Source organism: Lactuca virosa, chromosome 4 (genome assembly GCF_052849685.1).
Source record: "Lactuca virosa cultivar CGN04683 chromosome 4, Lactuca_virosa_CGN04683_v6, whole genome shotgun sequence".
Taxonomy (NCBI): Eukaryota; Viridiplantae; Streptophyta; class Magnoliopsida; order Asterales; family Asteraceae; genus Lactuca; species Lactuca virosa.
The window spans coordinates 421,829,175-421,891,693 of record NC_136429.1 but is presented as its reverse complement, the minus strand read 5'-3'; the positions used below and the strand labels follow the sequence as shown (position 1 = coordinate 421,891,693).

The 62,519-nt window shown below is 41.0% G+C and overlaps 1 protein-coding gene across 2 annotated transcripts; it reads right to left on the bottom strand.

Moving 5' to 3' along the window:
- Window positions 1-3,695: 3,695 nt before the first annotated feature.
- SWEETIE (HEAT repeat-containing protein) lies at window positions 3,696-23,570 on the bottom strand. Of its 2 annotated transcripts, XM_079046084.1 has the most exons (48): window positions 23,301-23,570; window positions 22,154-22,361; window positions 21,504-21,610; window positions 21,160-21,396; window positions 20,647-20,736; window positions 20,462-20,543; window positions 20,313-20,377; window positions 20,088-20,192; window positions 19,894-19,983; window positions 19,712-19,792; window positions 19,563-19,631; window positions 19,141-19,266; window positions 18,944-19,047; window positions 18,713-18,845; window positions 18,523-18,632; window positions 15,800-15,910; window positions 15,529-15,693; window positions 15,363-15,449; window positions 14,640-14,733; window positions 14,489-14,557; window positions 14,266-14,391; window positions 14,100-14,168; window positions 13,910-14,014; window positions 13,744-13,829; window positions 13,477-13,633; window positions 13,186-13,335; window positions 13,048-13,097; window positions 12,843-12,942; window positions 12,704-12,760; window positions 12,408-12,475; window positions 11,507-11,600; window positions 10,467-10,666; window positions 10,059-10,203; window positions 9,883-9,951; window positions 9,712-9,768; window positions 9,341-9,427; window positions 9,125-9,253; window positions 8,599-8,799; window positions 7,765-8,238; window positions 7,479-7,544; window positions 7,264-7,361; window positions 7,069-7,165; window positions 6,647-6,782; window positions 5,608-5,918; window positions 5,360-5,494; window positions 5,010-5,174; window positions 4,804-4,929; window positions 3,696-4,736 (listed from the first exon to the last, which is right to left on the bottom strand). In XM_079046084.1, exons 1-48 carry the CDS (start codon window positions 23,463-23,465, stop codon window positions 3,924-3,926), a joined length of 6,669 nt encoding a protein of 2,222 aa, XP_078902210.1. In that variant the 5' UTR covers window positions 23,466-23,570; the 3' UTR covers window positions 3,696-3,923. The 2 variants fall into 2 exon arrangements, with proteins under 2 accessions (XP_078902210.1, XP_078902211.1); XM_079046085.1 differs by lacking the exons at window positions 21,504-21,610; window positions 22,154-22,361; window positions 23,301-23,570 and having other exon boundaries at window positions 20,647-20,726; window positions 21,160-21,293.
- Between the last annotated feature and the right edge of the window lie 38,949 nt (window positions 23,571-62,519).

Sequence of the window (62,519 nt, the reverse complement as noted above, 5' to 3'; positions counted from 1 at the left end):
CTTCAGGAGTAGCTTCAGACTCATCAAGCTCTTTGAGCTCCTTTTCAAGAACATATTCTTTGTTCTCAAAACGAAGAGCCATCTTGATGTTGCGCATCCAATCGTTATAGTTTGAGCCATCCATAACGACTTTGGAGCAGATATTGAGCAAAGAGAAGTTCTGGTTGGAGGAGGATGAAGCAGAAGTGTTTCCAGGAGTAGACATCTGAAAAGAAGGAAAGTTTTAGTTAGATTTCAAGATACCTCGATATAATAACCCAAAGATAAAATATCAAGGTTAGGATCCAACTATGAAGATTCACAACTTAGAAATGGGATGCCGAGATCCAAGTGTAAATTTCATAAAGGTGGGTGAATGACGATTCACCAATTCCACCATTAGACGAAACAAACGAAGTGAAATTCCTAATTCTTTTGAGATACATTGAAACTATTCAATGGCATGTTTTAATCTCAGATTATGCTCTTCTATTTGTGACTGGGATGCCGAGGATCACAAACAAGATGTGAATAACCATGCAAATGTGCTTGGTAACCTCATTGTCTTTATCATTAACTATTGATGTGCTGGTAAACCACACACGCTCCATCAAAATGACAATTATGAGATACCCATTACTACTATTTATTGGTGCCTTTTACTATGCTGGTTAACCACACACGCTCCACTAACGACCAATAAAGCATAATGTGCAATTTCATGGATTAGCATACTTTTCACATTTTTCCTAAAGTAACTAGAGTTGGGATTTTGAAAATAATGTTCTAGTACTTTCTTTAATGTCATTATACTTTTAATGAGAAGTAGTTGTCCTATCAAATCCATTCTGCTAACGACCCTCCACTAATCAAGGAAGCGGTGGGTGAGAGTGGACACCCATTCAACTACCATTTTATAGGCAGTTTCCTTATACCCCCTTATAGATTAGCTTCGTGAATGAGGCATACTAGCGATTTGACTGACCATATTCTTATACATATATAATATTAAACTTTTAATTATAATATATATATAAGGTGTGTTTTAAAACATTTTAAAACTTCAAGGGTTTATAAATTTCGAAATTTAAGCTATTAAATTTAAATTTAAATAAACCAATTAACTATATTTAATATTTATCTTTTAATTAACTATTAATCAAATTATTAAATCTTGTAAGGATTATCTAATTAAATTAATCCATTAATTTAATCCTAATCCTTATCCCTCTAAATTTCGAAAAATAGGGTAAGGATAATTATCCAATTAATCTAATTAAGTAACAATTATCCAAAACAAGAAACCCTAAAACTTCTAAGCAAATTTCGACATTTACAAGGGAGGAGGCTAGGGTTTTCAAAACCCTAACCCTAATTTCGATTAGGGTTCTTTGGAGGCTAGGGTTTTCGAAAAAAAACCTTTGATCCAAAACCCTAGAAATCGAAAATTTGGCCTTTAGGGTTTAATAGCTATAAACCCTAATTTGCAATTCAACAATTGTAGCAATTCAATTTAAAACAACAATGGCTCTGATACCACTGATGGGTTTTAGGTACAACAAATAAACTAGAAAACAATTCCTAAGTTCACATGCAACCTACTTTGGATCTATGTTTTAACTATTGAACATACAACTTTGAATTGCAAAATAAGAACCCTAGAGGAGAGAGGCTAATTTCGAAATTAACAAACTAGGGTTTAGGGTTTACATACCTTTCAATTGTTATAGCAAACAATTGATAATCATCTTGATCTTGATCTTGATCTTCTTGGAAGCTTAGCACCACAAATGTAATGCCTCTAATGGAATCACACCCAAGAACTAGCAAGAAGGAAACTTGGAGGAGAGAGGATGGAGAGAGTATGCAATTTCGGCCTTAGGGTTTCTTCCAAAGAAATCAGTACCCAAAATGTGAGCCAGGAGGCTCCTTAAATAGTTGAGGGAACTAGGGTTTAGGAAAAACCCTAGTTATCCTTTGCTTAGGGCCTAAGCAAGACCCAAGGCCTTATCTTGGACCCCTTGGACGAATTCTCTAGGGTTTCCCCTAGGGTTTTCGTCCACCCCCTTCCAAGGGAGTTCTGGATCCTTCCATTCAACTATCAGTTAATTGCAAACTAGTCCCTGCACTTTATAATTAATTCTTTTAACCCTAAAATCAATTCTGATTAATTTCTGGCTAACAATTAATTAAACATAATGATTTCTAATTAATATATTAATCCATTAACATATTAATAAATCAATTATATATATATATTAATTTATTAATCTTATAAATTAATATCTCTTCTTTCATAATTTCCTTGTCCAGTTGCTAGGTTGAGGGCAACCCAAAAGGAATGTGCTGCTATCAATTCAAGTACATACCAATTATAGTTATGGACTTAGACACCTAATCCAACAGTTTATATATGAGATGATTTATCCCACGTCAAGTTTTAGGGTGTAACAACTATTGCTCGTAGGTTTTTTAACAAAAAAAACTTGATGGGCTACCGGTAAAGTGTGTATTTCTTTAAGTTAAAGATTAGGGGTTTGAAACTCACTCACTCCAAATTTTCATCTTTTTTTTATTTCGTGCCACACCACCCGCCCAAAGCCTGCCTCATATCTATATTTGAACAGACTTTTGGTTTTTTTACAACTTTACCCAAATATGATTTTTTTTTTCTATTTTTTATCGATAGACTCACTTTTCTTTTTACAATTTTAACCCAAATTTAAAATAAACTTTTATGATATTTTTCCAATATTTTATCCAAAAAAATTTCAAGCATGCCGAAGATCCAAATCCGAAAAAACTTTTGGTTTCTATATAGCTTTTACCAATATAAAATATATATTTTTTCTGTTTTTTATCTAATCACTTGCCTATTTTATTTTATAATTTTTTAAAAACTAATACGCTTTTTTCCAAGATTTTAACCAAAAAAAAATTAAAACTTATTTTTTCAAAATATATTTATAGCTCATCGTTTTACAGCCCAAGTCTTCCCAGTCGGACCAAATTTTTGTTTCTTAAATTTTTACACAATTTTCAACAAAATGTGATGTTGTCCTTGTTTTTGTCCAAACACACTTTTTTTGCAATTTTAATCCACATTTAAAAAAATATACAATTTTGGTCCAAGCTTTAAAAAAAAAATTGGACTTTGTTTGTTTTTTTCCTACACTCACCTTTGTGTTTTCCTTTTTTTTTTGTATATCTTTTAGAATTATAATTCATACATAAAATAATTCCTATTTTTATCCAATTGAAGCACGACAATACGCTAGTTTAAAAGATTACACTGTTATTCTAAAATGTAAGAACAACTCTCTTTTATATGATACTTTAACAACCACAATAAAAAATGAATAAAATCTTTTCGAGCATGCATTATGTTTTGTTTTGATGCTTTCTTGTTTGGTTCTTCCTTATAGCAAATGAACAATATTTATATGAAGGCCAAGCTTTCCTATCATAAGTTTCTTATTTCCACAAGATTATGAAGAAGTTGAGAAAATTCTAACGACTTTTACAATGTTCTAGAAACCTTAGACAATATCAATAACAAACAATTCATAAATTATTTAAAACTAACCACATAGTATACTACCTATGCTTATTATTGATTATGTTGAAACTATTTTATATTGACAAATTCTAACGACTTTTAGGGATGTTTGGATATGTATTTTGAAAGTAATAATGCATAAATGAGTGATCAGAGATTAAAATAATAGACGTTGTAACCAGAAATATATCAAAAAAACTAGTGACCAAATAATTCAAAATCTTCAAGGCAAAAAAAAAAAAAATTACTAAAAAGTAAGTAGAACACATAAATCAGCAAAAATAAGAAAATATGAAATGAAAGCATATCAATCAAAGCCACACATAACCTATATTATAACCTCTATATCCCTATCAACAAATACACACCTGTTTCAAGGATCAAGTTACTCCCGATCAACAGGCGGCAGGGGGCTTTCGTCATCTCCAGCCACCACCTCCGCCTCCACACCAGACAAGTCTTGATGTTGTAAATGCTCATTGTTCTGTAAAGCATCAGCATGAGTCGAGCTTTTTTCTTCTTCTTCTTCATTGTTAGATTCAGAAGAAGAAGATGATGATGATGATGATGATGATTTTGAGCTTTCTGGATCCACAGCGAATAGGTTTTCAATTCTTTGAGCCATCACCTCTGGATCCATCTCCACCTCCTCCTCTTCTTCTTCTTCTTCTTCTTCTTCGTCATCATAATCGTCTTCATCTTCATATTCCTCCTCATCATTATCATCTTCCTCTCCCTCATCACCTCCACCACCTTCATTCTCATTAAGAAATTCTTCAAAATCACGGCTTTCCTCCACCACATCTTCACCCTTAACACTCACACTTGTGTTTTCTTGCTCATCTGAATCTACTGTAGATTTAGATGACTCTAAATGTACTATAGATTTAGGTTCCTCTGAATCTACTGTAGCTTTAGCTTCCTCTAAATTCACTGTAGATTTAGGTTCCTCTGAATGTAGTGTGGATTTAGGTTCGTTTGTGGAGGCAGGAAAAGACTGGAAATTGTCCCAATCATCATCATCATCATCTTCTTCTTCTTCCTCTTCTTGGATTTTTGTGGAGGCTAATGGAGTTGGAATTTGGCGTTTGGTTTCTTCAATTTGTGATGGCATTTTGATAATCAAGGGAGGGATCGATGTAGCTTTACTCGGAGTTGATGGACTCTGATCTTGTGTTACTGAAGCACGAATTATATCCTGAAAATTACAACAATCGTTAAGTTTCTGTGTAAAAGACGTAAATGCCCTCCTAACAATCAATCACCTGAAGTTTCTGGCGCCGTGTAAAAGGCATTGATAATAACGCGTCTTTGAAATAGACTGCAGAAGTTTGACTTTGGGCAAGTTGAGAAACGAGTCTCATGGATGCAGTTTTTAGTTCTTTCACTTCCTGTTTTTCAAAGTGCATGTTGAATGAAGATGAAAAATAATTAGAAATTTTTTTGGAGATTGGGATTTGTTGTTTATTACCTGAGAGAAATCGTTCTCTGAAGCTAATAAGACCATGACAATTGCTTCAAGAAGGAGGCTCATTAGACTTGTTTGAGATTCCGGAGCTTTAGAGGAAGTATGCAAAAGCATCAACACTTTTAAACAGTCTCCAGCAACACTCATTCCTTCCCTTGTAACAGGTTTCTGTCATTAAATAACAGCCAACCATGTCAAAAATTTAAAAAGTTGGACTAAAACTGTAACTTACTCTTTCCTAAATTAAAAACTACATGGACTAAAACTGTAATTATTGCATTTCCTGCAAATTATAAGGAAGATATGTACTTGAGAGTTGAGAAAGAAAGGTTTTGAAATGAATAATGATATACCTTTAAAGCTTGTTTGATAGTCCAGAAAATATCATTAAGAAGCTCGCCAATGAAGAACACTAGAAACGTGTTGTTGCTTTCGGAATTGGAATCTCGTATTACACTGGTTAGTGTTTGCAAGGCAATTGCCTGAACCTGCTCATAAGGAAATGATATCAGAGATCTTATCAACAGAATCCATGGTTTGAATTCTCTTCATTCTTTTTTTAATATATAAAAGACCAAAATACCCTTCTTATTGTTGTTACCTGTATGTATTGATCGTTGAGAACCTTGTGGAAGGAATTGGCACATTGGCATAGAATGGCGTAGGATACAGCTTTGGTGTCTGGATTCTCAGTAATAAGTTGGATTTTGTGGGTTAATTTAGCAAATGTAATAATTTGTTCAAGAGAGAAAGTGAGCTTCTTTTGTGGTAATTTAGATGAGTTGTTCATCTTCTCCTCCTGTTGATGGATGTTCTTGATACAGTTGTTGGTTAGATAAATATTCATGTTCATACAAGCTCCAATTATGGTCCTCAGATAGACTATATCATCATCATCCAGTGTAGATTTTTCTGACAAATAACACTCCAAATTCAGTTATACAGAAAATACCAACATGCTTTTGTTTATTTGTGTATTATAGCATCTGTTTTTTGCTTCTTTGTTTTACACAGATTTCTACTTCCAATTTTTTTTCTTATTAAGGCATTGTACTTTGAAAATCTATTTAAGTTTTTTTTTCTTATTAGGACACTATTATTAAGCTTGAAACTTGTAAGATAGATGTTTAAATTGTGTTTTCGGATTGAACACCTATGAAAAAAAAATTATTTTTTTAAATATCAAGGAATTATTTCATAAGAAAAAGTGTAAATTACACAAATGGTCCCTATGGTTTGGGGTAATTTGCACGTTTGGTCCCTAACTTATTTTTTTAACTCAGAAGGTCCCTACTGTTTGTTTTTGTTGCGCGCTTGGTCCCTGTCTTACCTAAAAAGGCTATTTTGCCCTTGATTTTTTAATTTATTTAAATAAACACACCCCAACCCCACTTCCACCTCACCTTACCTTACCTTACCTTACCTACCCCACTTATTTAAATAAATTAAAAAATCAAGGGCAAAATAGCCTTTTTAGGTAAGATAGGGACCAAGCACGCAACAAAAACGAACAGTAGGGACCTTCCGAGTTAAAAAAATAAGTTAGGAACCAAACATGCAAACTACCCCAAACTATAGGGACCATTCATGTAATTTACTCTAAGAAAAAAAAAAGGAGGAAAATAATAGTTGAGACTCACCATTAACATGTTTTTTCAGCATAGCAACTAGAGATTGAACATAATCAACAGGTTTAGACAAGCATGTATCATTTGATGCTTCTTCAATACACTTATATCCAATGATGAGAAATGCCAATGCTAATTGTAGTTGCTTCTGTAAAGGCAATTAGAAGAATACACACCTCAATTGGACACAAAGACAACATAAATATATAACAAAGGGATAAATTGATGAAATAGCAATGTTCTTAAATTTATCTGTGCATTACAGCATCCTACTTACATTTCTTCTTATTACAACATTGTACTCAGTTTTTGCTTATTAAGACATTGAACTTTGAAATGAAAGCAACATGCTATATATAATAAACAAATCGCTCATAATAGAATTACTAATAAGATAAGTTTCAACAATTCTACATTAAAAACATGCAGGTTACCTTGGGTTGTACACGAGTCAAAAGATTGATTGCTGAAGTAAGAGACATAGATATTTTATCCTCCCAGTTTGAGTGACTGGATGATGTTACATCAGCACTGACACAAAGCAATTTAATCAAAAAAATGATAAATTTCAATTATAATTTAAATATGAAAATAGGTACAGCAACAAAAGATCATGGTTTTGAGTTTACCTTTGTAAGAACTTGAAAATGAAGGACAAACAAAGTTCAGCTGCCTGATATGCAAAATCTTCCGTTTCGAAAAAATCCTTAGGGCAGTTCTGAACAATCTGTAAAAGAATTAAATTTCATGTCAATGTCATAAATTGAAAGTCAAAAATCCAAGAAATATTCATAATTATATAAAAGGAAAGATAAACATGCCAATGTATCTTCCATTTATTTACCTGTGATAGAACTGAGATTGCATGGCTATCCAATATATCCTCCATAAAGATGTAGTATGAAAAAACCTGCATCCATAAGTTTAACCTTAATCAGAAGCATATAAGAAGGTAGTAACTATTGATGAATTAGAAAAAAAAAAAAAAAAATCACTAAGAATGTCAATGGACAACAATATTTAACATAGCATCCTCTTGTCACTTCTTCCTATTACAACATTGTACTTTGAAAAATCCATCCAATCATAGCTTTGAAAAATACACAAATAGATAGAAGTATGTAAATCACCTGCAGGAGTTCCCGACATATATCGATAGTAAGAAATCCCATCCTGAAGAACTTTTCAGCAGACAGGAACCCGAAAACTGGTAAAATAATTTCATAAAACTTCATAGCTATCAAGTATCTGGAGTCAGAGCCAATGTTGGATTTTACATAATCCAATGGGATAATGGTTTTATCAGGAGTGGCATGTTGTCCCTGAAAGAGAACAAGTAAAGAGAAGCTCCATAGAAACTGATAGTCTTGCTGTTTCAATTCCACCATGTTGTATCCAGAGAAAAACACATTTTTTGATGTTTTTTCGGAAGATTCAGTTTTGGATGTGTTTTCTGATGTTCCGGAAGATTCATTTGTGTCCCCATCCACTGGAACTGCATCAAGAGACACTGCTTGCAAGATGAACGGCCAGGATTCTTCTAAACATTGCTTCAACTTTTTGGCAACCAGAGAGGATTGAATTCCATCAAGGAATGGTTTCCACTGCAGGAAAAAAACACAGAGAAATGTTATATACTTAATACTTCCAAACATGATGTGTGCTTTCTATTACAGCATTATTGTTTCATTTTTTATCATTAACACATTGTACTTTGAGAAACCCATCCAATTATAGCATTGTACTTATATTTGTTTTCTTATAAAGACATTGTACTTTGAAAACTCTATTTAATTATAGCAATGAAAAACGTTTTGTATTGGATGACATTGCTATAACTAAGTAGCTTTTGTAACGTAAAAGATTGCAATAGGAAGAAAGGAAAGCAGGATGCTATGATAAACAAATATATGAAAATGTGTTGCATTTAACCGAAAAGTATACAAGGAATAGATTTAGCTTACATGAATATTGGGGCGTGTGCGGAAGCAGACATAACTGTAATCCTTCAAGAGTGAGAGCCAGTAGTTGCCCAATGTATTTGAATTTTTTGAGAATAATGGTAATAATGCAAGATACTCCTCAGGGATGCTATTTTGTCTCCTCAAGAATGCATATGTATAACATTTGAGAGAGGCATGGGCTGTTAATAGTCTTATCTTGATCTAGGAAAAAAAAAAAAGTAGAGGGAGAATCAGTAGAAATTCCATCTGAAAATTCTAATATCAAGAAAGAAGATTAAGCTAGTGTTTAATATGATGGAATCATGACCCATTGGAATGAAACAAAGACTTTATTTTGTCTGATGGAATGGAAATGAGCATTCTTGAAGAAATGTGATTCCCTCCATTTTGTTAATTCTCGTTCCTTTAGCCAGGTTTTTTTTTTTCCATTTTGTCATGGAATGGAAGGGAAATTTGCAATATTGGCATATTGCAGAAACAAAGCCCCTCTAATAAGATAAATATGATTGGAGGAAAAGGTCTGTACCTTACATGAAACCCATTCAGCAAATGATGGATAATAAAGATCTTTAAAGTCCTCAAGGGGTTGTGAAATTAATGCAAATATCCGTTTGACTGCCAACTGATCGCCACTAATCATACCACTTGTCAATATCTGCAAAAAGTATCTATCATGAACACCACGCCTCAACATTATCTCAGAAAAAAAAAAAAAAATTTAACAATGTTTCGTGTGTTGAACCTTAGAAGCCAGCTGTAAACCTGCTTCCAAAAGAATTGGTCCAGATGATGTGTCCAGTGCTGTACGAACAGCAGAAACAAGCTGAGCCTGCAATTATAAATGACATATGGAAATGGAACCATGGCATAATATTAGAAGCAAATCTAGTTAGTGCAAATGTAGCATCAGTTATTAGTTTATTACAGCATCCTACTTAGTACTTACGTTTCTTCCTATTACAACATTGTAACAGTGAAAAATCTACCCAAACACAAAGCTAATGAATAGATTTTCAGGTAGATATAGACTGGCCTAATGAGAAAAGAATAAAAGTACGTTGCTATTTAAGGTAAATGACAGCAGGTTGACTGTATCCATAACCAACCCCATACCTGGTTCTGTTCCAATAATAGATGTCCAGGAAGCTCAGGGTCAGGTACCTTTCCGAACTGTGATCATATACAATACAACTTTTGAGAAATTATGGATATAGGAATATAAATATAGTGTTAATGAATGAAACACAAAGGTGTGCACAATGTTATGTTTAGATATTTATTTACCTTGTCCAGAATAGTACTTAGAAGTCCCACACCAATGGGGCGCATGTTTTCAAATTGAATTGTGCTTATCTATGAGTTAAATAATAAAAAAAAAAATGTTAGGTGATATAAACATAAATGGAGAAAAATGCATCTGTGTAATGTTAGAATTTAAAGTGATTAGATTGATCGCCTACCTGATAAGCAAGAGATATGAGCTCTTGCACCTGGAGGACTAACCAATCACCAGATTTCAGGTCTTTGGCTGGCTGGCTTCTCGCCAATGAAAGGTCAAAGTGAGCAGGATTCTGTCCCACAGCATCCGGGACATGACTCAAGCACCTGATTCCAAAAAATAGCAATATATTTATTATATGGATTCAGTTCAATCCTATATCTCTAATGCTACTTTTGTTTTTTCTTTTTATAAAAACTAGGATAATATTAATAGCTCATAGAATTTGTCAAGTGTAAAACTACACTCTGTGGTTATCCCCATCATTAAGTTCATTAAGTCGCCTTAATGTTGCATAGGCATAAAGAAGAAAAGATGGAAGCATAAACATAAATTAGTGATAGATAAGAGGAGGATGAGGTTCACATACTCTGCAGCAAATACTCTTGTTCGATATCTGAGGTGTTTATCTCTGGCAATATTGGCTCCAGGTGAAGTTTGAGAGCTTGAAACCATGTTCTCATCATCATTCCCATAGGATTTATCTCCCTCATGGCTGCTGCTGCTGCTGCTAGGATCATCATCCAATTCTTTGTTGTTTCTGGTATTTCCACTAGATGTAGCAAGAACCTGGATCCACATTTCCACATTTAGGAACCAAGTAATCCAATCCAACCCATGAAACTGTCATTTTCTACTTTTTCAAAAACTAGGTCATTAAACCAAAGCATCAAACTAAGAATAAAAAACCATTTTATACTAAGACACATAGTGGCCATTATGCTTTACAAAAAAGAAAGAAACTACATATGCATCACGACAAGGGTAAATGCAAGAAGAAGCAACATACTTTCATTTATTTGAGTATTATAACATCTTACTTTCATTCCTTGTAGCATTTTATTTTTCTTATTAAGGCATTGCAGTTTAAAAAATCTGCCCATTTATAGCATTATACTTCCAATTTGTTTCTTATTTAGACATTATTCTTTGAAAAATCTACCCTACTGCAGTGAAAATTGCTTTGTATTTGGATGGCATTGCTATAATTGGGTAGATATTTCACAATACAATGTATTATAAATGAAAGAAATGAAAGTAAGATGCTATAATAAACAAATAAATGAAAGTATGTTGCTATGTCTTACATTTGGAAACTAAATCCTTACTCCTTCAAGATGTATATATGATCCTTGAGTTTGACAAGTGCATCATAAGGAGCTATGGTCCAAACAAAGAATAGCAAGTCTATTATACATTACAAGAGTGTCATTAAGCAAAGGAAATATGAAGGGCACAAAATTATGAGTGTATGATGTCTAACTTTGTAAGTTACAACAGGAATACAGGTAAGAGTTTAAGAGGAGACAAACAATAGCAACCCTATAAGTTACAAAATCTACAACAGCAAATATGAAGAGAGAGAGAGAGAGAGAGAGAGAGAGAGAGAGAGAGAGAGAGAGAATATACCAAGTTACGGCATATTGATAGCCACCTAGATGGAAATGATGGGCATGATGTATAGAGCAATCGCATAATTGTAGCTTTCACCAAATTCCCAATCCTACAGTAGCAACAAGAGAGCTTTTATGTGGGAAATAAAAATACATGTATCATATGTCTGCATAAGGATTTAAAAGCTAACAGAGTGGTGGGTGATATAATATTATAATAGATGAAAAAGGAAGAACATAAATGAGGCAATAACCAAATAGAGGTAAGTAGCATCAAAATTAAGCATATATTAATATGGTAAACCAATAGTTAAGAGTAAAAATGATAGTCTAGTTAATGAAGGCAAAAAAATGGGGATCTCTTTCTACAGTTTTATGCTCAAAAACCCCTAAATATTGAACAAATTAAATGCAACATTGCTAACGACTCTTTCCATTTGTGGAAAAAATCCTACTAAAACTATCTCAATATTGTAATGTGTGCACTAAAGATGGCCTTATTGGGGATCATAATCTCAGTTTTGCTTTTTGGAGTTCTATGGTACTGGCTCTAAAAATTTAGGGAAATGTGAAATCTAAGTTATTCTTATTCTTATTTGCTTTTTTTTGCTTCTATTATTCTTGTAATTCAGGGTTATGCCATACAATACCATTGAAACTTGGGATTTTGTTAATCCACTTATTAGTATTCAGTAATAATAAGACCTAGATGTTAGTATCCTACTTTCCTAGAGTGATCCACATTATTATTGCACTGTCCTCCTCAAAGATAAAAAACAAAGGTGGTGATGCAAATCAAGATAGACAAAACATCTGAAGCTAACCAGAGTTTTATAATGCAAACAGGTCACATTTTATTATACAAAAGAAAAACCCTAATGAACTAAAAGATAATATATCAATAACAGGATACATACTCGGTATCAGTTTCTTCATCTAGCATGTGGAACAAGTTCTCTTCTATTTGTTCATGAATAACAGGATCCTGCAAACAGTCCCATCAGTAAATGGACATAATCAGTAGATAGGAACAAGCAAATGATTCTAAACTAAGGTAGAAATTGCTTCTTTCATCAAGAATTAGGATATTTTCATTCCAAAACTTTTACGTGGACAAGTAAGATATTTTTATTGTTATATAGTTATGTTATTGTGAGAAAAATGTTATGCAAACAAGCTTGCATATAAAATACTGTATGAATGTGTTACTTACTGGGTCCTTTTCAATGAGATGTCGCAAAGTGGACACAGTAAGATGTCTCAAAGTTGGCTGTTGCAAAGGAGAAACTGTTTCAGAATCAAAAAAATATAAATTTTATATAAATACTTCAAGGGTCACCAGGAAGAATTACCTGTCTTGATGAAAGAGTTGAAAGGAGAACTTTGACATGAGTATGAACTGTAACAGCTTGGGGAGCAAAGAGTACAAGTTGTTGGGTAAAACGAACACTTCTGCAAATTTTAAGAATAATCCATTAATAAAAGGTCTAAAATCCAATAGTCATTGTAGAATAAGTTATTTTCTACAGATACAATCACAGTAGTAAGGTTGCTTACTCAAGAAGTGTTGCTGTTTCTTGCTGTGTGCTTATCTCTGCAATGACAGACTGTAGAAAACAAACAATTAAGTTAGTGCACATAACAACAACAGGAAATTAAATATATTTTATGAATTATATAACTGAATTAACAAACCTTGCAGCGTGAAAAGAATATACTTCCAGGGTGAAGTTCAGGACCAAGAACAGCAACTATTGCATTTATGAGGCGACCTACTCCTTGCTGAAGCACAACCCATCCATTCTCTTCAGACAAAAGAATATCCATAGCAAGGCCAAGTGTTGCCTACAAGAGAATGACAGATTATATAATAAATACTAATTCCTAGTCTAAATCGTTTTAATTACAGCTAGTTCCTGTTTATTTTTACTTTTACATTAGAGAGAAAGATGGGAATTTATAGATACAAAAGGATATGCAATGTACCTGAACTTGTGAAACATAAGACAAGCCTGCAGCTTCTATTGTTAGAAGAAGTCCATGCAAAGCCCATACTTGTAAGTTAGCTATTGAACTCTTAGCTAGTGAAGAGATAGAATGCACAGTGGATGGAACTAAACTTGATAATGCCATTCCTCCTGCGCTGCATACAACATGAGAATGATAAATCTTTTGCTTTCAGGAAATAAAAAAATAAATTATGAGAAAACAACTAACTTCACTAAAAAAGACACAGCATAAAAAGACAAATACCTGCGATGGATGCAACCAAGAGCTAGAGCAATTGATCCAGCATAATGCTCTGGTGCACCAGTTACATCATTAAGCAGTGATCGAGTCTAGTCAAAACAAATTAATAAATGGATCATGAGATTTTTAACATTCTAAAATGAAATTAATAAAAATATCAAAAATTTACCAATCTGGCAGTAAACATATCATTTCCAAGACGAGCTAGTAGCCCTAGCCCTTCTGATGATGCTCTTCGTTGTGATTCACAGGTGCCAGCCTCAGCAAGAATATTCTATCAAAAATTTATAAAAAATTAAAGTATGATGTAAATGTAAGCAAGTAAAATGTAAAATTACATTTACACCATAAAAAAAAACCTGAAAGATCCCCTGGGCTGCAGTTAATATCTCTGTTTCTAGTGGTTGGGAGTGATATGTAAGCATGGCCTACAAAATATGGATGGATGAGTAGCCCATGTTAGATCTATTTAAATTGATTTAGCGATGTTGTGTGATTTTAATGAAACCAAGAGTAATTGAGCACCTTTAATCCAGAAAGTAATCCCACGCATACGTTTGTGACACTGGTTGAATGTAGAACATGTTGTCTCCTTCCAGTTTTAAGAGACTGCTCAAGTATGCCAAGAAGTGATAACATCCCACTACTATCCTGGGGTGATTCTCAGATCAAGTTAAATTGGAATCCAAGAATCAATGATAATAAGGAGGAAACATTAACGCACACAATGACACAAAGAAAACACTACCTGAGTAGCAAACATGACTCCAAAGCAAAGGAGCATTTGGTTCACCAACATCTTGCTAATAGTCTCTGGCTGCATATTATTCATTCACCCAACAAGTGTATAGAAAAGATTATGATTTTTTTTATTCTCCATTTGGATCAACAAAATATACCTGAGGGAAACTAGGGAGCTCATTCTCCCATACACATGGCAAAACGCCATCTTTTCCACCTTGAAATGCCCGAAGTTCATCTTCGAACCAATCCCTATGTGCCAACAAGGATAGTATAGACAACATTTAAAAAATTGCATGCAGAAAGAGTCTGCACATGTGTTGCAGAATCATTTGGGAATCATGGATTTAATGGTAGAGATTGGATAGAAAACCACTTTGAAGGGTGTTTGGTTTGCAGATTGTTTAGGAAAGATTTGGAATCTGTCAAAGGAAAAGGATTTTGAAGGATTTGGAAGGTGAAGGAATTCAATTCTATCATGCGTTTGGTTGGCAATAAGTGGAATGGAAGTCAATCCCTTTATTGATTTTTCATTCAAAAAACTTTTTTTAATACTTACAAAAATATTTAATTATTTTTTTTACTACTTTTAGGTAAATGATAGAAATTTGATTCCATGAGAGAGAGAGAGAGATGGATAAGTAATTATAGTTTACAAATCTAGGGCTGATAGTTTATTGTGTAACTTAATGACTAGGTTAATGGGGATATATATGTTATTTTAACAAGTCATTAGAGATAGGAAATAGATCCATGGGTTTAGAAAGGGTTTACAGCCAAACACAGGATTTTCTTGAAACTGAATTCCAATTCTTGTCAGATCCCACAACCCCCCCCCCCCCTCCCCCCCTCTTTCAAGTTGATATGTGATGAGTGTATACCTTCCAGGAATCCAAGGACCTAACCAAGCATCTCTGCTGTCCAAAAGTATCCTCAAGTAGGAGCTTTCTTCATATTTGGAAGCCTCTCTGTTCCCCAAATTCAGCATATAAGGCCAAACACACATAAATATTCTTCATAAATATTGACATAAATGAACATTTTTACCTGAAGGGACTTGTGCATATTTGAATAAGTTGTGGGTGATCACTCTTGTATGCCTTTGGATCGGAAAGTGACTGATAAGCTATCAATATTCTGCTGATGAATATGTCCATAGAAGCTTTCACATCAGGCGTCTTGGTTGTTAAGGAGGAAATAAAGTTTAATGCCCTGTGTTTTCATCATACATTGTGTTTGAAAAATCAGCACATAAATATATACTTATGAGTAGAAAATAAAAATAAAAAGCATCAATACTTTTAGATTCCACTCATACCGAGAAAGGTATAATAGCACTGGTTGAAGCAAGATCCCCTTGTTCACGGCATCATTAGATACAAAGCATCTTATAAAGGCATTTAGTGCTTCAAGTGCAGCAGACCACACACTAGAAAAGAAAAATGTGAATGTAAACATCATAACTTCACTGAAAAGGTTATCCTTATAAAATGGTAAATAATGAATTTCAAGAATGAACTATAAGATGTTTCATAAGTGCAAGATTTAGATAACAGTAACAAAAGAAGTCGTATGACTTCAATATACAATGGCAAAGATTATAAGGAAATGAGTACAAGTAACAAAACATGACTTATCTCAGTTCCTAGCAAAAAGTTGAAAACTATATCTTTCAGCAACTCATGACAGTAAATTTAAGGGGTAATGCTAAGGAAAGGTAACAAACTATGTCTTTTTCTTTACTTTAGATCATTAAAGTTTTATACATTCTAGCCCATTGAACAACCGAATTTTGTTTCAAATTAAGACAGTCAACAGGGCATAAAATTTTCAACCAGTTACCCTCTGATATGGCATCCTGGTGTCTACGTGGCATCCACATTGAACTTTATTTCATTGTAATGATATGAAAACTTAATATCATTTTAGTATACTAAACTTTAGAACTTATAACTTTATTGACAAACAGAATTAAGTTCTCCTGTTTTCCCCCAATACCCACAGAATTCTTGATAAAGCCTTTGATTTCTCCTCTTCTTCTTTACAAAGCTTTGATTTTGTATCTACTTGTAAAATCCAGAAATATTTGTCTCTTTTTATCAAAGAAATAAGGATTAAAAATGGCAGACAGCAAAGGAACCGATGGGGAAAGGTGGCAGTCCCTCCGACCTGTGATGGAGGGGTAGGCCCAGTGTGAAACCCACTTTCTTTAAACCCATTTGCCAAAGAATGAGCATGTGCCCGATGTACCCCTAAGAAATTTCTTCCCAATCTAGAAGAAGAAACTGCTCTCCATTTTAGATGTCTGATGTACCCCTAAGAAGGGGTAGGAAATGGAAGGAACCATTGACGGATGCCTATGAAGTTGGCATATTCTGGTTTACCCGTAAAAGGGGTAGACCAGTACTGAAAGAGGAATGGGACATCGATCTTAGGGTTTCACCCATTGAACATTTGAATGTGATGGTGATTTCAATTTTCAATCTTAGCTATTCTATGGGTGAAACCCTAAGATTGATATCCCATTCCTCTTTCATTATTGGTCTACCCCTTTTACGGGTAAACCAGAATATGCCAACTTCATAGGCATCCTTCAATGGTTCCTTTCTTTTTCTACCCCTTCTTAGGGGTACATCGGACCTCTAAAATGAAGAGCAGATTCTTCTTCTAGCTTGGAAAGCAATTTCTAAGGGAAACAATGGGGACATGCTCATTCTTTGGCAAATGGGTTCAAAGAAAGCGAGTTTCACACTGGGCGTTCCCCTCTAGCACAGGTCAGAGGGACTGCGACCTTTCCCCATCGGTCCTTTTGCAGTCCGCCATCGTTAATGCATTTTTCTTTGATAAAAGAGACGGTACTTTCGGGATTTGAAAAGGATCGTATACAAAATCAATTATTTATGAAGAAAAACAGGTGAACTCAAAGACATTCGGTCAAGAATTATGTAGAGATATTCGAGAAATCAAAGGGTATTTGTCAATAAAATCCAAAGTTTCAAGTTTAATAAACAAAAATAATTTTAATTTTTGATAAAATTAAAATTAAATAAAAAGTCCACGTGGACGGTAAGCTACATAGACACCAAGTGGATGTATTTAAGGGTAACTGGTTGAAAAGGCTATACCCAGTTGGACTGTCCTAATTTGAAACAAAAGTACGCGTGCAAGGGATAGAATGTATAATTAAAAACTTTAGTGAAATAAAGTAAAAAAAAAATGACAATATCACCCCTCTTAGATGATTTTAGGGTTTTCGGTTGTGCCGCCGAAGTCCACCCTCCGTGGCTAGAAATGAAAAAGACTGCAAGATTTCGTGATCCATAGATCACCAACTAAGAATAAAAACAGTAGAAGAAAATGAAAATGAAAATGAAAAAGCCTCGAGAGAAAAACAACATAGCAGATCTTAGGTGATATAGGTGATGATGGATGTGGGAATCTAGTGCCTATTAGGGATTTATGGAGTCAAATGGAAGCAAGTGCAAATATGGATAGTATTGAAGGCAATCAATATCATTTACCAACAATAGAAATCCTTTATGCTTCCATTATCAAAACCATAGCACTGCTTTTTCGAGGAAAATTATAAGAATGAAAAAAAAAAAAATATATATATATATATATATATATATATATATATATATATGGATGGGAGAGATCAAGGGGTGGAGGAAAAGGAATGGTGGATCTAGATAGGAACCCTATCTCACCTAATGGAAAATTTGTTCAAACAGATCCACCATTTGGGAGAGAAGGAAATGGTGAATGTGTTTCTTGGGATGAATGATACAAGGGAGAGCCTTAATTTATACTAGAGCCTACCTCACTAAACAAGGAAAATACGTAACAAGAAAAGATACGCATTAACTTTACAGCTAATTTACAGCCAATATACAATAAGAATTTAATGAAAAAATAAATTTCACGGTTGAGAATCACGTGACTGAGGCACGCGGTGGACGCGTGTTCCAAGCTGATCCAAAAGGGCAGATGGGTAATTTTACCAACAAAAAGGGCATAACTGATGAAAAGTGGGCTAACCTTATTTTAGAAGACAGATCCTCTGATGAATCTGCTTGATGCTCTTGGCCTCGACCACTAAAGACATCAGCCCATAACGAAAGAATATCAAACACCTGGTCTTCCATCTCCTGTACAACTCATGCAGCAGTTTTCAGTTTTCAGAATCAAGAATTACTATAATGCCACTGAAGAAGAATAACAGTTATACCTCCTTTGGCATGGAAGACAACAAGGATGAGAGAAGTAACCATCCAGCTTCTTTTTCAACTGTAGCAACCACAGTGTTCCGGCTAGCTTCTGTTAGCATTTTTCTAGCTACATCAAGCATTGTTCTGGGCAATCTTTACACAAAAATAAATAAAAAGTTAAAAACCACTGTCTATTTTCCACGTCAGCATCATAAATATGAAAGTCAACCTTAAAAAGTTCAAAGTGTTACCTGGCTGGATAACCAAGAGGCAGCTTTGGGGAGACAGATGCAAGTGCAGCCAAAACTGTAGCTTGTCCACTTAAGGAATCAAGCTCAACCTTCAGATTGTTTCCCTGTATACCATTTTCAGAAAACAATATATAAACAAGTCAAGTAACTGAATTCCAAATTTCCTTTAAAACAAAACTATGTCTTTGATGTAATACCTTCCCAAATGACACATTTTCTCTTAGTGCCTTCAGTGTAGTGATCCCATAATTGACCAAACCACCAACACATGTCGGATCAATCTCCGCCAGTGCACGCAAAGTCAAGGCTGACTCAGAACGTACCTACCAATCATGTCAGATTAAAATTTTGAAGTATTTGACAAGTGAATTAACATAGAATAAACATAGAATGTGAAATTGCTAGTTTTTTGCCAAAACAAATAAGTTGTCACTAGTGCTTAGATCAAGAAATACCAAAGTTGAAAAGCAAAACAAAGACAGAATTGAAAAGGATGCATTAAGATATTGATTATTGTGCCAAAGACAACTTAGATTAGCATTTTGCATCTGCTAAAGGGCATATTGTGAATTACATATTCAACTAAAAAAAAAGATAACGAAACATCATAATATCTTACAAGAGGTGAAGAGTTAGACAATGCTGCTACTGCTGTGTCATCAAGAACTTCCTTGAATTCAACAGGAACCTGAAAATGAACAGAGAAATTGAAAGTGATGTCATAATAAATTATTAAAAACAGCCTAAGAATACAGTAATACACCTTACCTCTCCTAAAGTTTTCAGGGTATATGACAAAGTGCGTAAAGCAGCAATTTTCATTGATGGACTTGCATCAGGGGACTGAAGCTGTAACAGAGAAATCATGGCAAGTCATTGGAACTAATGGAATCAAGAAAGATCATAACTTGAGTGAGATGAGATATGAGAAGTGAGAATTTCTAGCAAACCTGCTTTCCTAGATTAACTAAGAAGACCCTTTGTGTAGGTTCAGTCATTTGATCAATCACACCAACCCGTAGAATATAGAAAACACATGCCTTTAAAAAGAAAAATAATACATTAGTAAATTGATTGATTCTTTAAAAACAAAAATCATACATTAAGAAAACAAAGGTAAATCTACAAACTGATAAGGGAATACCAATGATTGTGCATCTACAACAGACTCTGCACGAAGCATATCCATAATCTGCACAAGATAATTTTGGAGCTCGCTATCTGGATGCATATACTTAAGCCGTATGCCCTGAAAAACTCAAAAAAAAATGCATTATTCATAAAAGAGCATACGATTCAAAATGTAAAGCATAAAGGATAAATATTGCAGAAAATATCCTAAAAACTAGCAACAGAGACAAAATTTTACCTGTAAGAAGAACACCCATGACAAGGTTATACCGATTCGCAAATCCTTTGAACGAGGTCCACTTGCTGCAAAAATTAATACATCTATCAAAATATTATATATGCTAAAAAAACCAATGCAATGGAGTTCAAATTTTAACAGAAAGACACCTTTGGTGAAGGGCAATATAAGATGCTTTTGCAAACTCCCCTCAGGATTTTTTGAATTAGCCTGGCCTTTTTTCGGTTGCACCTGAAGAATGATAAAATGTAAGATGACTATTACAAAAACAAAAAGAAAGAAAAACATGTAAGAGTACAGAGAGAGACATAAATTTGAGAAGAAGATGGTATACCTGCGCTTGAGGGTTCATTACAAGAGCAAGCACAGCTCCCAAAGCTGCTGCAAAGGCATCCCGAACCGATGATACAGGATCTTCAAGAGCCTTATAAGATGCAGAATATCATATATGGGATTTTGATGCTATAGACTAATAGACAACAACAACAACAAAACCCAAATCCCATATGAATGAGATAAGGGTAGAAAGACTGTTTTCAAAGATGACCTCTGGGTATATGAAAATGCGAGCCCACAATGGGTAGGGGGGATAAAGCAGAAGGTAGACACTAGCAATATAAGCTATATAAGTAAACAAGGAACAAGAGTAAGAAGGTAAATATTGTACAAAAAGCACAAAGAGAGAAAAGGAAACCCAGGGCCTAGACTACTCCTAAACTACTCCACTACCCTGATTTTAAGCCTCCACACCCTTCTATCTGGAGTCATCTCCTTGGAAAGAGTCAGCTTCTTCAAGTCTAACTAACCTCATGCAACAAGATACACAGAGTAACTAAGAAAGTGGTACCTTGACACAGTAAGAGGCGGAATTGTCAAGCTCTCCAGCTCCTAAGCCTGGGCCTCCAATACTAGCAAAAGCTTTTAAACATCTTGCAGCAGCTTTCCTCACAATGAATGATTTGTCTCCAACACCCATTCGCATGATTATGCGAAATGCTTCTGCATATGCAGGTAAAGAGCCATTGCCACCTGAACCCTCGAGAGCATTTCTAAGCATCTGCAAAGCCTCTCGCCTCACAAAATCCTAAGCATAAACCAGTAAAAATGGCGTAAGAGAAAAACAATCACAAAAAGAAGGTTTGAAAATATGACATGGTAGACACAAAGAAGGTCTGAGATCTCTAAGGTTACCTCGGAAAACTTCATCAATTTTGCTACACTACTTGTAGTTTCAAGCAAACCAGAAGTGATTTTCTTCCCGAATAACCGATATAGCTCCCCCAAGCATTGTGCAGCACCTATATTCGTTGCAAACAAATATGAACTCCTAAAATACATGGCAGAAACTCACATAGATAACAAGAAAAGGGACAACAAAAACTATATCAAATCATGGGCATTAACTAAACAAGATGAATAAGTAAGCAACTTCATGAGTTGATTATTAAGACACAAAGTTTTATGGGGCTTTAAGACAAACAATCAATCAATCTTACCAACATACACAACCAACCATCTACAAGGTTACAATGACACCACCACCAGCAAACATGTTAAAAGTTCTACTTGTTATAAATAAACTGACATGTTGAATGCATGTTCGCAACAAAAAAATTGGTAAATTATTTATATTTATTAATGTATGTTCTACCCTCTATGCAGCTGAAGTTCACTAATAACTCTGTTACTGTCATAACTGTCAATATATAACAGAAATGAGAACAATGTACTATAAATCATATATTGAAAGATATTTTAGGAGTAATCATTAGAAATTAACTAATATTCATATCAAAGATAGGCATGCATATCGAATTCAAACATAAAATAAATAGACAGACCAGCTATTCGCAAGGCTTCATTCTTCTTTCCATCAGAGAGGAACCCCTGAAGGCTGCTGACTCTTGAGTAGATTGAGATATTATCCCCTTTATAAATGATTTTACCCATTGCAGCAGATGCCAGATGACGCACAGGGCGCCTTGCACCAAGAACCAGTAGAGAAAAGAGTGCATCCTCGCATTTCCTTTGCCACAGAAGTACAGACTCCTGATAATTTTCAAATTAATTATTCAGGTGTGGAAACTTCCATCATAAACTCCTAATCCCTCAATTCTTAATTAAGGAGTCCACATTCAACTTATGAGATTCAAACCCTACTTCCCACATTCAAGCTTTAGACAACATCAAGTTTTGGTTTTAAGAATTAGTCCAAAGAAGTTCAAATTTTATTAAAGTTGCAGAATATGTTCCTGTTTCCGTTGTTATGCCAATTTCAAAATTATTTGAACTTTAAATTTTATAAAACAAAAATCTTTTTGTGTTTCTATATGGTTAGTTGTATGTATTGTTTCTTTAAAACATGCAAATCCATGTCAACTTTAAAGTTGGAAAGTAGTTAGGTTGTCTCTCTAGCATCAAATGTGGCCTATTTTGTTCAAACAGGGTAAACGTTACCAAAATCAATAGTTTTTTTATTTGGCTCAACAGTGATTAAATTCAACTGTGGCTCACACCACTCATCAAGCGATGAAAATCAATAAAATCTCATATACATATTAAGTTTGCTTCAAGAACTGCCATGGAGTGTTACTGTCAGGCAGAAGTGAGTTTATTTCCTGTGATTGTATATTCATTCGGAAGCAGTTTCGTCGTGTAAGAGCTTTCCATATTGTCTTCTAATTTCAGACTATATGTTGATATGGATATTCCATTTCACTAACAACTATACTAAGATCATACACTTGACATTACAAATTTTGATTTCAGTCTAGTAAACATGAGCAGCTAAACTTGAAGATCCAATATCCTAAAGGTCATAACGTACGATACGTAAGAAAACAGAAGCAATGGCATATAACTGGGTGTAGTTTGTCATCAATTTCACAATCAATATGCTTTAGTGACGTAACCCGAACAAAATAATCATATTAAAAGTGAACTGAAATAAATCATGCGTATCACAAAGAAATGTAGACAGGCGCAGACCTTGGGCTCGTCGTGAATGGAGGAAATGAGATCGGAAAGAAGATCGAAGCAGAGGAGAGGATCAGGAAGCTTGTGAGATGCGGAAGCGACTATAGATTCCAATTGTGCGACTAACACTCCAAATCTTGATAGAGGGACGTTTTCTCGAACGTAAGTCCTCACCATCGAAGAGACTGGAGTGCTGCTGCTTCAGTATTGTTCAACAGATACACAAAGGAACCATGAGAGTGCGAGAGAGATGTGTTTAGGGTACAAGTATGAAATATTCGTGTTTAATCTAGTTTAGTGAATAAAAGAGAGGAAATTCAGGAATCGTACAAAAGTTTTGTAGTAATAAATGAAAGGGTATTGTGGCCGTAACCAACAAAGTCACGTATAACGGTTTAAATGGTCCCTTGTAACTATTTTTTTGCATTTTAAGGGCATAAACTTGTTATTTACCGATTGGGAAAGTCATCTTACCCATTTTAGCAGGTTAACCTGCATCGTCACTTGCCATGTATACATATGAGTTAACTCACTGAGTCAATACCGAGTTGACTCGATGACACAGAAGCTGACACATGCAAAGAGTAATTATCGTCTTTAATTTCCACCAACACCCCAACAACCTTGCATTGTCGATTCGATTGACTCCCAAGCACAAGTCTCTCGAATTATAAGGGGACATACGCATGTGGGGTTTGAAGTAAAACAAATCTGAAACTTGTTTACCATATTCGGGCAAACAATCCTCTGGAAGAACCCTTAAAAAGCAACAATGTCGGCTCCACCACCTTCACCTGACTCTTTAAATTCTGGTGAAGACATCAACTACAATGTGCTTCACGCAATCTTCTGTGATTGTGGTCCGAAGATTACAGAAAACCAAACTGAAATGAAAATGTTGAAGGAGCAGCTTGGATAGGAGTATATCATTTGCAGGATCGACCACATCAGTCTCCAGCACAAGCTGGATGACCATGATCAGAAGTTTAAAGTCGTTGGTGTTGCTATGGGTGGCATGATGGTGGGGATGCTCTTGTTGCTGGTGGTTGTGCTCCATTTCCTTGTTAAGCTTAGGTGATGGGTTGATCTGCAACTAAGGCGGTTCGTGGTTAAGAAGGTTATTAGTATGTAGTGTTTGTGTTTTATTTTTGTATTTGTGTTTTTTTGGCGAAATATGTAAAAGACCTCTTTAAATGACAGGCATTTTGTAAGTGAAATCCAATTATTAATGAAAGACCTATCTAAATGATAGGCATTTTGTAAAGTTGGGTGATGTTCTTTGTTGATTGTTTTTTATCTTAATTACATGTTAATTTTCATTGAATAATTCCTTGAAAGTGCAATAGTAATAGGAAGAAGGAAAAAGTGTGGATGTTAAGGACCCCACTTGTCTTGCACAGTGGGGGTAATATAGTTTTTTACACGTACTACTGTAACACCCGTATTTTCGATAACAATTAAACTTTTATATTTTATGACGTCGATTATACATTATAAAATTAGATAGATCGTAAAATAATATCTATTATATATTGGATAATAATTTGAAATCCAATACTATACTGATTCGAAATTTATTGGCACGTATTTTATAAGTTAGGATATATATTTCTTGACCGACATATATAGTTAGTTAGTTATAAATTATATTTGACATTCATACATATGTATATATTAATTAAACTAATATCATAAATATGTACAATTTAAACGTTTAGTTATCTTCAGTAATATACACATTACAAACAAGAAGAAAATATATAAAAATATATTATATATTGAGAAGTTAGGACAATCAAAACATAAACGTATGTATGTATCTTTATTTATATATTATTATAATAAAGAAATATATAAATAATGAGAACATGAAAAATATGAAATTGTTCCAATAAAATAGAAAGGGAACGTGTCAATTAAAGAAGAGATGTCCGTACATATTTGATTTAGTGTCAATTTTGAAAGAGCCACGTATTTTAGATAGGATGAATATCCATAGTAATATTGCTTGGTTGTTAAGGTAAAACAAATTTTGTCGATACTGTCATGCATGCTATAAATAGCTTGTTTATCCTCATAAAAATTATCACCCAATAATATTAAGCAACATATATATGCTTGAGAGGAATCTTACATTATGCATAATTAGAAGGCTAAACTTATAAACGTTTTGAAGATCAAAGAATCATATTAGGAACTATTTGGGAAGTGAGACATACATTCGTTGTTTAAGGTGAGTTATCTCACTATACTATCTATTATAATATATATCCATGTATGTTAAGATAGGGAGCTAGTAGAGTAAAAATATAGCCTTTATGTGTTTATGTTATTATACTCGAGTTATAGAGTAGAGCCGAAAATATAGTTTTTATATGCTTATTGTTACTATACTTGAACTAGTAGAATAAGCGTAATCTCTATGTGTTTAAATGTTATTATATTTAAGTTATTACGGTTAAGTTAGGGGTTGATGGCGGAACGGCGACAGGTCGGGAGCCTATAGACCCGTGTGTTGGCGACGAAATGGCAGGTAGGCCGTAAGTCTAGATACACATTTTATTGGCGGGTCGGCGAAAGGTCGTGAGCCATTGATTGTATGCATGTATATGTATTGTGATATATGGTGTTGTGGGAAAACTCACTAAGCCTCGGCTTACAATTGTTGAATAACTATTTTTCAGGATGTTCTTCTGATCGTGGAAAGGCTCCAGCATGACTGTACTCGCATCGAATAAATTAATAATGTTTTTAGACATCCGCTAAAACTCTCTTTTATGTTTAATAAATGTATGACAATGATATTTCAATAAAAATGGGCTTTTGGACATATTTTCTATATGTTAAAAAAAATTGTGTTGAAAATCGGGACGTAACAAGTTGGTATCAGAGCCCTGGTTTGAGAGAATTGGATGAACACTTGCGTGATTCCATACTCAAACTAAGGATCTGAATAATTTTTATATATCTTTTGAAAGAATTTTATTCAAATGGAAAGGATGCGATGCGTACAGTCAGCCGGAGCTCAGAAAGAAAAGTGATTCCCAATATATCCATATTGTTTATATTTGTTGATATATGAATTATTAGAAATGCATGCTAGTATAAGGGCTAAGGATATTTTCAGGAATTTCATTTTAAATTGTCTGATATCTAGTGTGCCTTGTAGCCCTAAGGATTGCTTTTATGTGCTACTTGAAACCTGTGCTGATATCAATAGTTACTAAGTGTATGCTCTAAATGGTACCTAACTAGGATTTTATAGCCTTAGAATGCTTAATTCAGCCTTACTTCTTGTTCCTTGTTTGGTTGTGGAATTAGGGTAGAATCATTTATTCGACTGTCTATCCGATCCTGGATTATGTACGATTTGCATACAAAAGGCGACTAGTGATGTTAGGAGAGATTTGTAATTGTACGGTTAGTAAAAATTCTAGAAGAAAGTCTAGGGAATTTAATGATTAGCCCTTGTAACACTAGGTGTGTGAAAAGGCCCATTGGTAGAGAAGTGTAGTGACTTAGAAACATTGGGACAATTCTTGGATCTAGTATGGATAGATGTGGAAAGTAGTATGGGCCCGTACTACCGGAAGTACAGGATCCATACATGAATCAAGAAAAGCCACAAAGTTACTAAGGAACTGAAAAGGGGTCTGTTATTCCGAGTTATACATTCATATTAATTTATTCCAATTTTATATAATCAGAATGGTAATGATCACAAGAGTAAACGGTTCTGGTTCTGGAACGGGAACGGGCGGGTTAGGTCCAAGCGAGACTGATATACGCGATTGGATAGAGGCGGCGGTATCAGCAGCTGTAAGGGAGATGATTCCAGAAATGTTCGGATCTATCAAAACCGAATTAATAGCCCTGTTTCATGAACAGTATGTTGCGGTCGCTAGTACTGCTGCCGCCGCAGCCACTACTGTTATTTCTGCTGCCACACCGTCTGGAGACAAGGAAATGCCTTACCGGGAGTTCAACAACACCAAACCCCCAGAGTTTGATGGTGTCAAGGATCCAATTGTTGCCATGAGATGGATTTCAGATGTGGAAGGATGTTTCTATACTTGTGCTTGTCCGGCTAACCTGAAGTTTAGATATGCACAAAATCTTCTTCGTTTGGGAGCAAAAGACTGGTGGAACTTTGTCACTAAGAACTATTCACCTGCTGAGAAGAATGCGGTGACCTAGGAGCAATTTGTTGAAAAGTTCAGGGCAGAGTATGTCCCATCGGCAGAAAGGGAGCGACTCGCTCAAGAATATCTGTCACTCAAACAGACCACAGAATCGGTGACTGAGATCACTAAGATGTTCACCGAAAGGGCATTGTTTTGCATGGAGTATGCATCCTCAGAACAGGTGCAAATGTCTCGATACTTAAGTATGCTTAAGACGGAGATCAGGGAGTTTGTGTCAAACAATCAATACAAGACCTTAGCAGAGATTCAAGAGCATGCCAGGAGAAGAGAAATTGAGTTGGATACCCAAAGAAAGGAAAAGAGGCACACTTCAGCTCTGTCCCATCCACCAAACAAAAGGTTCAAGCATGTTGATTCAAGTTCTGGAGGACAGAAGGGTCCTAGGTGTAACAAGTGTGGGAAACCACACGAAGGATTCTGCCGTTCCTTGGTTTGCTATAAGTGTGGCAAGGAGGGACATTACATCCGAGACTGTAAACAGGGGATGCAAGGGATGCGCATTTGTTTCCACTGCAACCAGATGGGTCATATCAAGTCTGAATGTCCCCTTTTAAAATCAACAAGTGCAATACAGGTTCCAGCACCGGCAACTTTGAGGATAACCGATGGGCGTCAGGGCAGAGCTGAAGCTCCAAAGGCCAAGGGGAGAGCTTTTCAGCTCACGACAGAGGAGGCCAAGGTGGCGTCGGACGTTGTAACTGGTACGTTTCTAGTCAACTATATGCTTGCCTTAGTATTATTTGATTCTGGAGCAAGTCATTCCTTCGTATCACTTAAGTTTAGCAAAAGCATCGATATCACCTTAAGGGATTTAGATTACCCTCTAAAATTCGAGATAGCTGACGATCGAATGATTAAAGCATCAAAAGTTTATCGTAACTGTACCCTAAAGATTTACGATGTTAGTTTTTCGATAAATCTCATTCCCATTCCTATGCGAGAAGTGAATATAATAGTAGGTATGGACTGGCTAGACCAGTTTGAGGCCCTGATCGATTGTAGGAAGAAAATAGTACGGGTTCGGACTCCAAGTGGGGGAGAACTAACCATCCAAGGTGAAGGTTCCAAAAGTTATTTGACATTTTGTTCAGCTACAAGGGCCAGAAAATACCTACAACATGGTTGCGAGGGATTTTTGGCCTATGTGATCGACACCCGGGAGAAGAAGAAGGAAACCGTTGCAGAAAAACCAGTAGTTTGTGAATTTCCTGATGTTTTTCCTGAGAACTTACCTGGTGTGCCTCCAGAGAGACAGGTAGAATTTAGAATTGATTTAATATCTGGTGTGACACCAATAGCCAAAGCACCCTATCGTCTTGCACCCCCAGAGATGCAAGAATTGTCCAATCAACTTCAAGAGTTGATGGACAAAGGGTTCATTCGACCGAGTAGTTCACCTTGGGGAGCACCAATTCTTTTCGTCAAAAAGAAAGATGGATCGCACAGAATGTGCATCGGATACAGGGAACTTAACAAACTCACAGTAAAGAATCGTTATCCGCTACCTAGGATTGACGACTTGTTTGATCAACTTCAAGGAGCATCATGGTTTTCCAAGATTGATCTACATTCACGATACCACCAGATGAAAGTAAGGGAGGAAGATATACCAAAAACGGCCTTCAGAACTCGATATGGCCACTATGAGTTTGTAGTGATGCCTTTCGGTCTCACTAACGCGCCCGCCACATTCATGGATTTAATGAACCGTGTGTGTAGACCTATGCTTGATCGGTCGGTAATCGTGTTTATCGACGATATCTTGGTCTTTTCAAAGAATCACGAGCAGCATAAGGAGCATCTAAGAGAGATACTCGAAGTTCTAAGAAGGGAGAAGTTGTATGCGAAACTCTCCAAGTGTGAATTTTGGTTACGAGAAGTCCAGTTCCTTGGACATCTCGTCAACCAGGATGGTATTTTGGTCGATCCATCCAATATTGAGGCAGTAATGCGGCGGTCGGTCCCGACTACTCCCTCCGAAATTCGAAGTTTTCTGGGACTAGCCGGATATTATAGGAGATTTATTCAAGACTTCTCCAAGATTGCGGTACCAATGACCAGTTTAACGAAGAAAGGTGTTGTTTTTTGTTGGGGTCTTGAGCAACAATTAGCATTTGAGACTTTGAGGCAGAAGTTATGTGAAGCTCCAGTGTTAGCCCTTCCCTAGGGTATTGACGACATGGTAGTATATTGCGATGCGTCAATCATGGGTTTTGGAGCCGTGCTCATGCAACGAGGTCGGGTAATCGCATACACCTCTAGACAGTTGAAGCCTCATGAGGCTAACTATCCAACACATGATTTGGAGCTGGGAGCAGTGGTCTTTTCTCTCAAGATTTAGAGACATTACTTGTATGGAGTTTAGTGTACCATCTACACAGATCACAAAAGCTTGAGATACATAATGGATCAGCCAAATTTGAATATGAGGCAACGCCGATGGTTGGACGTATTGAAAGACTACGACTGCGAAATCCTTTACCATCCAGGTAAGGCCAACGTGGTGGCTGATGCATTAAGTCGAAAGACAACTAGTACGCCGATAAAAGGCATGTGTTTAAGAATGACTGTGATCACTCCCATTATAGAAACAATCAAGCAAGCTCAGAATGAAGCAGTAAAAGAAGAGAATCGCAAAAGCGAAAGAATTGTGGGGCAAATTTCAACATTTGATGTGGATAGTCGTGGGTTGTTAACTCTGCATGGTAGAGTTTGGGTTCCATATTCTGGTGGGACTCGACAAACACTAATGGACGAAGCACACAAGTCCAAGTTCTCGATTCATCCAGGAGCTACAAAAATGTATAGAGACCTCAAACATAATTATTGGTGGCCCTGTATGAAAAGGGATGTGGCATGGTACGTAGAGAGGTTTTTTGACTTGTCGAAAGGTCAAGGCTGAACATCAGAAAACCCATGGCAAACTACAACCTCTTGATATCCCGGTGTGGAAATGTGAGCAGATAACCATGGATTTCATCACTAAGTTACCAAATACTTCTCGTGGTGTAGATACTATATGGGTGATAGTAGATAGGTTGACTAAAAGTGCCCACTTTTTGCCTATCCAGGAGAGCTCATCGGCTGGGAAGCTCGCATATATATATATATATATATATATATATATATATATATATATATATACACGTTAAAGAAGTAGTCTCTCGGCATGGAGTACCGATAATCATAATCTCTGATAGAGATGTCCGTTTCACTTCTAGATTTTTGAGGAAGTTCCATGATGAGCTAGGAACACGATTACATATAAGCACAACCTATCATCCTCGGACTGATGGACAAAGTGAAAGGACGATACAAACTCTTGAGGACATGTTGCGGGCATGTGTACTTGACTTTGGTGGAAGTTGGGATACATATCTACCATTGGCGGTATTCTCATACAACAACAGATTTCACTCCTGTATTGGTAGGCCTCCATTCGAGAAACTTTATGGGAGGAAATGTCGAACACCAATATGTTGGTGTAGCACCCGGTTCCTGGTATGTATTTTATTTAAGTAATTTGCATTTTTGGCCTGGGACTCGGCGAGTAGAAGGACCAACTCGTCGAGTAGAAACGAATTTGATTCGGGATTTAAATGACGGACTCGCCGAGTCGGCTGCAGACTCGACGAGTAGGCTCTGACTGGACAAAAACCCTAATCTAAGGGTTTGCACCCTATTTAAATGTCTCATTCCGCCCCCATTCGTCCCTATTGCTTCCAGAAACCCTTCATAGCGAACCCTAACTGTGTGTGGAGAAATTTAAGAGCTTTTGAGTGATCTTGGTGTTTTGTGGTGTCAAGGAAGAAGGGAAAAATTTAGAGGATCGAAGGAGGACCAAAGGAGTTCGAGTTGGTGCTTCCTTTGCAGCCTCCAGAAGGTATAAAGTTTATGCCTTGCTTGTTCATTTGTTAGATCCCTTTTTGGGGAGATCTAGGGCTTTTATAAGCCATATGTGGAAACCAACCATGATTGCAAGCATGGTTGGGGGTCAAACTTCGGATCTAGGACCTTTGAGGGGTCACAAGGCAGGAAGGGGTTGCTTTTGCACCCATGGAAGGCTCCATGCAACCTAAGAGCTTCCTTGTAACGTTTTTGGAGCTCAAAGTCCCATGCATGCACGTAAAGTTCGTAACTTTACGTGCTAGATCGAGTTTAGGGACCTAGATCTATCATTTGGACAAGTGTTGTACATCAGAAATCGAGAAATGAGACTTGGACAACCTCGACTCGGCGAGTTGTTCTTTGGACTCGGCGAGTCCAAGGTTTGACTTCCCTTTTCTGTTTGGGTTCGAAGGAACCCAATTGAGTGTTAGAAGGATGTTAGAGGGTCCAAAGGAGTGACCCAACATATTGGACTTAGCCTTAGACCTGGAGTTCATGGGACTCGACGAGTGCTAGAACAGACTCGGCGAGTCCAAGGCAATCTCCTAATAGTTGAAGATGAACTCGACGAGTTGTTCATACAACTCGGCGAGTCAAGGACATGACATGTTTATCAGATGAAGGTGAACTCGAGGAGTTGTTCATACAACTCGGCGAGTCGGATGAAGGTTCATTCGATGTTCATATAGAAGGGGAACTCGTCGAGTCGTTGCTAAACTCGACGAGTAGAGTCATGGATAAGGACGGGTAAAGGGTTAGGGACTCGACGAGTTGACGGCCCAACTCGGCGAGTCGGGTTAACTGGAAGTTGACTTTGACTTGGACTTGGTTAGGGTTAAAATAGTCATTTTACCCTAAGAGTAGATATCAGATCCTGACTGAGTGTTTTGTGGGGATTATAGCCGGAGGATTTCCGGAGCAGCAGCAGACAGAGGTTTCCCGCATAGATTATCAGCAGCTACTCGTACGAGGTGAGTTACCTTCCAGTAGCGGTGGGTCTACGGCCACAATGTCGGCCCACCAGTAGGAGTTGTATGTTACATGATTGTCTCTGTGATATCATCTAGGTTTGCTACTACCTGATATGTTATATGCTAGCATGATACGTTATATGTGATAGTAGTAGAGTTCGGTTGTTAGGACCGAAGGGTAGGTCAGACACCTCAGATATGTCTGGCAGTATGTGATGTTATGTTTATAAGCTGGCATGATATGTTATATGTAATAGTGGTAGTAGGAGAGGAATAGTCCCCAAGTTCGGTTGTTAGGGACGAAGGGTAGTTCGGACACCCCAGATATGTCTGATAGTATGTTTACGTTATGATATATGCGATAGTAGCAGTAGGGGGTGGAATAGTCCCCGAGCGTCGGTTGTTAGGACCGACGGGTAGGTCAGCACCCCAGAATGGCTTGACACGGGTAGATCGGCACCCCAGAATGGCCGTACCGGGTAGGTCAGCACCCCAGAATGGCCGTACCGGGTAGGTCGGGCACCCCAGAATTGCCCGACAGTATGTATGCTATGTGATCGGATGGTATGTGGTACGATGGGGGAACTCACTAAGCTTCGTGCTTACGGTTTACAGTTTTGGTTTCAGGTACCTCTTTAGCGAAGGGGAAGGAGCTGGCGCGGTAGCAGCACATCATACACACACGCATTGATTTTCCCGCACTAGAGATATTCTGGGATTGTACTCTGACATGATGCTATTATATGATTTGGGTTTTCAGACATGATACATTGATTTACAAAATGATATATTATTACGTAGTTTTCTTATGAATGTTTTTATAATCAGTTAATTAAAATGAAATTTTTGGACTCGGAATTTGGGATGTTACAAGTTGGTATCAGAGCCCTGGTTTGAGGGATTCGGACACACCCTCGGGTGTGTCTGGACTCAAATCGAGGGATTAAAAGTTTCTACAAGAAAATGGTTTTCTAAAAGATAAGTTAAATGAGTTTTGAGAAAGAACGAAGTGTGTGATGTGCGCGACCGGCCGAGCTCAAGTAAGTATTCCCTAAAGTACCCATACAAGTTTATGTTATGTTTATCAGCTTCAGTAGAACAACATGCTAGAATAGGACTAAGGATCTAGGAATGATGCCTTATGTGCCTGCTTTACGTGTTTTCAGTTTGTGTGAATTGTATGCTAGTATTGAGTAGACAGCAGTAGGATAGCCTGTTTAGGTTATGCCTGATAGTATGAGCTTAGCTTTGTATGCTAGTACAGTTTCTCGTTATGAGGACAGGTTTGCTTGAGTAGTTTCTTGCGTCCAAATGCTGTTTGCTTTGTGCTATGTGGGACTCTGAGTGATGGGAGTTAGCCATTAGGTGGATATGTCACGTCACATGTGATCAGGGTTGAATAATCTCAGAGTGCTGGATTTGAACCTATTGCGCAGCTCTTGTCTGAGTCTAACCGTTGTAGGGACGAGTCTTTTACTCGAAGGATTATCTGAGCCTCGTCACATGTTATGGTATTCAGGTGATGACTAATTGGCATTATGAGGAGGCCTTCAGCAGCTGAGGACTGGTTTGGGTAGAGTCAGAGATTTCCCTAGGGCAAGCCTAGGATGAGAGTAGCAGAGATCAGTAGTAGTAGAAGGGACTTGGTGGAGTCGAGGCGGTTCTTGAGGAAAGTACGGATAGATGTGGAAGGTAGCATGGTCCCGTACTACTGAAAGTAGAGGATCCGTACTTGAATCGAGGAAGGCTGAGGCAAGACCAGGGAATTTGTGATGGGTGTGATCCCTCTAGATATATCAGTATCACTGACGGTTGTCATTATGTATTGCAGAATGGTGGTACTACGTCCGAGGCCAGCAGTTGGCAGCTCAGGAGAGGGATCGGGTTCGGGCTCAGGTTCCGAACCAGTGGATGAGAGGCTATGCGAGTTTATCGCGTCCGAGATCACTAGAGGCATCCTTGATGCGACCCCGGTCATCTTTGGGTCGATCAAGGAAGGGATTGTCGAGCTGATGGAGGATCACCTCCGGGCGTTCAGGAGCGACATGGCGACCAGCCAGTCAGGATCACGCACACTGCCCTTTAAGGACTTCAGGGGCTGTGGCGCGCCGGATTTCCATGGGGTGAAGGACCCCATTGCTGCCAGGCGATGGATTGCACACATTGAGTCTGCACAGTTGACCAGCTTCTGCCCCGAGGGGTCGAAGGTGAGATATGCAGCAGGGTGCTTGAGAGACAGGGTCAGAGATTGGTGGGAGTCGGTTGGTGACTCTCTGGGAGCCTCGGCTGTTGAGGCTATGACATGGCCGGACTTTGTGACTCGGTTCAGAGCAGAGTTTGCACCTTCAGTGGAGCTCCAGCAGTTGGCTAGGGAGTTCTTAGACATGAGACAGACGACGGAGACAGTGGCGGAGATCACCGCCAAGTTCCGGGAGAGGGCGTTACTGGTGCCCTAGTATGCGGGAGATGAGGACATGAGGAGGACCCGCTACCATGACATGTTGCGAGCCGACATTCGGGAGCATGTTAGTTTTTCAGCTTGCCCTACCCTGGATTCCATGATTTCCAGGGCAAGGGAAAGGGAGATTGATCTGGAGCACATCCGGAAAAGGAAGGTAGAGGAGGGGCAGGTGACTGGGGCTTCGGGGAAGAAGCCCAAGGGATCAGATGGTAGGCCGAAAGGCCAGTCAGGACAGGGCCGCTGCAGGAAATACGGCAGGCCGCACGAGGGAGCATGTAGGTTGGGATCGTCGTGCTGCTACAAGTGCGGCAAGACGGGGCACTTCAGCAGGGATTGTACCGCCCCTGCACCCACTATTCAGACATCCGAGTTGTTGTGTTTTCACTGCAACCAGAGGGGCCATAAGAAGGCCAATTGCCCCCAGTTGACAGCAGCAGCGCCAGTGAAGGCGCCAGCTCCGGCGACCCTGCGGATTACTGATGGCCGGCAGGGCAAGGCAGAGGCTCCAGTGGTGAGGAGCCGGGCCTTCCAGTTGACTACCGAGGAGGCACGCGCCGCACCCAATGTGGTGACGGGTATGATTCTTCCCCTATGATATATTTATATGATGTTTATGATATTGATATATGCTCTGTATATACATGTTAGGATCGTTCCATGTGAATGGTATTCCGGTACAGGTATTGTTTAATTCAGGTGCCACTCGATCATTTGTTTCTCTTGCGCTCAGCAAGAGGTTTTCTGAGTCTTCGGGCGTGTATGATTGCCCTTTGGAGGTAGAGATTGCCGATGATCGATCGGTGCGAGCATCAGCAGTCTTCCGAGATTATGTGCTGAGGTTATTCGAGGAGCGTTACCTGGTAGACTTGGTTCCCATTCTGTTGCGTGGGAACAAGGTGATTATAGGCATGGACTGGTTGAGCCCTAATGGGGCGGTGATAGATTATGCACAACAGTTAGTGCGAGTCAGAACCCCAAGTGGGGGAGAGTTGGTGATCCGCGGCGAGAGACCACAGCGTGGACCCACCGTGTGCTCAGCAGCGAGGGCTAGGCGCTACCTTCAGCAGGGTTGTGCTGGGTATGTCTCCTATGTTATGGATACCCGGGAGGCGGGTAAGGCGACGGTGAGCGATGTTCCAGTGGTGCGAGACTACGCAGATGTGTTCCCAGAGGAGCTTCCTAGGATACCCCCGGAGCGGCAGGTGGAGTTCAGGATCGACCTTGTCCTTGGTGCGACTCCAATAGCCAGGGCACCGTATCGGTTGGCTCCTCCCGAGATGCAAGAGTTGTCTACACAGCTGCAGGAGCTGTTAGACAAGGGATTCATTAGACCGAGCAGTTTACCCTGGGGAGCCCCGATTCTGTTCGTGAAAAAGAAGGACGGGTCGCATCGGATGTGTATAGATTATAGGGAGCTGAATAAGGTAACGGTGAAGAACCGTTACCCACTCCTAAGGATTGATGACCTCTTTGACCAGCTGCAGGGAGCATCTTGGTTCTCCGAGATTGATTTGCGTTCAGGGTATCATCAGATGAGGGTCAGAGAGGAGGATGTGCAGAAGACTGCGTTTCGGACGCGTTATGGCCACTATGAGTTCGTGGTGATGCCTTTCGGGCGCACCATTGCTCCTGCCGCGTTCATGGACCTCATGAACCGCGTGTGTAGACCGATGCTGGATCGGTCAGTGATAGTTTTCATCGATGATATCTTGGTTTACTCCAAGACGCAGGAGGAGCATGAGGAGCATTTGCGAGAGGTGTTGGAGACTCTACGGAGGGAGAGCTTGTACGCCAAGTTCTCTAAGTGCGAGTTCTGGTTGCGCGAGGTGCAGTTCCTTGGGCACCTTGTCAACCAGAACGGTATTCTGGTCGACCCGGCCAAGGTAGAGGCCGTGATGAGATGGGAGGTTCCGAAGACTCCATCCGAGATTCGTAGTTTCCTGGGATTAGCCAGCTATTATCGGAGATCCATCCAGGACTTCTCCAAGATAGTCGTACCTTTGACGCGGTTAACGAAGAAAGCCGTAGTTTTCCGTTGGGGGCCTGAGCGGCAGGCGGCGTTCGAGACACTGAGACAGAGGTTGTGCGAGGTGCCAATCTTAGCCCTGCCAGAGGGCGTAGAGGATTTTGTTGTGTACTGCGACGCGTCTATTTCGGGTTTGGGCGCGGTATTGATGCAGAGGGGGCATGTCATCGCCTACGCTTCGAGGCAGCTAAAGCCTCACGAGGCGAATTATCCGACACATGATTTGGAGTTGGGGGATGTTGTGTTCGCCCTCAAGATTTGGCGTCATTACCTGTATGGGGTCCGTTGTACCATTTACACGGACCACAAGAGTTTGAGGTACCTCATGGATCAGCCGAATCTGAACATGAGGCAGCGTCGGTGGTTGGACGTGGTGAAGGATTATGATTGCGAGATCCTTTACCACCCGGGGAAGGCCAATGTGGTGGCAGACGCGCTTAGCCGCAAGGCGGCGCCGATCCGGGATATATGCATGCGGATAACCGTGGTGACTCCGCTGATGGAGCAGATCCGAGAGGCCCAGCAGGAGGCTATGAAGGAGGAACATCGGAAGACCGAGCGTATGGTAGGTCAGGTTTCCTCCTTCGACTATGATAGCTGAGGGTTATTGACACTACACCGGAGGGTGTGGGTTCCATACCACGGGGGTGTGCGCCAGGTTCTGATGGAAGAGGCGCACAAATCCCGATTCTCCATTCATCCCGGGGCGACAAAGATGTATAAAGACCTTCGTCTTGACTATTGGTGGCCCTGCATGAAGCAGGATGTAGCATGGTATGTGGAGCGGTGCTTGACCTGCAGGAAGGTCAAGGCCGAGCACCAGAGGCCACACGGCAAGATGCAGTCGTTGGATATTCCCCTGTGGAAGTGGGAAGATATCACTATGGACTTCATCACCAAACTTCCCAGGACCGCGCGGGATGTAGATTCCATATGGGTCATCGTGGATCGGTTGACCAAGAGTGCCCATTTTATACCAATCCAGGAGAGTATATCGGCCGAGAAGCTGGCCGACATCTACATTCGGGAGGTGGTGGCTCGGCATGAAGTGCCAGTCTCCGTGATTTCTAACAGGGATGTGAGGTTTACTTCCAGATTTTGGAAGAAATTCCACGAGGAGTTGGGTACTCGACTACACTTTAGCACCGCTTTTCACCCGCAGACGGATGGGCAGAGCGAGCGGACCATCCAGACACTTGAGGATATGTTGCGGGCGTGCGTGTTGGACTTCGGTGGTAGTTAGGATACTTACCTCCCATTAGCTGAGTTCTCGTACAACAACAAATACCACGCGAGTATTGACCGTCCTCCCTTCGAGATGTTATACGGGAGGAAGTGCAGGACCCCGATATGTTGGGGTGAGGTTGGCCAGAGAGTCATGGGGAGCACCGAAGTGGTGCTCAAGACGACAGAGAGGATTCAGCGGGTTCGGAGCAGGCTTCAGAGATCTCAGAGTCAGCAGAAAAGTTATGCCAACAAGCGCCGATCAGACCTGGAGTTTCAGGTCGGGGATATGGTTCTCCTGAAGGTGTCGCCATGGAAGGGCGTCATCCGATTCAGGAAGCGGGGCAAGTTGGGCCCCAGGTATATTGGACCCTTCAGGGTTATAGCCCGGGTGGGCAAAGTGGCGTATAGGCTGGACCTGCCAGCCGAGCTCAGTCATATCCACAACACATTCCACGTCTACCAGCTGCGGAAGTGCCTGGTGGACGACTCAGCAGTGGTACCCTTAGAGGACATTCAGGTCGACGACAGCCTGAATTATATTGAGCGACCTGTAGCAATCCTTGACCGGAAGTCGAAGGATCTGAGGAACAAGAGGGTCGAGCTGGTAAAGGTGCAATGACAGCACCGGAAGGGCTCGGAATGGACTTGGGAGCCGGTGGATGAGATGATGGAGCATTACCCAGAGCTTTTCCAGGAGCGAGCAGCAGACTTCGAGGACGAAGTATAAAATAAGTGGGGGAGATTTGTAGCACCCGGTTCCTGGTACGTATTTTATTTAAGTAATTTGCATTTTTGGCCTGGGACTCGGCGAGTTGAAGGACCAACTCGTCGAGTAGAAATGGATTTGATTCGGGATTTAAATGACGGACTCGCCGAGTCGGCTGCAGACTCGACGAGTAGGCTCTGACTGGACAAAAACCCTAATCTAAGGGTTTGCACCCTATTTAAATGTCTCATTCCGCCCCCATTCGTCCCTATTGCTTCCAGAAACCCTTCATAGCGAACCCTAAGTGTGTGTGGAGAGATTTAAGAGCTTTTGAGTGATCTTGGTGTTTTGTGGTGTCAAGGAAGAAGGGAAAAGTTTAGAGGATCGAAGGAGGACCAGAGGAGTTCGAGTTGGTGCTTCCTTTGCAGCCTCCAAAAGGTATAAAGTCTATGCCTTGCTTGTTCATTTGTTAGATCCCTTTTTGGGGAGATCTAGGGCTTTTATAAGCCATATGTGGAAACCAACCATGATTGCAAGCATGGTTGGGGGTCAAACTTCGGATCTAGGACCTTTGAGGGGTCACAAGGCAGGAAGGGGTTGCTTTTGCACCCATGGAAGGCTCCATGCAACCTAAGAGCTTCCTTGTAACCTTTTTGGAGCTCAAAGTCCCATGCATGCACGTAAAGTTCGTAACTTTACGTGTTAGATCGAGTTTAGGGACCTAGATCTATCATTTGGACAAGTGTGGTACATCAGAAATCGAGAAATGAGACTTGGACAACCTCGACTCGGCGAGTTGTTCTTTGGACTCGGCGAGTCCAAGGTTTGACTTCCCTTTTCTGTTTGGGTTCGAAGGAACCCAGTTGAGTGTTAGAAGGATGTTAGAGGGTCCAAAGGAGTGACCCAACATATTGGACTTAGCCTTAGACCTGGAGTTCATGGGACTCGACGAGTGCTAGAACAGACTCGGCGAGTCCAAGGCAATCTCCGAATAGTTGAAGATGAACTCGACAAGTTGTTCATACAACTCGGCGAGTCAAGGACAGGACGTGTTTATCAGATGAAGGTGAACTCGAAGAGTTGTTCATACAACTCGGCGAGTCGGATGAAGGTTCATTCGATGTTCATATAAAAGGGGAACTCGTCGAGTTGTTGCTAAACTCGACGAGTAGAGTCATGGATAAGGACGGGTAAAGGGTTAGGGACTCGACGAGTTGACGACCCAACTCGGTGAGTCGGGTTAACTGGAAGTTGACTTTGACTTGGACTTGGTTAGGGTTAAAATAGTCATTTTACCCTAAGAGTAGATATCAGATCCTGACTGAGTGTTTTGTGGGGATTATAGCCGGAGGATTTCCGGAGCGGCAGCAGACAGAGGTTTCCCGCACAGATTATCAGCAGCTACTCGTACGAGGTGAGTTACCTTCCAGTAGCGGTGGGTCTACGGCCACAATGTCGGCCCACCAGTAGGAGTTGTATGTTATATGATTGTCTGTGTGATATCATCTAGGTTTGCTACTACCTGATATGTTATATGCTAGCATGATACGTTATATGTGATAGTAGTAGAGTTCGGTTGTTAGGACCGAAGGGTAGGTCAGACACCCCAGATATGTCTGGCAGTATGTGATGTTATGTTTATAAGCTGGCATGATATGTTATATGTGATAGTGGTAGTAGGAGAGGAATAGTCCCCAAGTTCGGTTGTTAGGGCCGAAGGGTAGTTCGGACACCCCAGATATGTCTGATAGTATGTTTACGTTATGATATATGCGATAGTAGCAGTAGGGGGTGGAATAGTCCCCGAGGGTCGGTTGTTAGGACCGACGGGTAGGTCAGCACCCCAGAATGGCTTGACACGGGTAGATCGGCACCCCAGAATGGCCGTACCGGGTAGGTCAGCACCCCAGAATGGCCGTACCGGGTAGGTCGGGCACCCCAGAATTGCCCGGCAGTATGTATGCTATGTGATCGGATGGTATGTGGTACGATGGGGGAACTCACTAAGCTTCGTGCTTACGGTTTACAGTTTTGGTTTCAGGTACCTCTTTAGCGAAGGGGAATGAGCTGGCGCGGTAGCAGCACATCATACACACACGCATTGATTTTCCTGCACTAGACATATTCTGGGATTGTACTCTGACATGATGCTATTATATGATTTGGGTTTTCAGACATGATACATTGATTTACAAAATGATATATTATTACGTAGTTTTCTTATGAATGTTTTTATAATCAGTTAATTAAAATGAAATTTTTGGACTCGAAATTTGGGATGTTACAAGTTGGTATCAGAGCCCTGGTTTGAGGGATTCGGACACACCCTCGGGTGTGTCTGGACTCAAATCGAGGGATTAAAAGCTTTTACAAGAAAATGGTTTTCTAAAAGATAAGTTAAAGGAGTTTTAAGAAAGAACGAAGTGTGTGATGTGCGCGACCGGCCGAGCTCAAGTAAGTATTCCCCAAAGTACCCATACAAGTTTATGTTATGTTTATCAGCTTCAGTAGAACAGCATGCTAGAATAGGACTAAGGATCTAGGAATGATGCCTTATGTGCCTGCTTTACGTGTTTTCAGTTTGTGTGAATTGTATGCTAGTATTGAGTAGACAGCAGTAGGATAGCCTGTTTAGGTTATGCCTGATAGTATGAGCTTAGCTTTGTATGCTAGTACAGTTTCTCGTTATGAGGACAGGTTTGCTTGAGTAGTTTCTTGCGTCCAAATGATGTTTGCTTTGTGCTATGTGGGACTTTGAGTGATGGGAGTTAGCCATTAGGTGGATATGTCACGTCACATGTGATCAGGGTTGAATAATCTCAGAGTGCTGGATTTGAACCTATTGCGCAGCTCTTGTCTGAGTCTAACCGTTGTAGGGACGAGTCTTTTACTCGAAGGATTATCTGAGCCTCGTCACATGTTATGGTATTCAGGTGATGACTAATTGGCATTATGAGGAGGCCTTCAGCAGCTGAGGACTGGTTTGGGTAGAGTCAGAGATTTCCCTAGGGCAAGCCTAGGATGAGAGTAGCAGAGATCAGTAGTAGTAGAAGGGACTTGGTGGAGTCGAGGCGGTTCTTGAGGAAAGTACGGATAGATGTGGAAGGTAGCATGGGCCCGTACTACTGAAAGTAGAGGATCCGTACTTGAATCGAGGAAGGCTGAGGCAAGACCAGGGAATTTGTGATGGGTGTGATCCCTCTAGATATATCAGTATCACTGACGGTTGTCATTATGTATTGCAGAATGGTGGTACTACGTCCGAGGCCAGCAGTTGGCAGCTCAGGAGAGGGATCGGGTTCGGGCTCAGGTTCCGAACCAGTGGATGAGAGGCTATGCGAGTTTATCGCGTCCGAGATCACTAGAGGCATCCTTGATGCGACCCCGGTCATCTTTGGGTCGATCAAGGAAGGGATTGTCGAGCTGATGGAGGATCACCTCCGGGCGTTCAGGAGCGACATGGCGACCAGCCAGTCAGGATCACGCACACTGCCCTTTAAGGACTTCAGGGGCTGTGGCGTGCCGGATTTCCATGGGGTGAAGGACCCCATTGCTGCCAGGCGATGGATTGCACACATTGAGTCTGCACAGTTGACCAGCTTCTGCCCCGAGGGGTCGAAGGTGAGATATGCAGCAGGGTGCTTGAGAGACAGGGCCAGAGATTGGTGGGAGTCGGTTGGTGACTCTCTGGGAGCCTCGGCTGTTGAGGCTATGACATGGCCAGACTTTGTGACTCGGTTCAGAGCAGAGTTTGCACCTGCAGTGGAGCTCCAGTAGTTGGCTAGGGAGTTCTTAGACATGAGACAGACGACGGAGACAGTGGCGGAGATCACCGCCAAGTTCCGGGAGAGGGCGTTACTGGTGCCCTAGTATGCGGGAGATGAGTACATGAGGAGGACCCGCTACCATGACATGTTGCGAGCCGACATTCGGGAGCATGTTAGTTTTTCAGCTTGCCCAACCCTGGATTCCATGATTTCCAGGGCAAGGGAAAGGGAGATTGATCTGGAGCACATCCGGAAAAGGAAGGTAGAGGAGGGGCAGGTGACTGGGGCTTCGGGGAAGAAGCCCAAGGGATCAGATGGTAGGCCGAAAGGCCAGTCAGGACAGGGCCGCTGCAGGAAATACGGCAGGCCGCACGAGGGAGCATGTAGGTTGGGATCGTCGTGCTGCTACAAGTGCGGCAAGACGGGGCACTTCAGCAGGGATTGTACCGCCCCTGCACCCACTATTCAGACATCCGAGTTGTTGTGTTTTCACTGCAACCAGAGGGGCCATAAGAAGGCCAATTGCCCCCAGTTGACAGCAGCAGCGCCAGTGAAGGCGCCAGCTCCGGCGACCCTGCGGATTACTGATGGCCGGCAGGGCAAGGCAGAGGCTCCAGTGGTGAGGAGCCGGGCCTTCCAGTTGACTACCGAGGAGGCACGCTGTAAAAACCGGTAAAATTCTGTCAGAGTTCGACGATCAAACCCCCGTGAGCCGTTATGCAATAAAGACCAATTGCACGTAAATTGGGGTCTATTAAATATATGTGTGTGTGTGTTAATTACCTTTGCAAATATCTAAATACATGTAGGATATGTAATGTATATATATTCGAAATAAATATACACTTAAGATTTTGTATTGTGTATAATTCAAAAAGACCAAATACATTATATAAATACGTACACAAATACATCTACCAATATATCAAATTCAAATAAATAAATAGATAAATACAAATACAAATAGATGAATAAATGAATAAACAAGCCAAGTGACAGCCAATTGACAGCCTGTTTTCTTCCAAGCTTCTGGCTCTTCTTCCACTTTCCTTTTCCTGGGCTCACAGATGAACCAAATTTCTCACCTCAAAACAATTGCTTTCTTTCTTTCCTTGCTGTTGGGATCGTTGGCTATGAAGAACATCACCAGAAGTGGTGATTTCCGGCAATTGATGAAGCATCAGCCCTTCCCTTCATCTTCATTGTTTTCTGCCAAGAACCACCGGTGGTGGTGGCTGTTTTCGGAGAGACCAAGAGGGGCAGCCTCCCCGTTTTCTTCCTGTTTTTTTTCCTGTAATTTGAAACAACAAAACACCCCACGATATCAGTGTTTGATTTTGCTATTTCTCTTCCCCTCTTCTTCAGTTTCAATCACAGAAAAACCCCACAGGAGGGGGGATCTCCGACAATCAAAGAGGGCAGCAGTACCTAGTCTCTTCTCTCCTCTCTTGTCGGATCAACAATAAACCCAAACAACCCTCTTGTTACTGAATTGAATGCTGTCAAAACAAACCAGGAAAGGAAAAAGGGTTCATACCAAATCAAGTCGAAGGAGAAATCTGAATGGCCATCGGAGTCTCTTCTCCCCTCCAATCGAAGAAGCACAATCCCAAACGCCACGTCGATCCGCATTTGCAGCCATCCTCCTCCTTACGGGTTTGCTGCCAGAAGTATGTGAGAAAGAACCCAAGAATAACAATCGGAGGAGCGACTGCCATCACCTTCACGACCCCACCTGTTTCCCCGATCGGAACCACCCAACCCACCCTAAACATCGTCTGATGTTGTTATTGCTCTCCAATCGGATCGATACCGGCGAAGAAGCAAAAAGGATCAAGAAGAGCTCACCTGAGAAGTCGTCTCCCCCTCCTCACGACCGTATAACCCTCATCAAGCCACTATCGTTGGCTTCCTGCTTCCGGTCTTGCTCTTTTCCCCGATCTACCCTTGAACCGCTCCTTGTTCCCGTGAATGGTGATTATCGACGGTGTGAGAGAAACCTTGGAGCTCGCCGGGATTTGACCCTTCGCCGCCACCTACTGCTGCCCCTCTCATGATTACCATCGGCCATGTCTGCCTTCGTCTTCAAGCTCCAATCGAATCAAGCCCGACGCATCCTTGAACATCGACTGAGGCGGCTGCCTCGTTCCCTCGGGCTAAGATTTCCGTCGACTGAGGTAGAACCTTCACAGGGACGTCGGAGCCGGGCGGTGATGGTGGTGATTCTGATGCTTTTCGGTTCTATGACCGGTCGCCTCCACTCCCGTACATGTTGTTCGCCATTTTGCAGTCATGTGCACACCCGAAGATCGCGTCTGAGTCTTTCTTTAGGAAGCGATCGGGCATAATGAGGGCAAAAGCCCTAATCCTTGATACTGGATCGGATACGGGGCTCCAAAAAAAAAAAAAGGGAAATGGGTTCCGGGTTTGACCCAGTCAAAGGTCAAACATAAATCAAACATCCTTTTAAATTATCAAAACTTAACCTCCTTTGACAAATACCTTGCAATTTCAGTCCAAACCCCAATCTTTGAATCCAATTGTTGATAACAACCCCTCCTTTGAAATTATTTTTACTCAATCAGTCCCACTTTGGTTAAAATAATTTACAAACAAACCCGGAAATGTTTTAAAGTCCAAGAAAGGTGACCTCGCGGTTATTCACGAAAAGCTTCACCAAAATGAATCGGGATCGAGATCACGCTACGAAAGAAATGCAAATATACTCGGTGATACGTCTTACAAACGAGGAATATCACGTAGCGTTGCCACGACCAGTTTCACGCCACGAGCCTCATTCCCCATACGAAGGTGAGTTCATACCCCTACATTTTATATTTTTATTAAGTTTTAAGGGGGGGAATACAAGTTAAATCATCAATATCATAATTAAACGTTTTCAATAGATTACATCAGAAAAGTTGAACTTCAATCACGACCGGTTTTGGTAAACTTAAACATTTTAGTTTTCAAAACAACACAAGGTGCAAGTAGTTCAAGTTCTTGATTTTCAAATGGCTACTTGCACATCACCATACGAGTTTTCTATAATTTATACATAACTCAGTATTTGTATAAATATTGTTTTGTTTGCGCTACTTGTATTTGTAGTGCACTATTATTATTGTTTTGTTTACGATACATGTATTTGTAGTGCATTGTCATTTTGTTTTGTTTACGCTACATGTATTTGTAGTGCATTATCATTTTTAGTCTAATCTCCATAACTATGCCCGTATTCTTGAGGTACGTTATGGACAATAATAGCGCTATTGGGTTTACCACCCCACCTTGGGACGCTAAGGTGATTGATCGCACGTGGTTGAGTGTGTATGATGATTAGATGCTCCATATTATATATATACATATGTATATGTATAGGGTGAGGACTATTTGTTGTTGTTATCCTTTGTTAATCAACTTTCAATTCTATAAACCATTATCTCGAATACAATTGTTTGCCAATTTCAAAAGAAAACAAATACTATGTTTGTATGTGAAAAGCATTTAATAATACAAAACAAAAACTTATGAACTCACCAACCATTGTGTTGACACTTTTTTAAACCACTTGTACTCTCAGGAAATCATTAAACAGGTAACCAAGTGTTGTTGAGAATGGGATGCTAAGACGTAAAACATTTCCTATCTTGTCCATGTATTGTAATTGATTTATAACATGTAAATCATAATGATGTAACTTTTCAATTATATATATATATATATATATATATATATATATATATATATATATATATATATATATATATATATATATATATGTTGGTTGTGTTTACTTGAATTACTATTGCAATTGTTGTTATGATATTATACATGAAGTCCTCCACCCCCGGACGTTTCCGCCATCCTCGGTTTGGGGATGTGACACACGCGCCGCACCCAATGTGGTGACGGGTATGATTCTTCCCCTCTGATATATTTATATGATGTTTATGATATTGATATATGCTCTGTATATACATGTTAGGATCGTTCCATGTGAATGGTATTCCGGTACAGGTATTGTTTGATTCAGGTGCCACTCGATCATTTGTTTCTCTTGCGCTCAGCAAGAGGTTTTCTGAGTCTTCGGGCGTGTTGGATTGCCCTTTGCAGGTAGAGATTGCCGATGATCGATTGGTGCGAGCATCAGCAGTCTTTCGAGATTATGTGCTGAGGTTATTCGAGGAGCGTTACCTGGTAGACTTGGTTCCCATTCTGTTGCGTGGGAACAAAGTGATTATAGGCATGGACTGGTTGAGCCCTAATGGGGCGGTGATAGATTGTGCACAACAGTTAGTGCGAGTCAGAACCCCAAGTGGGGGAGAGTTGGTGATCCGCGGCGAGAGACCACAGCGTGGACCCACCGTGTGCTCAGCAGCGAGGGCTATGCGCTACCTGAAGCAGGGTTGTGCTGGGTATGTCGCCTATGTTATGGATACCCGGGAGGCGGGTAAGGCGACGGTGAGCGATGTTCCAGTGGTGCGAGACTACGCAGATGTGTTCCCAAAGGAGCTTCCTGGGATACCCCCGGAGCGGCAGGTGGAGTTCAGGATCGACCTTGTCCTTGGTGCGACTCCGATAGCCAGGGCACCGTATCGGTTGGCTCCTCCCGAGATGCAAGAGTTGTCTACACAGCTGCAGGAGCTGTTAGACAAGGGATTCATTAGACCGAGCAGTTCACCCTGGGGAGCCCCGATTCTGTTCGTGAAAAAGAAGGACGGGTCGCATCGGATGTGTATAGATTATAGGGAGCTGAATAAGGTAACGGTGAAGAACCGTTACCCACTCCTAAGGATTGATGACCTCTTTGACCAGCTGCAGGGAGCATCTTGGTTCTCCGAGATTGATTTGCGTTCAGGGTATCATCAGATGAGGGTCAGAGAGGAGGATGTGCAGAAGACTGCGTTTCGGACGCGTTATGGCCACTATGAGTTCGTGGTGATGCCTTTCGGGCGCACCATTGCTCCTGCCGCGTTCATGGACCTCATGAACCGCGTGTGTAGACCGATGCCGGATCGGTCAGTGATAGTTTTCATCAATGATATCTTGGTTTACTCCAAGACGCAGGAGGAGCATGAGGAGCATTTGTGAGAGGTGTTGGAGACTCTACGGAGGGAGAGCTTGTACGCCAAGTTCTCTAAGTGCGAGTTCTGGTTGCGCGAGGTGCAGTTCCTTGGGCACCTTGTCAACCAGAACGGTATTCTGGTCGACCCGGCCAAGGTAGAGGCCGTGATGAGATGGGAGGTTCCGAAGACTCCATCCGAGATTCATAGTTTCCTGGGATTAGCAAGCTATTATCGGATATCCATCCAGGACTTCTCCAAGATAGTCGTACCTTTGACGCGGTTAACGAAGAAAGCCGTAGTTTTCCGTTGGGGGCCTGAGCAGCAGGCGGCGTTCGAGACACTGAGACAGAGGTTGTGCGAGGTGCCAATCTTAGCCCTGCCAGAGGGCGTAGAGGATTTTGTTGTGTACTGCGACGCGTCTATTTCGGGTTTGGGCGCGGTATTGATGCAGAGGGGGCATGTCATCGCCTACGTTTCGAGGCAGCTAAAGCCTGACGAGGCGAATTATCCGACACATGATTTGGAGTTGGGGGATGTTGTGTTCGCCCTCAAGATTTGGCGTCATTACCTGTATGGGGTCCGTTGTACCATTTACACGGACCACAAGAGTTTGAGGTACCTCATGGATCAGCCGAATCTGAACATGAGGCAGCGTCGGTGGTTGGACGTCGTGAAGGATTATGATTGCGAGATCCTTTACCACCCGGGTAAGGCCAATGTGGTGGCAGACGCACTTAGCCGCAAGGCGGCGCCGATCCGGGATATATGCATGCGGATAACCGTGGTGACTCCGCTGATGGAGCAGATCCGAGAGGCCCAACAGGAGGCTATGAAGGAGGAACATCGGAAGACCGAGCGTATGGTAGGTCAGGTTTCCTCCTTCGACTATGATAGCTGAGGGTTATTGACACTACACCGGAGGGTGTGGGTTCCATACCACGGGGGTGTGCGCCAGGTTCTGATGGAAGAGGCGCATAAATCCCGATTCTCCATTCATCCCGGGGCGACAAAGATGTATAGAGACCTTCGTCTTGACTATTGGTGGCCCTGCATGAAGCAGGATGTAGCATGGTATGTGGAGCGGTGCTTGACCTGCAGGAAGGTCAAGGCCGAGCACAAGAGGCCACACGGCAAGATGCAGTCGTTGGATATTCCCCTGTGGAAGTGGGAAGATATCACTATGGACTTCATCACCAAACTTCCCAGGACCGCGCGGGATGTAGATTCCATATGGGTCATCGTGGATCGGTTGACCAAGAGTGCCCATTTTATACCAATCCAGGAGAGTATATCGGCCGAGAAGCTGGCCGACATCTACATTCGGGAGGTGGTGGCTCGGCATGAAGTGCCAGTCTCCGTGATTTCTAACAGGGATGTGAGGTTTACTTCCAGATTTTGGAAGAAATTCCACGAGGAGTTGGGTACTCGACTACACTTTAGCACCGCTTTTCACCCGCAGACGGATGGGCAGAGCGAGCGGACCATCCAGACACTTGAGGATATGCTGCGGGCGTGCGTGTTGGACTTCGGTGGTAGTTAGGATACTTACCTCCCATTGGCTGAGTTCTCGTACAACAACAAATACCACGCGAGTATTGACCGTCCTCCCTTCGAGATGTTATACGGGAGGAAGTGCAGGACCCCGATATGTTGGGGTGAGGTTGGCCAGAGAGTCATGGGGAGCACCGATGTGGTGCTCAAGACGACATAGAGGATTCAGCAGGTTCGGAGCAGGCTTCAGAGATCTCAGAGTCAGCAGAAAAGTTATGCCAACAAGCGCCGATCAGACCTGGAGTTTCAGGTCGGGGATATGGTTCTCCTGAAGGTGTCGCCATGGAAGGGCGTCATCCGATTCAGGAAGCGGGGCAAGTTGGGCCCCAGGTATATTGGACCCTTCAGGGTTATAGCCCGGGTGGGCAAAGTGGCGTATAGGCTGGACCTGCCAGTCGAGCTCAGTCATATCCACAGCACATTCCACGTCTACCAGCTGCGGAAGTGCCTGGTGGACGACTCAGCAGTGGTATCCTTAGAGTACATTCAGGTCGATGACAGCCTGAATTATATTGAGCGTCCTGTAGCAATCCTTGACCGGAAGTCGAAGGATCTGAGGAACAAGAGGGTCGAGCTGGTAAAGGTGCAATGGCAGCACCGGAAGGGCTCGGAATGGACTTGGGAGCCGGTGGATGAGATGATGGAGCATTACCCAGAGCTTTTCCAGGAGCGAGCAGCAGACTTCGAGGACGAAGTATAAAATAAGTGGGGGAGATTTGTAGCACCCGGTTCCTGGTACGTATTTTATTTAAGTAATTTGCATTTTTGGCCTGGGACTCGGCGAGTTGAAGGACCAACTCGTCGAGTAGAAACGAATTTGATTCGGGATTTAAATGACGGACTCGCCGAGTCGGCTGCAGACTCGACGAGTAGGCTCTGACTGGACAAAAACCCTAATCTAAGGGTTTGCACCCTATTTAAATGTCTCATTCCGCCCCCATTCGTCCCTATTGCTTCCAGAAACCCTTCATAGCGAACCCTAAGTGTGTGTGGAGAGATTTAAGAGCTTTTGAGTGATCTTGGTGTTTTGTGGTGTCAAGGAAGAAGGGAAAAGTTTAGAGGATCGAAGGAGGACCAGAGGAGTTCGAGTTGGTGCTTCCTTTGCAGCCTCCAGAAGGTATAAAGTCTATGCCTTGCTTGTTCATTTGTTAGATCCCTTTTTAGGGAGATCTAAAGCTTTTATAAGTCATATGTGGAAACCAACCATGATTGCAAGCATGGTTGGGGGTCAAACTTCGGATCTAGGACCTTTGAGGGGTCACAAGGCAGGAAGGGGTTGCTTTTGCACCCATGGAAGGCTCCATGCAACCTAAGAGCTTCCTTGTAACCTTTTTGGAGCTCAAAGTCCCATGCATGCATGTAAAGTTCGTAACTTTACGTGTTAGATCGAGTTTAGGGACCTAGATCTATCATTTGGACAAGTGTTGTACATCAGAAATCGAGAAATGAGACTTGGACAACCTCGACTCGGCGAGTTGTTCTTTGGACTCGGCGAGTCCAAGGTTTGACTTCCCTTTTCTGTTTGGGTTCGAAGGAACCCAGTTGTAACGCCCGTAGATCAGGGCTAGTAAATTAAGAGACGATAAGCGTCAAAAATGACTTTTTGATAGAATATTATTTAGGATGAATAATCTTAACTAAGTTGTAGTATATGTTACAAGGATTCCGTACATATAAAGAACGCCGAAATCCGAGTTATAACGAAGAAGTTATGACCTGTCGAAGTTTCGCGGCAGAACCGGCACGACGCTGAATGACGTAAAAAGTGAATTTACGTTAGAGCGATATTTAGTCTTAGTAATCTAAACCAAAGTCGTAGAGTATGAACGCCCAAATTTGACTTCGTATGAGGAAGTTATGATTTTTCAAAGTTTTGGCTTAGCAGTGTACAACCCGAAACTCGAATTTTAGTTCGAGCGGTTTTTGGCTTACGCGACCTAAATGAGAGTTGAAGATCTCATTAATAGGAACCCGAAACTTAATTGTCTTGTGGTTCTTTCTTTTACGAACAAAGGTTCGTGGTGAAACTTATTCCATTCCCCTCATTTGATGTCTTTATTGATCCTCGTTTGCTGCCAGGGAATTTCCGAAGCACCTTCGTCAGTTGTTGTTCATATCGATTCCTTAGGCTAGATCTCGTAAGATCATTGTATAGGGTCAGTGTGTGGGGATCGACGGGATGGGATAGATTGTTTTAGAAATATGATTTATATGTAATATTAGTGGTTTTGCAGGATCGAGATATACATTATTATCACGTGGTTTGAACTAAGAGCTTTCGTACTCTGTGTTCCTTAGGTGATTGAGTTCACCAGGGATATTTGAACTAAGTGTTCACTAGATGTTTTGAACTATGTGTTCGCCAGAGATATTTGAACTAAGTGTTCATTAGGTGTTTTTGAACTAAGTGTTCATTAGGTGTTTTTGAACTAGGTGTTCATTAGGTATTATTGAGCGGAGTGTGTTCAATGGGTGTTCTTGAACTGGGTGTTCATTAATTATTTGAACTGCGTGTTCACCAGAGGTAATCTAAGGACCATGGCAACACTAGACTTTGTGCCAATTCCTTAGGGCAATTCTTAGGAATGAATGGGAGAAGGGTAATCGGTTCTTAGGGTAAAACTTTATGAAATAAAGGAATATAATGGGGGTGGGTAAATTGGATTGATTGTTTGATAATTAAATAATTGTATTATTGTGGGTTGAAAACCTTATATGCTCACCAGGCTCCCAAGCCTGACCCACTCAGTTTTCTTTGCATTACAGGTAACGACACAAGAGTATAAGTTGGTGGACTTGACGAGAGATTTTGGATTATAGGCCAGTAGTTATGAATAACTGTTGTAAGGTCTATTTTGTTCTGTTTATGCTTTTGGTCTGTATTGAACATGACATCCCGAGATTTTGTTATAAAATGAAAATACATTTCTTTAAAGAAATGCTTTGATAATTTTTATCATATTTTGTTTTGGGAACAAATTCCGCAATTGATTTCTTTAAAAGATTACTCTGATTTTCAAAACAAAGCATAAACAAATCGGTCTTTTCTGGCCGTGAAATTGGGGATGTCACAGTTGGTATCAGAGCATTAGTTTAAGCGAACTAGGAATTTGTAGGAAATTTCTAGACTTAAACTTAGAATGCTAAGTAATGATATGTTAGGTAGTACACCTAAATTGACATAAGCACTAGTTTATTTTAGGAATGATGCCTAAAATGCTTTTATGTGCTAAATGTTTTGTGTGATAGCTATATTGATGCTATTATTTGTTCGGATCTATGGTCTGTTGTCGACCGGATCTCGAAACCTTATGTGTGTAGGATTCTAAGTGTATGACTACGATATTTGAACTAGCATGTAAACGTTTCGGGGTGATAAGGAGATTTATATGTTTATCGTAATTAAAGCTTTCTTATCTTAAAATTCTCGCTTGGTACACCGAATTTCTGCTTGGGTGTACAAAGGGTCATGGTGAAGACTCGTATAGAAGTTGAGTAAATGGAGGAAATGAAAAAGGCTTATGATAGTGGATGACACCTATCAGAAGATATCGTAAGAGTGGTATCTTGCCTTTAGAGTATGTCTTATGAAATAACAGTACGTTTAGAGGAGTACGGTACGTCTGAAGTACACCTTCAATTGGCAGGATGATGGAGAGATTGGTGTAATTCTTGAGGTTGTCTCATCACCCGGTATTTCCATCACCAATCGAGTTGAAGTAGAATCGATGATTGAAGATACGCAATGAAGAATTCCTAGTAGAGTCTAGGGGAAATTGTTTTTGATTATTTGGACACATTCGTATGTGTTAAATTGTTTCGTGATTTTCTTGTATGGTGACTTGGTCGACTGCGGGACAATACTTGGGACGGGTATGAGTAGGTGTGAAAGGTAGTAGATGCATATACTACCGGAAGCACAGGACTCGCACTTGGATCAGGGAAAGTCACAAGGTTACCAGGAAGCTAGTGATTGATTCCGTTTTATTCTGGTATGTCATTACCATTGTTTCGGTAATGACTAGTGAGATGGGTGTTGTTCCGACCCTAGTGGTCGTATCCAAATTGAGTCCGACTACGATGAGTATGTTAATTGGTCTAGAGGACCAAGTTAGATGTAACATCTGACTTAAGTCAGAACGTTGAAATTAATGCGATTGGTAGTATCGCGCTCGTTGTTGAAAGAGATTGCGGGTAGAAATGCTTCATGCTGAAATGTGATTATATCACATTAGAATATGAAGGAAGTTATATTCCATTCTGGAATTTAACTTTAAAAAGACCGAGTCTAAGCTCGCATCGTGCGATGAGAGGTCAATAGAGCACGACCCATCGGACTGTTACAATAGATAAAGGAAATTATTTATCCTAAGAAGAAGAAGGAGTCCACAATAAGGACTTATTTGGTAACTCGAAGGTTACGATTGAAAGTACAACATAGTACGATAAGCAGATGCAAGATTGGGCATCGTCTGCGGTCAAGAAAGCCATAGAGTTAAATACTCTTTCGAGGAAACATAGAAGTTACGGTTATTACCTAGGATGAAGAGATAGCGTATGGAATCATTATACAAGTCCTATTTTCGTTGATGATTCCGGGACGTAATCATCCTAAGGGGGAGATAATTGTAACGCCCGTAGATCAGGGCTAGTAAATTAAGAGACGATAAGCGTCAAAAATGACTTTTTGATAGAATATTATTTAGGATGAATAATCTTAACTAAGTTTTAGTATATGTTACAAGGATTCCGTACATATAAAGAACGCCGAAATCCGAGTTATAACGAAGAAGTTATGACCTGTCGAAGTTTCGCGGCAGAACCGGCACGACGCTGAATGACGTAAAAAGTGAATTTATGTTAGAGCGATATTTAGCCTTAGTAATCTAAACCAAAGTCGTAGAGTATGAACGCCCAAATCTGACTTCGTATGAGGAAGTTATGATTTTTCAAAGTTTTGGCTTAGCAGTGTACAACCCGAAACTCGAATTTTAGTTCGAGCGGTTTTTGGCTTACGCGACCTAAATGAGAGTTGAAGATCTCATTAATAGGAACTCAATGGTAAAAAGACAGACGAAAACGGAGTCCGTATGAAGGAGTTACGAATTCTTCGCATTCATTTAGCAGTCTAATATCCTCCTGCTGTTAAATTTAAGATCGGTCGAGAATTAGCCGACAGAGTCTAAATGAAAGTTAGTGGAGCATCAAGCAGGTAGTGGAGCACTAAGCAATTAGTGGAGCAGGTAGTGGAGCACTAAGCAATTAGTGGAGCAGGTAGTGGAACACTAAGCAGGTAGTGGAGCACTAGTGGAGCACCCAGAGCACTATAAATTGAGGCTCGGGGCTGCCTCATTCTTCACACCCTCAACCCATTCTTTCACTCTCTATACTCTCTCTATCCATTCAAGCCGAAGCTCTGCCCGCGAGAAGCCCGATTTTTGTGAAGATCTTCCAGATCTACCAAAGAATACTACTTTTACAAGTCGTAGTGCTGTCCGATCATCTTCTAATCAGGTGAGTGTATAGTCACTTTCTTCTAACACATAAATATTAAGTATTCGCTATGAAATACGTGCTATGTGTATAATATATTGTTGTTTATTTGAGATGATTGTGGAATGGATGAATTATATAAGTTTTAATGAGTTAAACTATATTTGTATTTTGTATCTAAAAATATGTTGGGTAGAACATGGGTAGATGAGGTTGTTGGTAGGTGATAAAAGATGGGTTGGACCATGCGACAAAAGTATAAAGAGATAAACTCGTTTTAGATCTGAATGTATGGATCAGATCAGGAGGTTAGTTTTAGATCCGAGAGTATGGATCAGATCAAGATGTTAGTTTTAGATCCGAGAATATGGATTAGGTAATGAGGCAAATTTAAGATCCGGGAGTACGGATTATGTATTTTTGAACTACGTGTTCATTCGATAAGGTATCATGTGTATAGTACCTTTTAGGAACGTGATTTTAATAAGAGTATTGATTAAAGTCTGAAATATACATATGTATGTGAAGTATTTGTTATTGTCCAAAATACGTGTTAGATATATTTGATAATATACAACGTGCGAATCAGATATGGTTCAATATGTGTTAAGATGTGTATATATGATATTATTACTTAAAACCTTGTGTTAAGTATACACTAGTTGGCGTTGCCTATACGGAAATAGTATCAAAAATTGATTATAGGCATTGTAGGCTTGCCTAGTGATGGGTTAAGACTTAAATAGGGATGTTTTAGTTCAATTAAGATTGGACTTTGGGTAGTCTCTTATTAAGAGTACGTGTGGGGTGAGATTGATGATCGGTGGAGTACGTCCTACATACAGAAGTACATTTTTATGTACGAAGTCCTTTTCAAAGCTCTGTGTCTTGGGTGCTGCTTGTGCCAGGGTACTATTATGTTCTTGGGTACGAGACTTTCGCATACCAGAGTACTATAATGTGCCAGAAGTACTATCATGTACAAAGTCTTTTTGACAATGTTGTGTGTCGGTTACGGGAGCGTACGGGAGTACTCTAGTAGTATTTCCCCATACTTTTATTTTGAGAGAGCTTTGGAGTCAACGTTTCTTTTATGAAGTGATCAACCGAGCTTCATATGTCAGCGTTTTCTTTCATGAAGTAATTAAGGGAACTTCGTAGACTACCTAATAAAGTGTATCGGTAATAGACCACTGCTAGGTATGTCTGGTGTTATATTGCTGGATAGGGTGCGTCTGGGGGTGAAATACCTCATGTATTCAGGCCACTGCTAGGCAAAGTTCGATGTTGGATAGGGAGAGTCTGGAGGTATAATACCTCATGATAGTCGGACCACGCCTAGGCATTGTTATCTAGATAACTACCCCTGACTTAATTGTCTTGTGGTTCTTTCTTTTACGAACAAAGGTTCGTGGTGAAACTTATTCCATTCCCCTCATTTGATGTCTTTATTGATCCTCGTTTGCTGCCAGGGAATTTCCGAAGCACCTTCGTCAGTTGTTGTTCATATCGATTCCTTAGGCTAGATCTCGTAAGATCATTGTATAGGGTCAGTGTGTGGGGATCGACGGGATGGGATAGATTGTTTTAGAAATATGATTTATATGTAATATTAGTGGTTTTGCAGGATCGAGATATACATTATTATCACGTGGTTTGAACTAAGATCTTTCGTACTCTGTGTTCCTTAGGTGATTGAGTTCACCAGGGATATTTGAACTAAGTGTTCACTAGATGTTTTGAACTATGTGTTCGCCAGAGATATTTGAACTAAGTGTTTATTAGGTGTTTTTGAACTAAGTGTTCATTAGGTGTTTTTGAACTAGGTGTTCATTAGGTATTATTGAGCGGAGTGTGTTCAATGGGTGTTCTTGAACTGGGTGTTCATTAATTATTTGAACTGCGTGTTCACCAGAGGTAATCTAAGGACCATGGCAACACTAGACTTTGTGCCAATTCCTTAGGGCAATTCTTAGGAATGAATGGGAGAAGGGTAATCGGTTCTTAGGGTAAAACTTTATGAAATAAAGGAATATAATGGGGGTGGGTAAATTGGATTGATTGTTTGATAATTAAATAATTGTATTATTGTGGGTTGAAAACCTTATATGCTCACCAGGCTCCCAAGCCTGACCCACTCAGTTTTCTTTGCATTACAGGTAACGGCACAAGAGTATAAGTTGGTGGACTTGACGAGAGATTTTGGATTATAGGCCAGTAGTTATGAATAACTGTTGTAAGGTCTATTTTGTTCTGTTTATGCTTTTGGTCTGTATTGAACATGACATCCCGAGATTTTGTTATAAAATGAAAATACATTTCTTTAAAGAAATGCTTTGATAATTTTTATCATATTTTGTTTTGGGAACAAATTCCGTAATTGATTTCTTTAAAAGATTACTCTGATTTTCAAAACAAAGCATAAACAAATCGGTCTTTTCTGGCCGTGAAATTGGGGATGTCACACCAGTTGAGTGTTAGAAGGATGTTAGAGGGTCCAAAGGAGTGACCCAACATATTGGACTTAGCCTTAGACCTGGAGTTCATGGGACTCGACGAGTGCTAGAACAGACTCGGCGAGTCCAAGGCAATCTCCGAATAGTTGAAGATGAACTCGACAAGTTGTTCATACAACTCGGCGAGTCAAGGACAGGACGTGTTTATCAGATGAAGGTGAACTCGACGAGTTGTTCATACAACTCGGCGAGTCGGATGAAGGTTCATTCGATGTTCATATAGAAGGGGAACTCGTCGAGTTGTTGCTAAACTCGACGAGTAGAGTCATGGATAAGGACGGGTAAAGGGTTAGGGACTCGACGAGTTGACGACCCAACTCGGCGAGTCGGGTTAACTGGAAGTTGACTTTGACTTGGACTTGGTTAGGGTTAAAATAGTCATTTTACCCTAAGAGTAGATATCAAATCCTGACTAAGTGTTTTGTGGGGATTATAGCCGGAGGATTTCCGGAGCAGCAGCAGACAGAGGTTTCCCGCACAGATTATCAGCAGCTACTCGTACGAGGTGAGTTACCTTCCAGTAGCGGTGGGTCTACGGCCACAATGCCGGCCCACCAGTAGGAGTTGTATGTTATATGATTGTCTCTGTGATATCATCTAGGTTTGCTACTACCTGATATGTTATATGCTAGCATGATACGTTATATGTGATAGTAGTAGAGTTCGGTTGTTAGGACTGAAGGGTAGGTCAGACACCCCAGATATGTCTGGCAGTATGTGATGTTATGTTTATAAGCTGGCATGATATGTTATATGTGATAGTGGTAGTAGGAGAGGAATAGTCCCCAAGTTCGGTTGTTAGGGCCGAAGGGTAGTTCGGACACCCCATATATGTCTGATAGTATGTTTACGTTATGATATATGCGATAGTAGCAGTAGGGGGTGGAATAGTCCCTGAGGGTCGGTTGTTAGGACCGACGGGTAGGTCAGCACCCCAGAATGGCTTGACACGGGTAGATCGGCACCCCAGAATGGCCGTACCGGGTAGGTCAGCACCCCAGAATGGCCGTACCGGGTAGGTCGGGCACCCCAGAATTGCCCGGCAGTATGTATGCTATGTGATCGGATGGTATGTGGTACGATGGGGGAACTCACTAAGCTTCGTGCTTACGGTTTACAGTTTTGGTTTCAGGTACCTCTTTAGCGAAGGGGAAGGAGCTGGCGCGGTAGCAGCACATCATACACACACGCATTGATTTTCCTGCACTAGACATATTCTGGGATTGTACTCTGACATGATGCTATTATATGATTTGGGTTTTCAGACATGATACATTGATTTACAAAATGATATATTATTACGTAGTTTTCTTATGAATGTTTTTATAATCAGTTAATTAAAATGAAATTTTTGGACTCGAAATTTGGGACGTTACAAGTTGGTATCAGAGCCCTGGTTTGAGGGATTCGGACACACCCTCGGGTGTGTCTGGACTCAAATCGAGGGATTAAAAGCTTTTACAAGAAAATGGTTTTCTAAAAGATAAGTTAAAGGAGTTTTGAGAAAGAACGAAGTGTGTGATGTGCGCGACCGGCCAAGCTCAAGTAAGTATTCCCCAAAGTACCCATACAAGTTTATGTTATGTTTATCAGCTTCAGTAGAACAGCATGCTAGAATAGGACTAAGGATCTAGGAATGATGCCTTATGTGCCTGCTTTACGTGTTTTCAGTTTGTGTGAATTGTATGCTAGTATTGAGTAGACAGCAGTAGGATAGCCTGTTTAGGTTATGCCTGATAGTATGAGCTTAGCTTTGTATGCTAGTACAGTTTCTCGTTATGAGGACAGGTTTGTTTGAGTAGTTTCCTGCGTCCAAATGTTGTTTGCTTTGTGCTATGTGGGACTCTGAGTGATGGGAGTTAGCCATTAGGTGGATATGTCACGTCACATGTGATCAGGACTCACGAGGCGAATTATCCGACACATGATTTGGAGTTGGGGGATGTTGTGTTCGCCCTCAAGATTTGGCGTCATTACCTGTATGGGGTCCGTTGTACCATTTACACGGACCACAAGAGTTTGAGGTACCTCATGGATCAGCCGAATCTGAACATGAGGCAGTGTCGGTGGTTGGACGTCGTGAAGGATTATGATTGCGAGATCCTTTACCACCCGGGGAAGGCCAATGTGGTGGCAGACGCGCTTAGCCGCAAGGCGGCGCCGATCCGGGATATCTGCATGCGGATAACCGTGGTGACTCCGCTGATGGAGCAGATCCGAGAGGCCCAGCAGGAGGCTATGAAGGAGGAACATCGGAAGACCGAGCGGTGCTTGACCTGCAGGAAGGTCAAGGCCGAGCACCAGAGGCCACACGGCAAGATGCAGTCGTTGGATATTCCCCTGTGGAAGTGGGAAGATATCACTATGGACTTCATCACCAAACTTCCCAGGACCGGGCGGGGAGTAGATTCCATATGGGTCATCGTGGATCGGTTGACCAAGAGTGCCCATTTTATACCAATCCAGGAGAGTATATCGGCCGAGAAGCTGGCCGACATCTACATTCGGGAGGTGGTGGCTCGGCATGAAGTGCCAGTCTCCGTGATTTCTGACAGGGATGTGAGGTTTACTTCCAGATTTTGGAAGAAATTCCACGACGAGTTGGGTACTCGACTACACTTTAGCACCGCTTTTCACCCGCAGACGGATGGGCAGAGCGAGCGGACCATCCAGACACTTGAGGATATGCTGCGGGCGTGCGTGTTGGACTTCGGTGGTAGTTGGGATACTTACCTCCCATTGGCTGAGTTCTCGCACAACAACAGCTACCACGCGAGTATTGACCGTCCTCCCTTCGAGATGTTATACGGGAGGAAGTGCAGGACCCCGATATGTTGGGGTGAGGTTGGCCAGAGAGTCATGGGGAGCACCGAAGTAGTGCTCAAGACGACAGAGAGGATTCAGTAAGTTCGGAGCAGGCTTCAGAGATCTCAGAGTCAGCAGAAAAGTTATGCCAACAAGCGCCGATCAGACCTGGAGTTTCAGGTCGGGGATATGGTTCTCCTGAAGGTGTCGCCATGGAAGGGCGTCATCCGATTCAGGAAGCGGGGCAAGTTGGGCCCCAGGTATATTGGACCCTTCAGGGTTATAGCCCGGGTGGGCAAAGTGGCGTATAGGCTGGACCTGCCAGCCGAGCTCAGTCATATCCACAGCACATTCCACGTCTACCAGCTGCGGAAGTGCCTGGTGGACGACTCAGCAGTGGTACCCTTAGAGGACATTCAGGTCGATGACAGCCTGAATTATATTGAGCGACCTGTAGCAATCCTCGACCGGAAGTCGAAGTATCTGAGGAACAAGAGGGTCGAGCTGGTAAAGGTGCAATGGTAGCACCGGAAGGGCTCGGAATGGACTTGGGAGCCGGTGGATGAGATGATGGAGCATTACCCAGAGCTTTTCCAGGAGCGAGCAGCAGACTTCGAGGACGAAGTATAAAATAAGTGGGGGAGATTTGTAGCACCCGGTTCCTGGTACGTATTTTATTTAAGTAGTTTGCATTTTTGGCCTGGGACTCGGCGAGTTGAAGGACCAACTCGTCGAGTAGAAACGGATTTGATTCGGGATTTAAATGACGGACTCGTCGAGTCGGCTGCAGACTCGACGAGTAGGCTCTGACTGGACAAAAACCCTAATCTAAGGGTTTGCACCCTATTTAAATGTCTCATTCCGCCCCCATTCGTCCCTATTGCTTCCAGAAACCCTTCATAGCGAACCCTAAGTGTGTGTGGAGAGATTTAAGAGCTTTTGAGTGATCTTGGTGTTTTGTGGTGTCAAGGAAGAAGGGAAAAGTTTAGAGGATCGAAGGAGGACCAGAGGAGTTCGAGTTGGTGCTTCCTTTGCAGCCTCCAGAAGGTATAAAGTCTATGCATTGCTTGTTCATTTGTTAGATCCCTTTTTGGGGAGATCTAGGGCTTTTATAAGCCATATGTGGAAACCAACCATGATTGCAAGCATGGTTGGGGGTCAAACTTCGGATCTAGGACCTTTGAGGGGTCACAAGGCAGGAAGGGGTTGCTTTTGCACCCATGGAAGGCTCCATGCAACCTAAGAGCTTCCTTGTAACCTTTTTGGAGCTCAAAGTCCCATGCATGCACGTAAAGTTCGTAACTTTACGTGTTAGATCGAGTTTAGGGACCTAGATCTATCATTTGGACAAGTGTTGTACATCAGAAATCGAGAAATGAGACTTGGACAACCTCGACTCGGCGAGTTGTTCTTTGGACTCGGCGAGTCCAAGGTTTGACTTCCCTTTTCTGTTTGGGTTCGAAGGAACCCAGTTGAGTGTTAGAAGGATGTTAGAGGGTCCAAAGGAATGACCCAACATATTGGACTTAGCCTTAGACCTGGAGTTCATGGGACTCGACGAGTGCTAGAACAGACTCGGCGAGTCCAAGGCAATCTCCTAATAGTTGAAGATGAACTCGACGAGTTGTTCATACAACTCGGTGAGTCAAGGACAGGACGTGTTTATCGGATGAAGGTGAACTCGACGAGTTGTTCATACAACTCGGCGAGTCGGATGAAGGTTCATTCGATGTTCATATATAAGGGGAACTCGTCGAGTTGTTGCTAAACTCGGCGAGTAGAGTCATGGATAAGGACGGGTAAAGGGTTAAGGACTTGACGAGTTGACGGCCCAACTCGGCGAGTCGGGTTAACTGGAAGTTGACTTTGACTTGGACTTGGTTAGGGTTAAAATAGTCATTTTACCCTAAGAGTAGATATCAGATCCTGACTGAGTGTTTTGTGGGGATTATAGCAAGGATTTCCGGAGCAGCAGCAGACAGAGGTTTCCCGCACAGATTATCAGCAGCTACTCGTACGAGATGAGTTACCTTCCAGTAGCGGTGGGTCTACGGCCACAATGCCGGCCCACCAGTAGGAGTTGTATGTTATATGATTGTCTCTGTGATATCATCTAGGTTTGCTACTACATGATATGTTATATGCTAGCATGATACGTTATATCTGATAGTAGTAGAGTTCGGTTGTTAGGACCGAATGGTAGGTCAGACACCCCAGATATGTCTGGCAGTATGTGATGTTATGTTTATAAGCTGGCATGATATGTTATATGTGATAGTGGTAGTAGGAGAGGAATAGTCCCCAAGTTCGGTTGTTAGGGCCGAAGGGTAGTTCGGACACCCCGGATATGTCTGATAGTATGTTTACGTTATGATATATGCGATAGTAGCAGTAGGGGGTGGAATAGTCCCCGATGGTCGGTTGTTAGGACCGACGGGTAGGTCAGCACCCCAGAATGGCTTGACACGGGTAGATCGGCACCCCAGAATGGCCGTACCGGGTAGGTAAGCACCCCAGAATGGCCGTACCGGGTAGGTCGGGCACCC

Bases quoted from the DNA above. Each gene is read 5' to 3' on its own strand.
- SWEETIE (XM_079046084.1), bottom strand. From the start codon at position 23,465: ATGGTGAGGACTTACGTTCGAGAAAACGTCCCTCTATCAAGATTTGGA. The intron at 19,267-19,562 runs GTAAGATATTAT...CATGATTGGTAG, and splicing joins TGTCTAACTCTTCACCTCTT to GTACGTTCTGAGTCAGCCTT. The intron at 10,204-10,466 runs GTATGTGAACCT...TTTTGGAATCAG, and splicing joins ACAAGAGTATTTGCTGCAGA to GTGCTTGAGTCATGTCCCGG.